The sequence below is a fragment of the Rhyacophila brunnea genome, unplaced genomic scaffold (assembly GCF_057557595.1).
Source record: "Rhyacophila brunnea isolate RB1 unplaced genomic scaffold, BYU_Rbru_1.0 scaffold_5, whole genome shotgun sequence".
NCBI lineage: Eukaryota > Metazoa > Arthropoda > Insecta > Trichoptera > Rhyacophilidae > Rhyacophila > Rhyacophila brunnea.
This window is the reverse complement of record NW_028233170.1, coordinates 26,772,338-26,844,426: the sequence shown is the minus strand read 5'-3', so window position 1 is coordinate 26,844,426 and position 72,089 is coordinate 26,772,338. Positions and strand designations below refer to the sequence as shown.

The following is a 72,089-nucleotide window of genomic DNA, read 5'->3' as shown; positions in this document are numbered from 1 at the left end:
GAATTGCCATTGGAATAGACAACCATTACTATGACATGATTACATTTTTTTGGACGGAATAAAGTTGAATAACATATTATTATGTTTCAGTAGGATAACACCACGTGCCATACTGTACCCGAAGTATGAGAGTTATTGCAGACCATGTTTCCTGATTGTATTATTTCCCGTTTTGGCGATGTTAACTAGACTCCGAGATCGTGTGATTTAACACCGTTGGTCTTATTACATAATTTAGAATTCTCTTAAAATTATAGCTGGATTTATGCGCAAAGGTCGTGAAAAACAAGGTGAAAATATTATGATGAGAAAAGCCGAGACGGCTATTTGAACAAAGTTACATACTGTACTTACATAATTTTCTTTTATCAGTGTTACAATAAAAAAAAAACTCACAAATATTCTCGTTAATTTACTTTTTATCCAAAAAAAACAAGAGTCAGTTTTTATTGAAACTTATTTACATATAAATAATGGTGCAAATATTATTTTTTACAACGTTTTTATTAGCTCGTATTCTTGTTTGTCCGTTGGTTGTTTGTCCAGTACAAATCTTACAATCGATTTTTAACTAACTTCTCGACTAGCTAGACATTTGAAACTTTTAGAATATATCAGAACACGATGCCAATGCATTCTTTTAATACGTTTAGCCATCTTTAAGCAGAATTGAATTCATTTTCAGTTAATTCTGTTTTGTATGGAAAGTTATTTCAGAAAAATCCGTTAAAAGTAAAAGACTATTATTTGTTGCTAAAGAGGTGGTCCTAGCAACTAAATTATTAATATATACGTGCGTTACTATGGAAATCAAAATGAAATGTCAAAATGACATTTCAGTATTCTATATTTGTTTGTTTGTTTTTTATTTACTTCATATCAAGTACAAGTTTGAGCATATTGAGCGTAATAATTCAACAGAAAATTTAAAAACGTTGTATATAAAAAGTTCTTTTTGTCTTGTAATTATTTATGTTCATTGTTCACGTCCTTATATAATTGCTGTTCTAGTATTTATAGTGTCAATACAAAAGAAATGAAACCAGAACACCGGATACATTGTTGTTTATTTTAATAGATACATACATAGATAGATTCTATTTTTACAACATTTAAAACTTCTACAAAATTACTTAATATCACTGATATAATATATTTCATATAAACGCATTTTCGTTTCCTTATACTATTGAGTACTCTTTTATAAAGTCGCCAGTTTTCTATTTTATTTAATAATGCTCAATATTTTACTTAACTACTTCAAATATATAATTGTTTTCACTATTAATACTTGATGGAAAGATATAGTATTACAAATAATAAACATTCGTAATTTTTCCACAATATTTTTTTAAAAACGAATACCGGTTCCATTTAAACGGATATTTACAATTTATCATTTTTTGTTAAAAAAAACTGATTGTGGAAAAGTATGAAAAATAAAATTATAGCTCTACTTTATTGGATTCTGTATTTTTACTAATGAAAACATCGTATTATCGTAATACATAATATGATAGAATTGATAGAAAACGCCATATTTTTCCGAAAATCACTTCATACCATTAGTCTAATGAAATCGGCAAATGTAACATAATATAACTATCACAAGATACTATCTACACATAGATTTTGAAGTGTTGTACACGTCAAACATATTTGGCATAAAATTACTTTTTGAAGAAAAATCACGTGAATTTTTTAAGATTTTACGATCATATCAATATTTAACGACTACGTTACATGATTCTATCACTAATGGAAACGTGGCGTTGCACTTAAGTATCAAGCTCTCCAGTAAGTAAGTAATATTATTTGTATATATTACTAACAGGTGCCGTTTTAAACGATATTTCGCATTAGACTTAGATAGTTAATTTTTTACTGTTATTTGTAAATATTAAACTATACCATACTTAACTATAACACAGAAAGCTTGTAAGTTTTATTGTTAAAAACTTTTAATATATCATTAATACAATATAACAGTTTAAAACCTATGTATATGACTAGAGTTTTAATTATTCGGCATTAATCGTTGCAATAATATTAAGTTGATATGATATACATTATAGTGCAGGGATTGCAAACCTACTATACGCATCATTAAGTGATACGTGAACCATTTTGGTATTTCACGCGGGCAATTTTTGAATGTTGTCCTACTTAAATAAAGGTTGAGATAAATTTAATTTGGAATTTTAAAACAATTGAATTTTTAAAATGTTCTGGTAACACTATTTTTTTATCGTCACCCAAACATATTTTTATCGATATACCCTTATATTATCATGCATGTGAATTAAAAAATACTGTTATTGGACAACATAATTTTTAATTAACACATTTTCCGATATATCTAATTCAATGAAAAAATAGCAACCGCTATTCTGAGTTCTGACCATCTTTGGGTCAACATTATTTTTGTTGAGATCAATTGTTTTCGCCAAAAGCATGTGTAAGATTAAGTCTCCAATTATAAACCGTCAACAAATTGATTGATAACAGATAAACAACAAAAAATGTCACTTCACTGAACCATAATTTTTGCATATTTCTAAATTTAGATAATCTGCTATCTATATTTTTTGTTAAATGTTTTTATCTTATTAATCTGACATGCGACTTAAAAAAAAGAATTTTACATATAGTTTGACACATATGTAGATAAATGTTCGCCATCCCTGTTATAGCAGGTGTCTAAAATATATGTTAACATTTCTATGAAGCATCACGAAAGCTGTGTCATCAAGTTTATCGTGTCATATCATCTTCTTCTTTTGGAAGACCAATTATCTGATCAGCCATCTGATAAAGTTCCTCGACAGTCTGAAATTACATATATTACATATAAATAATCATACTCGTGTGTTAAGTTATTATACGAATGAAGAAAATTGAAATGTACGATAGGTTTAAAGCTAATTTCGTTAAGTCCCAAAATAAATTTGTGAGCTTGCGAGATGAGAGTTTTGAGCGTAAATATTGATTTTCAGCAAGTAAATTATTATTATTGTAAGAAAATGTATGTATAAATTTATTTAAAGGTCGAGTGAAATCAAATTATTCTTGTCGATATTAATATTTTGTCATACAATGTACAATTTTCATGAAGCCATTCAATATCAATTTATTATTAGTCAAATAACATATTATGTAAAAATTCTGTTGCATTTTAAAGTGTTGTTGATTGTATAATTTAAGGAAGTTATCACTGTGGTTAAAGAAATCGAATGCAATATAAAAAGATTTTATTTATTTAATATATATTATACTAACTAAGATTATGTATTGTTTATCCAGTACAGTATATTCTAAAATTACAATAGGTACCTACGTTACTACCTATTTATATTCATATATTTTAATGGCGTATTCCGCGTTTGGCGGGGAAAGCCAATTGTTTTTTTACAACGTTTTTAGTAGGTCGTATTCTTATTTTTCCGGTGGTTGTTTGTCCGGTACAAATATTGCAATCGATTTTTAACTAACTTACCGACTAGCTAGACATTTGAAACTTTTAGAATATATCAGAACACGATGCCAATGCATTTTTTTAATACTTTTAGCCATTTTTAAGTAGAATTTAATTCATTTTCAGTTAATTCTGTTTTGTATAAAAGTTATTTCAGAATAAATCCGTAATCCAATCCACTATTATTGGTTGCTAGGTCCTAACAACTAAATTATTAATATATACGTGCGTTACTATGGAAATCAATATGAGTGTCAAAATGACATTTCAGTATTATTTCTATCAAATACAATTTATTTTCTTGATCGTTTAAGCTAGTCAAGTCAAATTTATATGATTCAACAGAAAATTTAAAAACGTTGTATATAAAAAGTTCTTTTTATCTTGTAATTATTTTATTCAGTTTGATTCGTGATTTCGTTAGGTCCTGATTTACCAATCGACATATTATTTTCTTTCAGTTTCAGATGTAATGGTTTTGTCTACTAATCTTCCATTTTTGAATTATAGTAATTCCGACAAAATTATACGGAAATACAAAATAAGAATATTTTTTTTTGTGTACTGTGCATACTTCCTATCGTACACGGTACGCTGACAAAATTAATCGTCGGTACAAATATCATGCTTATAGTATGGTTCGCAATATAATGAGACTAACTCATAAACAATGTTTTGTCCCAGAGGTATTTATACGTAGCATACTTAGGAAAACGCAGATGTAGTACATAAGAATTTACTGAATATATAATTTAAATAGTCTGCAAACATGAAATTAAATATTTTTTCTGTCTAAACTCAGAGAAAAATCTGGCACTTTGTATTTGCCGTGGAAAATTTCCACACGACATGTAGCTATTATTTCGCGTCAAACATTAAGATTTATTTCGCAAAATATAAATTACAATGTATTAAAATAAGAATTGTATACAGAATAGAGTATTACAGAAAGCATTTTTCATACATATTATGCATGAAATTTAGTAGGTAGGCATGTATTTCATTATGTAAACATGGAATTTTAAAATAATTTATTCACCAGAGTGAAAACTTACTATAAGTATGATATAAATTAATATGATTAATTCCAAATAATTAATTTAATAATGGTCACTCAGTTTTATTACATCGTGTTTCCCAATTATAGGAAAATATTATCAGGGGTTGGGAAATATAAATATATTATACTGAGATATACATACGGAAAGTATATATTAAATATATACGAATAAACTCACCGTAAGTTCTCTCAGTTCTTTGACGCCCTCGTCTTCATATTTGATTGAAGTGAATTCTCCCGAAGAATATCTGCCTGGACGCCTTCCACCGGCATCTTCTGACTCTCCGTGAGGAAGAGACTTTAAGGAGTCGCAGGATTGTTGGGCGTCGAATCCGCTCGCTAGGCTGCTTTCATCAGAATCTCTGCAGCCTTGCTGATCATCACCTGATCGCGATTTTCGATGCTTGCGGAACTTTTTGAGGTAAGCGTCAGCTCGAGCCTGCACAATATGTATGTATGTTTAATGCTAGTATGTTTTGATTTTATTTTCATAAAATAAATAGTATCATAGTTATTATTATGTCGATATCAAGGTAAATTATCATAATTGCTTCTAGGTGGAGCATATAGGTCACTACAAAGTGGAGGTTATTATTTTATTTTATTTAAATATTGCAATATTCGTTAAATTCCTTGGGTCTAAATTTGTTCGAATGCAAAGTTCTAATTGCACGATTGCTTGTGATATTTACGAAAGATGACACAGAGACATTCCCATGAATATTATGAAAAGAGACAAATATCACTTAGAAAATCATTATTGTGTGCTATTGCGTGTAGATAATAACGTATTAATCTATAGTTGCGGTTAAATGAATGTAGTAGGTGAGCATCATGGTCATTGTTCACATCACTAAATGAATGTCGATTCATATTTGAGAATACAACTGAACTCTTTTCTAGCTGATATAAAGTTGCATCAACATTTACATTTAGTTAGTATTGAATAGATGTTGACATTTTTATTCATTGCTTCATTCTAAACTTTTAATTTTTATACACATCAACACACTAATGTACCTATAGTAAAATCTATAAATATTTCTCCTGTACGCGAAAAAATATATTAAAATATAATGGGTAACGGCTATGTCAAGTTTGGGAAATTTTCACAAAATGAAAAAGTAAACATCACTGCATACCTTCGTCATTTTCTCGACTTCCTTATTCACCAATCTCCAAAATTCAAAAACAGGATGATCTTGAAGCTCCGGTGGACAGTCTTTGATTGGAGATCTTCCACTTAGTATGAGTCTTTTCAGTCGATCCATTTCATCGACCTGCAAAGATGCACCAAGTAGGAAATTTAAACCTACATATTTTTTAGTTACTACCTATCTGAAACCCGATATTTATTTAAAGTACCAAGTACCAAGTAGTAGAATTGGGTATATACTAAAAATGAAATTGAAGTTTCTGCCCGTAATATATAAATATTTGCGATTTGGTTATTTCTGTTCCCTGGATATTTCTATGATACAATTAGCACAAAACTCAGTTAATAATGTTAAAAAATATATAATATATTGCTGTGGTGTATAGATATGTAGAATATATTGCTCGTGCGAATTCAGTAGAATTTTATCTCGATATATAAGATAAAACTTCTTAAGAAGAACGCTTATTACGACTAGCCACATAAAGAGGGAGTAATAGCAGCGGCGGAGTGGTGAGTGGTCGAGTGTGATGCTGACTAGATATTCATATAAATATAACGGATTTTATGATGCGCGTCTAGATCCAACCGATGTCTATCGAATTGATATGGCTATCGATAGTTCATTATAATAATATAAATAGCACTCGATGTGTATAAGGCATTGATATACTACTGGATGAATCATATGCTTCTTAAAATGACGCCCGATTATCAGCGACTCGGCCAGTGTTAAAACTTACTGTTTTAATATCAGCGGACTTAACTCGATATAAGCTCACTTAATGTTTGTCTCGAAAACGACCTGGCAATAATTATGAGTAAGCCCAATCTAGCTTACATCTTACTCTAACTAATAGTCAGCGCATGACGACTTGCTCTGTCCGCTCAGACATGAATTTTTGATAGCTTGCAAGCTTTGGGCTGCAGCACCCTTAGGGTCTCTATTCCAAGAACGCAAATTTAGTTTTACAGCCAGGGCAATACGGGTGAAATTCGGGAATCCATGTTAACGGTCTTAACGCATTATACCTGCAAGGAAATATTATAAGACGATATTTGTAATATATTCTTTTGTGGTACATTTTTAAAATGACACTCGGATGGGAACTCTTCATGTAGTAGTATATCAATGGTATAAGATAATTTTCAAGTTTTGTAAGAATTGAAAAATATACATAAGTAACCGAAAATAATTAAAACTTGGTTTTTCTATCCAGCAAACAAGTAGTTATTTCTCAAATATTCACTTCTTTTTCAGCAAAGAATTCTAATTACCTACAAGTTTTTATTAATGTACAAGACTTGCTTCAGAATTTCCTTTAATATACTCACGAAATAAAAGTTTTAATTTTCCGTACTTACTTTAATTAGTTAACTAGAAACAAAAAGTTGGCCGAAAAAAATGAAATTGTAGGGAGAAGTTTTTAATTTTCTTTATAAAGTATGTATGTAGAATGGTACCTCATTTTCAAATATGATAAAACGAAAATAATATCATTTAAGAGAAAGGTATTGCTGCAAAAACTTTTTCGATGGCCAGTAAAATTTATGTCCCCGTATTCAGTGTAAAGGAATAAATAATATATCATTCATACGAGGCTTACAGACTTACTTGGGTTATATCAGTGGCAGGAATATAAATTTTAATCGATAAGGTATTTTTTTTAAATTATATTTTACCAATAAAATGAATATTATTTTTAATCTTGTGTGTGTTTCTGCCAATGCCAGTGACAATATACTCGCATTATTTATTACCAAGGGCGGACATGCTCAGCGTAGGTCAAAATGGAACTTTTATTGTATTTTCAATTGGCTACGGCCGTATGTTGTAGCTTAGCCACTGGGAAATGCCAATAGAAATGGCGTATTTCAAAAAAATACTACCTTTTTCTTAGGTCAATAATTATTATAAAGCAAACATTATTCGTAGAATGTTTATAAGATTTGAATGGTCAAAGACATAGATTATAATCAGTATCTTTAAAAGTATCTTTAAATGTGTAAGTCTTGCCCATTTTTTGAATAATAAAATGCCTAATTCTTGTCAAATTTGGGATCACAGAGATTATCAATATAATTTTTATCGTAAATATTTCACTATAATAATGTCAACATAAATTATACTTATGGTTTTATAAATGCGTTTAAAAAATAATAAATGTAAAAAATCTTAACACCATTGCACATGCATGTACTGAAATATGACTATATTCTAAAACATTAGAGCGAGAGGTTTAAAAGAATACTATTTCATGTAATAAAAATACTTTATGCAGTCATCAAATGTTTAAAATAAATATAAAGGATAATAAGGCTTCAAGATTATGTAAATAGATTATCTACAACGTTTAAGGAATGTCCAGGATCATGCTTTGAAAATGAAATAAAATCTCCATTTTGACCTACGCTGAGCATGTCCCCCCCTTAAGCCGAATAACAAAGTTGTTAATGATTTTTTGAATAATAAACCCAAATAACATAGTAATAGCATATTGATTGAGAATTATTCGCAAAAGGGACAGTTGGATTGATAGCCTAACGGATATAGCCTTTCCACATGAAAATCAAAGGTGTGTTTTAATCACACCCTTTTTAGGATTTTTCTAAAAGGTTCCTGAGTTTTTTTTTAATAATGTGCAATCGATGACCTAAATTTATCTGCTAAAAAGAATATTACTATATTTATGAGTTATAGCATTTGCATGTTGTTTACTGGGAAAATAATTTGTTCGTATTTAAGGTGGTATATATTTTTTTCTCCTAATATTATAAACTTGTCTGTTCTACTAGCATGCAGAATTACCATGCCAACAGCGAACCGTAATAGCTTTGCTTATTCAAATTTCCTGTGATATATTCCAGTTGCGTGAAGATGAGTTAGACAGATATGTTATTTTAGATTTTTTTGTAGTAAAAAGGTCAATTGCTTTATTTATTTGTATATTTCCCATACTGTGTTTATATTCATATATTTTTTCATGCCATGTGGTATCATCTTAATAAATATATTTGAATAAGAATCAAGCGAACAATCATGAAATTCTGGACAATATAATATTATGCTCTATATGTGAATATAGATATCACGGAGTCATCGGCGTAGACAATTAATGAATTTATCCAAGAATAAAAATATTTCCAAACGAATAATATATACATAGTTATCTAGTCAAGTACCTACTAAGCATACACAAAGAAGATACACAGCCACACGATATGGTCAAGCTTGTATGTTTGAATACACATAGCATATTTATTTTTATAGCACACAAAATTATTATATCATATTTAACCTTGAAAATGTCACCATAATGTGACAAAGAATTTTTCACTGAATAAGTGTTTTAGATCTGGAAGGGGTGAAAGTGCGCCCATGCTTTATATGTATGTGAATTAGACTACCGGTTATATGTCGCAAAAACTGAAAAAGCAAGTGAACTAGTTATTTTATGATCATTATAAATTTCACATTTTGTAAGTATATCTCGGTACCATCAGATAAATAATGATACTTTTGTACTTATCTAAGTGAGCGAAGTCAGTCTGTTTATTTTATTAGCCCACGTAAAATATGGTACTTTGGAAAATTGACATGAATAGCTCGTTGTAGGTAACTCACGATATTTTATGTGTATTTGAGTTAAAGTGTTTGTAAATATATAAACAAGATACTTGCCTGACGTTCAGTTTTTTAAACTTACAACCTACAACCAAGTTATTTCAAAGAATCGCGAATCCCGGGATATCCGGTATTTTGACCCTACCATTGAAAATTTTAACTTGAAAAAATATAAAATACCAGTTTTTGTTCATTATTTTTAATATAATTTATTTAAAAAATATTTTAAAAATGTTTTCCCATTTTTTTTTGAAAATTTTGTTATTATAAGAATGTGCAATCTTGTAGTATATTTAATAGTTCTTGACTAATTATTGGTCGAAGAAAGTTTTTTCAGAAGGTACTCTAAACGAGTTAAGTGCAATTATTAATACTTACTCAATACTATATGTTAATGAATAATGATAATTACAATTATATGCATTGCGAACAAACTAAAAAGTTGAGACCTAAAAAAATCAAAGTTAAGGATACTAAAATCGTAAAATCGAGACCCGGGGCAACTGCTAAACTGCTTTCACAACTTTTATAGTTAAAATATCAAAATAGGTAGAATAGTGTCATTTATGTGTTAGTATTGTTACTTTCAATTGACAAGAATGCTGATCTAAGGTGATTCCGTCGTGGTCGTGATGTCAGAAGAACCTGCTCTTCCTCTACCCGTCTTTTAATTTTCATGATTGTACCAACCCAACCATGGAAACATATTTTTTGTGTTATTATTCGAAAAAATAATACAATTTATTATTAGCTTATAGAGAAACTAATATTATACATCAATTTAATGATTTAATATGTCGTTAAAAACATTATATTTTATAATGTTGTCATCCTGAAATTTTAGATATTTTAAATTCACTGAATATTTCAATTAAAATAAAAAATACGAATATAGACAATTATATTTAAGATTATGTACGTAATTTTAATTAAAATGTTTAATGAAAATCTTGGTGACTACTTGTTAACCGTACATACTCTTTGTAATGTGTGATGTCAGTCTGACGGATTTACATCTAATGGTTCTGACTTAAACACTAACGATGACGAAAAGCGACTATTAGAAGTAAATGCCAACAAAACTAACGCGTCAAAATGCAAATTTTAATAAACTTAACTTAATGTAATGTTTTGTTAAATTAAAATAAATCCACCGTATTTCATTGTATTCACTTTGTTAGTATGTATTATATTTCTCAAAAGAACTTCAGTTAGACTGATATACAGAGTAGTCAGATACTTACTTGGTTTAAAATAAACTTCCTGCAGTTAAGCAGCTATCTAATGGTATGCCGCTTGCATATCGAGAAGCATTCCACGTTGTACTTGCCCGCTATCTGAATGTAATGTATTGCTTGGAGAAAGTTTTGTAACTATTCTCATTGAAATTTAGCTTAATAGTTATTACGAAGCATTAAATTCAAACGGTTGTCTCAAATATTTGCGCGAAATCACAAACGACTTCTTGTTACGAAATGTCAAAACGAGGGCATTTTACTTTTGTAGGTACTTATTTACATTAAATAAATGTCGATTGACTACTACAATATTAGAAATACGTTTTATGAATTTCCAACATATAAACAACAACGATATTTTATTTTACACGATTATTTAACGTGAATATATTATGTCTTAACTTATTTTGATATATCGTCACATGGTTTCCATATTGTCGTAAGGTTAATCAATAATTAATTGTTTAGGGTTTTGTTCATTTTAAACTACTCGCTCTTATTCAATGAATAAGTCACACGATTTAAAAATGTATCATTCGTGTCCCGCACATACCAATATTTTTTCACAAATATTTTCCTAGTAGGTATGTTTCTGACGTACCTACCTATTTTAAATTATGTATATTTTCATTAGATATAAAAATATAGTTTCTCGTGTACTATTCTATTCTTTGGAACTCTATTCAACCGTATTCTGCCAATATTATTTGGATTCAAGAACTTATTCTCGAATTACGACTAAACAAATAAATCACACTTTAAGATAGGATAACTGGGTAATGATATGAAAGTATTTAACAATAGTCGAAATATCAATAATATGGTATTGTGTTATCACCTCATTGTCTAAAAATCCTATTTCAGAAGATTCTGAATTTTCACGCAATATTTGGTACTTGCATAATGGGTGCGCATGCGCAGTAGAACGATAGTGGCGAACCTTCCGGAAGAAATAAAAACTACACTGTACAGAATAATTTGGCGTTTACCGATTATTTGCGAACCTGGCTGAATCTATCGAATAGCACCATACAATGACAACGTTGCGTCTCGTTTACACTTGAAAGTGAAGTAAATACATGCATGTGTATAACAGGCATTATTACGTTGAGTAAATTGTCTTTCGGAATTATTAGTGTATATTTCGACAGTATACAACGCTAAATTGGGGTAATTTGTCAAAAGTTTTTTATGAAGCACAATATCATTTATCGTCGAATTTTACGTTTTCGTAAACACCTTTAATTTGTTTGTATTCATGTAGAAAATTGTTCATTTAAAATTTACCCATTTAATAGTATGGCCTGTTTACTATTGTCCCTCTGGCAAAGAATTGAGTTTGTTTAATGTGTTTCGCTGTGATTTCAACTAAAAGATGGCGAAACTTCTCGCAAACTTGATAATTTGTTTCACAAATGGGCTATTGGCAGCGATGGCTGACTAATGCAGGATAGGACTGAGGGTATATGAGGCCTCGGCACGCGATACGCACGCGACTCGTCACGCGTCTTATCACTTTCTGATACGTCGTTCATTATATTAATGTCAGCCTCATTTTTTTCAATATCACGTAATGTTATTATTATGGGTTTCTAAACAGAAACAAAAGTCTGTTGAATTTCGATGAAAAATAACATTTGTTTATAATTTATGGGATATCAGATTTGAAAACAACCAACGTCTTATCAGACTACTTTTCACTGATTTATATTATTTTTAGTGCGTCTCGATATGTAAATAATATACCAACATACTTTTTATTGAAGTTTTACATTAATTTTATTGAACATCATATTTTTTTAAAATCTCACATTACTAACTATATATATATATATATACATTAAAACTATATATGTATTGTAAATAAAAAGTTACATTCTGAAATACCGTGAATATTTGTAAAATTAATATTTCATTCTAATTTCAAATGACTTATAACCTTCGACTCACGCCGTCGATTTGCTATACGGCAAACGATTAGATTTTTTAGCCCTTTATTAAAATCGTTATCTAAATGGGACTTAAAAATATTACCAAATCAATATCGAGTGTCTCGGACGTCTCTCAAACCACTCCTAACTAAATATTATTGTATTCAAAACCTTAACGTTATAAAATTATTTTATGATTATATGTAATGAAGAAATGAATTATTAAAATATAATATAAACTTTATTATTAATTAATATTGTTTTTAATATCCGCAAACCGATAATAAGTGAAAGCTAATAAAATAGGTTAGTTATGTCAATTTAAATTACAAAAAAGGTAGCAATTTTTTGACGGAATTTAAGATACCTTACATGTGTAGTTATTAGAAATTATTCGCAATACCGATACTTGAGTCGATACATTATTTGTTTAATATAAGTCACCTGGAATTTTAACGACGTGTGTTAAAATCTCTCGGTTCATGATTCTTTCTAAATTTTTATGTATGTTTTTATGATTATTCAAGATTATTTAAAATTATATGGATATCATGTTAAATTTCAGAATAAAAATTATTTATTAGAGTGAAACGAAACAAACCATAGGTAATTGGTGTGGTTTCTATGGATACTATAATGTACTTAATTAAAACATTTTGAGTTATGTTAACATTACAAAAGAATATGATTGATTAAAAAATGATAAAATTACTTAATACAATAATATGTCCTAATTATAATTTGATAACGTTCTCTATGAACAGATGAAATAAAAAATAATTAATTCATAAATAATATCTGATTTTAAAAGCTTTAATTTATGTAAGGTAAGCCATAATATTGACCCATATTAGTTTGCGAAATACTTGAATATAGACTGACTGTGCTGTTTATGTGCATATCTGGAAAAGTGCAAAACTTAGGAATTAATTACTCTAGATTTGTAAAAAATACATCTAAATCTAAACATGCATAACACGGAATTCCAATTCTTACTCATATTATGAAAAATAGTATGCATTTGATTACGAAAAGGTTATTACTACAATTTGATGTAATCTGGTTTAATTAATAAATTGTGATAAGCTTATAAGTTCATAAAACACCTATGTACAAAATTTAAAAAAGATAGTTTAATGAACCAGTATAAATCAATGTATGTTTATCATTTTTGAGAGAAATCTCCAAACGTTGGTAATAAAATATTATGTGGAAATATAAAATTATTTATTTATTTAATTTGATAGCAAAATATCTTTATATTTTTTTTAATTTAACACCTGTCAGTATATGATGAAATTAAAACAATACTATTATAGATAAAACAAATCGGTGTTTATAAATAATGGTAGTTTAGCTTAAACATATTTCTGATATTCCGTTAAAAATAGCAATCTAGCTAGAGTATATAAGTACCTATATATAATTAAATACATATACATTTTTTTTTCAATTTAAAATCAGCTTTTCTTACATACTTACCTAAAAGTATAAATTACTAGGAAATTAATGTTAAGTACAATAACAAATGTGTGCTTTTCTGTCTACAGACATTATTATAATATGTGCCATTCATTTTAATGATCTATTATAAACAATAATTCTACAAAACCATTTTCAATTTATACTAGTTTATCTTAAAGGTGCATATGTTAATCTGGTTTATTGTAATATTGCCAACAAAATAAAAATAAATTTAGGTTTACTTAGTTTATTCATATTGAGTAACATAGCAATTAAAATATCGTATTAGGTACTTTCACATTTCATTGAATATTTAAAAAAAAATGAGAAAGTATCATGATGTATTTTTGCGGTGTTGTTATTTTAGCATAATAACATTGTTATGACGAGTGCTCAGTGCTTTGTGAATATTTGTTTTCAGACCTCTCTGGCGGCAATACGTTTCTGCAACGCCTCCTCGTTGACCTCTCTTATCCTCTGCTGAAGGCGATGCATGTAGGCTTTGTCGGTGGGCCTCACGAGGTCTGAACCGGTATACAGCTGGAGACGCGCGTGCACCCGAGACCCGGCGAAACTGAAAAACTACGGCGTCTGAAAATCGGCGAGGGCAAAGTTGCGAGCGTCGCGGTGTCTTATGGTTAACGTCGCGGTGGCGTCGCGGGGGACAAAGGCGTCCTTGCGGCCCCACCACCCCGTCAAAACAATGTGCCTTTACGCATACGAATTCTTAGGCGGGGATTTTACAGTTTGTACATATATAAATTAATTTGAATATTTTATATTTTGTAATGTTGAAAATCTGTCACTCAAACATTCAGGTTAGTAACATCTACAATACAGAGATATACATATAAATGTTTAAAATTCATTTCTATAACAAAATATCAGTCCATGTTATGAGTGATTAAACATTTAGACACATACAATACCTATAAAAATATACATACATAGATAATAATATTATTTATATTTAATGACAGTAGGATAAAATATACAAAATTATTCTAACATGGTATAATTTTCAGCAGTCTACTGCAATTAATGAAATTGTAGTTACTTTTTTAAAATTCAATCTCAATTTACTCAAGATTATGTTATTTGAATTTACGACCCTATAGATCTCAGTGTGCGATATATGTTCCACCGCAATTAATAAACGCAGTCAAAATTTAGTGATAAGCTTGAAAATGTTTTTGTAAAAAGTTTATTTTTTCAGACAAAAGGAAATATTCTAAGTTTATAAAAACTTGCTATGTATTCACACAAGGCTCAATACAGTCAGGCCGTGATACGAAACTGTAAACTTCAATGATAGTGCTAGTTATTGCTCATACTTCGAACGCAATATGGTAAACTGTTTGTAAAAAAATATGATTGTTGCATAGTGAAATAAATATGCAATAAATAAATCTTCATTTATTACGAACAGATTACCGCATCGTATAGTAATATATAGATAATAAATAACTAGCACTGCCATCTTAATTCGCAATTTAGTGTCACGATTTGAATAAATTCGGCCTTGTCATATATTAATTAAAATAAAATAAGTATATTTAAACAAATATATTTATTCCATATAATTTTAATATGGTCAGGACAGGTTTCGTCAATTTTGATAGGAAATTCTCAGCTATTCACTAGAATGATCTATTAAAGCGGACGAAACCAGTTGAGATAATTATTCAATTATGTGGAATAAGTATTAGGTATATGTAGCGTTTTATTTTAATTAAAACACTGTCTTTTCACCGAGAAATGACAGTAAACACAGTTAAAATGATTCACCATATTATATTAAACTATGATATAATATTTAAGTATGGGTATTATTTACTTGATAGCGAAACACTTTCTGAATACCAGATAATATATTATTAATAAACAAATATATACAATGAATTACCACCAAGTATACGTTGAATGCCTTGAAATTATGATACGGACTATGTCAATGCTGCTATATTCCGTATTATCTTCAATTAACATTATGCCCAAATACTCGCATGGTTGAGAATCTCGGTCTTCGATTTATTATTAACGCTACTGAGCCACAAAAAGTAATCGCAATAGTATATTTCGGAAATAACAGTGTGAAAACTTTTGCGAACGTGCAAATGGCCAATAAAACTCTTAATTGTAATTACTATGGCTGCTCATTTTAGTTTCACACACGAAATAACCTTGTACAATTTCTGGAAAATTCTCGTTTTATGAAGCATGAAATTGCTGCAAATTATTATAGTAGTATTAAGTAATTACCCCACAAAGAAACTTCAAACATCTCTATGTGATTTAACAATATCATAATATGAGGTTATGAAAATGTCATTAACTAGTTTAATTATATTTTAATTTCACTTAAATTATATTCGTACACACATAATTATTTAATTATAATGATAAGAATTCAATTGATGTTAATTACAATATTATTTATTACTTTAATAGCTACACTTTAAGGAAAAATACAAATATAGTCAAGACACATTTGAAATATAGTGCTTAAAGCGGATGCTGAAAGTGTTGTGGATGGCCAAATTTCAGACATTCTATTCAGGTTATAAACCGATTACATACTGCACATATAAAATAACAATTTATCCAATGGTTAAAAAAGGTATATTAAGTAATTTAAACGAGTTTATAGTATTATTTGCAAGAGATTAGCGTTTACGTGGTGACACATAATAATTTAATATTTTAATAACATTCTCCACATATTATAAAAGCATACAACACCCGTTTTGTTTGCGTGGCAAGCGTTATAGGTATGATAATTGATAAAGCTCAACAACAAAGCGAAACACGTAATTTGTGGTAAATATCAATTAGTAATCAATAAATAGTATACATTGTATCAAAGTATTCAATGCTTGTTAATAAACTAGGATTTAATTAAGGTATTTAATGTAAGTATGGACCCGAGGAGATAATGAGTGTAGAGAAAAAGTCTGTTCAGAGTTGCTCGGATGGATCGAGGAGAGAGTTTATTTACTGACACATTAATAAAAGAGTACAATGGTTAAAATTACAGGGACAAAGTTATCTATATCTATAGTATATGATACTATATCGAAAAGACTTCCATGTACCGAGATGTTATGATCGTGTGCCGAGTGACGAGTGGGGAGTAACTGTTTCCATCAACGACCTTCGCTATAATACAACTGAATATTCAATACATTTTAAGAATCATTGTTTATTTAGGTTGCAATTTTATAAATCACAATAGTCAGAATTTATCTAGGTTATGATTGAGAAATCTGCTGACAACTTTCCATTGCAACTCCCATATACTATGAAAACCAAAGTGTATTACACCTGAAATACTGTTTTGCTATCATTGCTACAGACCTAATAGATTATGCAAGTGGCTACCATCCATTTCTCGTAAAAACAAAAATATGTTAATACAACTTCCACTACGTGGAAGCCCATATTATGATCTTCGTAGAATCGAGCTCGGTGATGTAATGTAATGTAAATTATTAATTAATGTCTTACAAAACGAAGATATTTAAAATTATTGCATAAAAGTAAAATGACCTGTTGCCATGAAAATGTAAATCTTTACGATTTCCTACAATATGTTATGTTTTCGTTCATTTTCCAAGTGATTCATGCAGGTATGAGAAATCATGTATGTAGGTAAGTAATCAATATAAAGTCCATTAGAACTGGGTACTAGGAATATAACTAATTTAGTAAGTAACCTTGACATGATTGTCAGTATATAGTCTTATTGTAATTTAACACATAAATTCATAGCTATCATAATTATAGAATTTGATTATTCATTGGATAAGTTAAGACTATTCATAAGAATATGTACGTGGATTCCAACTGACAGTCTAAAAATTAATTATACCAATAAAATAAACAGGGTTGAACAAAGGGCAAAGATTGTTTGTAAGTATGCGGAATTTAAAAAGAAAAAGCTTGTAAAATACACAAGATAAAATTCTATGGACGTTATTAATTAAAAAAAACAGTATTTTGATTCTTCTTCTTCTTTCTTCTTTCACCCTGTCACGTCCCAACATTTGGGCATAGGGCAAGCACAAGTTGGCGCCACTTCCCTCTGTCCATCGCCAACTCCTGTGCCTCCCGCCATGTCAGACCTGCAGCACGTAGGTCGCTTTTGTAGCATCGCTGCAGGGTGAGGGAGGGCCGGCCACGGCGACGGAACCCTTGAGGCTGTGCCACAAGGGTACGAAGTGCCGCACTCTTTGGCGGCATCCGGAATACATGTCCCAGCCACGTGAATCGTCTCTTCGTGATAACTTCAATCACCGAAGGCTGTTGTGTCTGCTCACGAACACGGATGTTTGTAACGCGGTCGTACCAATGTACCCCTAAGATTCTGCGGAGACATCGATTCTCAAAGCTCAAAAGCCGAAACTCTTGATTTTGATTCTAGGTAGATAATAATATGACTAAATTAATATTCTGAAATTTAGTACTTACTAAACGGAAAAAGACAAGAAAATCTGGTACTGTTCGGTTATACCGGAGGCAGCGGAAAACACATTTTGAAAATAGCCGATAAACTGGATTATTTGTTAGGTTAACCTAACCAAACCTAACCTAACCTAACCTAACCTAACCTAACCCAACCTAACCGAACCTAAACTAACCCAAACTAACAAATAATCCAGTTTATCGGCTATTTTCAAAATGCGTTTTCCGCTGCCTCCGGTATAACCGAACAGTACCGAAAATCTATATAGTAGATTTATAATATGACGTAAGTATTTGGTATTTCCTCAAAATTGTGTAATGGATGGTAAAAGAAATCTTGGCGTAATCCTCCGAAAATTGACATAAGTTAAAGGTTGTGAAAGCCCATGCCAGAAAGAGAGTACACATAAACCTAGGTTTATATCATTTTATAGAAAGCTAAGTATCTCAGTGCGTAGTACCTATGATTTTTTGTTCAATATAAAAATATTCAATTTAACACATGCAACACGAATAAAAATTTATGAAACATTTTCTCTAAACCGTATTTTTAGTGTTGGGATGTTCGGTGGATCGTTTTATTTCTTACAATGAAACGTTATATCGTAAAAGTTCAGGTCTGGAATGGCTGCGTGTGGATTTATTCTTTTGCGGCGGGTTGAATGAACATTTTTTGAATAATGAGAAACGCGATGCAAATTCGCAACATTCCGTTAACGTTTCCACACACACATTTCTTGTCCTTTCCTTAATCACTGTCATTTATCTCCAAATAATATTCAACAATATAACCTTTCAAATAAAACAGTTAACATAAGCATTCACAGAAATCAATTAGAATAGTATAATCGAATACACGTGCCTGATTTTAGAAGCAGTTAATATGGTTATATTCTTTAAAAGTAGTTATATAATAATTATTAGAATAATGTAAATATTAGATAGGTATATCGTAATAAAATGAAGCTGTGCTTCGTTGTCATCATTAATAACTTACGTCTTATGCTAATGCACTCACATCAATCATTTTACCAAAGCCAAACTTGGCATTGTCAAATAGAAAGAAAACCCGGAAAGAAAATAAATTTGTATTTTAATTTGTATACCCGTCTACTTAATGTGTTTTTATATTTACCGTAGAGCAGAGGTTTTAACGCTTGTCTCTAGAAATAGCATCCGTTAGAATATGTACAGTGTAATTTTATTTTTATTATACTTCGTAAATTATTAATTGATTTTATTTAACGTTTGTAACATTACTAGATACACCTAATGATGTGTCGTGCAAGCGTTTTAACCTTTTCGGTTTCATTTTGAAAAATCTCGGGAATCCCCACCTGGAAGACACATATTAAGATCCAAAGCAGTAAATTACAAAATATACTTGTAAATCAGTGAGCATTGATATACCCACGCAAATTATTCCGATAAATAAAGACAAATTATCGCCTCTTACTATCGACAATTTTATTAAATTCTTAAATTCTAGTCTGTGGCGGATAAAAGCAAATAAATTCTGAAAATCCATAAATATTTAAATAATGAACATTTGGTGATTTCCACGGAATCTACTCTCAAAGTGTAATTATTCGAAAATCTTTTTGAATTTTTTACACAATGATCTGTATACCAGTAATTCAAATCTCTGGCAGTAGTCAGTTAATGATAATCAACTAATACTTTCCTAGAAAACATTTATCTCCTACACTTTCAATACACGACTTATCTTAATATTAGGAATATAAATCAATACTTTGCTGTAGGTAATTGCAACTTTTTTTGTTTAACAATTCGCCATTCAGCCCTTCAACTCAATTGTCATAAGGTTTATACAAATTTTAGGAGGGTTTTGAGATGTTATGTTGGAAAAATATACTCCAAATCCCATGGACGGCCAAACGCACGATCACCTCTATTTTTAAGAATCTGTACATTCACTATATGTTCAATATGTATCAATTATGCATAAGAGTCTCCGCCCATTAAGGCGGTTAGTTACTGAAACTTGAAGAAATGGCTCGTGAGTGAGCATAACCACAGGCAGTCCATGTATAGTGTATATGTCCTGTCTAGATATAAAGAGAGATAAAGCGGAGTAAGGCGGGAGTACCGCTACAGAAGTAATAAGGTGCGGTGTGCGGCATGTCGACTCAACTCGATGCGGAATGTCTGGGATTCACGATTTTACTCGGTCAAAACCAAATGCCGCCTATTCGACGCTTACATTCTGACGGTGCTGCTTTGCGGTAGCGAATCATGGCACCTTATGAAGGCTACAGAGTATATACGGCGGAGCTACGGAATGCTGGATTGACCTGGAATGAAGCAAAAAGACTGGCGAGCGACAGGGATTCTTGGAGGCGCCGCGTGGTGTCCATATGCTCCAGTTAAGGGGCGGATATGGCAAAAGAAGAAGAAAGAAGAAGTGCGGCATGTGTGTACCTGAGTTCACACGGTCGTAAGAGTGGATAACTACGCGTCAAAAATGTCTGATGGTTAGTCCACAGACTAGCCGTTACGGCTGTTGCAGTGACGGGCCGTCGTAATAGGCGGATGCTCTAAGATTTCTTGTGCCATATTACCATTGGGAGCACTAAAAATCTCGGGAGATAGAAGAGAATTGTAAAATTCGAAAGACTATCACTATTACTTCAGGTACTTTCAGGTACTTTTTGGTACGTTCAGTACTACTTCAAAAATAGACCTACATCAAACGTAATAATCATTTATATACAGTTTGTCTTATGACAAAGTTATTGTGTTTAATGATAGAATAATTGAACACCTACATTCTATTTATTTTCAAAAAAGTAATAATATTTAACAAAAATGTTTAATAATAAATCTATTATTATAATTTTGTTATGAACTACCCATCAAAAATAAAATGAAATTACTGTCTTAGAAATTACTGCAATGATTCTATTTCAAATGAATTGAATATAGATATATTCAATATAGAATATGATATATAATATGTAGGTACATATTTATGTTATGTACTTAGTCAGACTATTTGAAGTAATAATATGGAAAATGGTAAGATATGTTATGTTATGATATACGTTTTGAGTATAGTTCATAATAGCCTATACAAGAGAATCTTCGTAAGGTGAACTCAAACTGCACTCAATTATAAACATAAGACGAATTTAGTTGAATATATTTATTATGTATATTATTTAGTTGATATTTAAAAATGTGCATAGCTTGTCTTCATTAATGATATTAAGTTTAATTTATAGTGATATTAAATGGTAATTATTATGTAAGTTGTATAGTATAGCTAATGAGCTATTCTTTTATTTTATCGAATGGGAAAAATGAAACTTGGGATAATAATGTATTTAACTAAACGTTATAAAATACAAAATTATGATAAATACAGATCGAAAAATGGAGTCAATTTTGTTATAAACACCGATATAAAGTTTTACTGAATATATTTTACTAAGTAATGTTAAGTGATTATTATATTAGATATATAGAGTTTATTAAAAGCCTTACATAGAGATGGGCTGGACACATAGCTCGACGAAGAGACAATCGTTGGACAAATCTAGTCATCTAGTGGTATCCAAGAAGTACCAAACGTCCGCAAGGTAGACCTAGAGGCCGCTGGATCGATGGAATGATAAAGTTCTGCAGAAGTACGTGGCAATGCAATGCACAGGACCGAGAGAAGTGGAAGCAGCTTGAAGAGGCCTTCATCCAGCAGTGGATAGATTCAGGCTGATGATGATGATGATGATGATGACATGAGACATATTATATTACGCGGGTTTAAAAGTAAAGTATGTAATAGTGTCTTAACCATGGATAGCTTATGAAACGAAATATGGCTTTATTCTCAAAAATACAAGTTAATTAAAGTTACATGTTAATAATAAATCTTTTTTATGTAATCATTAAATGTTGAATGGCATGGTGAAAAAAATATAAGTCATCATAATGACATGGATATCTGAAAAAGAGTATACGGCAATTAGTGCCTTTGAAACGTGGTATTTAGAATTCATTGAACAGAGCACACAATGAACCAGTGAACCAAGCATTCAAAATAAATAAACGGCTGACAATAATAACATTATATCTAATGTGTATTACGCAGTTTTCAGATGTGTCGCTCATCATGGACTGTAAAATTTAGAGAAACTGATGGTTTTCGGTTGCCTTCAAGGATGGTGAAAGAGATGAAAACCATCGGAGTCCTGGAGTGACTATGTGAAGGAGTTTACACCTTATGGAAGCCTCCACAATGGGATGGCAGACGCAGGTGACCTTGAAGTGCGAAAAGTCATGGTTACTAAGGAAATAGGAATATTTCACATATGTCACAGTCCTCAGCCATGGCATCCAACTGAGAAGAACTAATAATATATTTGTAAAAGTGGTGGCCGCACGGCTTAAGCGTTGGACTATCATGCCGTGGGTCCCAGGTTCAAATCCTGTGTCTGGCAAGTACACATATTGTTTTTCAATTTGTGTGCGAGTCAAGGAATGGACCTAATAGGTTAAGTAAGTGGCTGACATCCATTTCTCGTAAAAAACAAAATCTGTTTATACAAACCTCTACTCTGTGGATGCCCATATTATGATCCTATTAGGATCGGACATGGTCGGAAAAAAAAGTCCAAGATGTTGGATGACGTATTTTTTACACTATGAAAATAAATAAAAGTGGTGTTATTTAGAATATGTTTATAACGTTTGCCACAGACACTCTTATCTTTTGTTATAAATGGTTTGTATGGAGTAGTTTTGCTTTTTTATACTGTCCACCGTCTTCTTATCACATGCTTATCTACTGAGAGCTCAAAAAGCTTTTTCGCACAACTTTCGTTCATGGGGCGATAAAAGGTATTATGTTGACACCAAATTGATGCATACATCTACTGACATATTTTTTCAACTTGTCTTGCAGAGCTTCACAACCAGTGTGCTGATTTGTTTGTTCTTTTTCCTTTATAAATCATGTAAATTATGAAAACAAGTAATATTTTTGTGTAATATTCCCACAATGTATTCTTTTCTACTTGTATACAGTTAAATTATCACAAATAACAATAATGACATATGCCCATTATGACAAAACGTTAAAACAGGCAGATATAGTTGGTGATTATAAACTAGAGCTTATATAGTCGCCAACTTACAGAATATTATTTTTTTATAGCTACCAATTTAATACTAAAAACTTTATATAATTGCATAAATGTATCATATAATATTATAGGTCAAACTCTTTTATTTTTCAACTGGAATGAGCAATTTATGTTAATTTAAGAGCCTGGACAAATAGTATGTACGGTTTATAAGTATTTTTCTATGTTTGAAAAAAAATTATAATTGGAATTGTGTAATGTGGTGAAAAAAAGTTTGATAAGCATGACTAAGAGGATGTATCACAATGACATATCTGAGACATGGAATCTTCAAAGGAATAAAAATAGTTTGCTGGCGATATATTATACATTCAACCAAGTTATCAAAATTTTCCATTTACGTGAGAGTGAATTAATTTATATGTTTCTATGTTAATTATTAAACTATGTGTAACTGAGTCAGCAGATTATTCATTATTTAATGCTTTTTACAATGTTATGTTTCTTTGAAGTGGATAAATTTATAACTTGATTTTAAAGTCTAAATGGTATCTTATAAACATCTCCATGACGATGCAATTTTCAAGTGTGCAGCTGTTTTTTATACATAATAATTTTATCCCAAAATAATCATACGAACTCACTAATTATTAATCCCGGAATACATTCAGGGGGTAGTTTTGATTGTAGAATATTAGGCATATCAAAAAAATATTTGTTGTTACATTCATAATCTATTTTTTCAAGGAAAAATGCAAAAACTAAGTGCAAAAAATATTTTATCAGACGAGTTGTTTATGCCTAAATTACCTACTATTTATAACAAGTGTTTATTTTATTAAGTGAGTGAACAACATAATGAATTTTATTAATATTAGATTTGTGCTCATTCGTACTGAATTTTCTCATATATGACTAGTTTGCTTTATTATTTGGAAATTCGTGACTCACTCTCGTTTACATACAAATGTACAAACAATAAAATTTTCCATACAAATAGTTCTTATTGCATTGCTAAAGAAGACTAAATCATAACCTTTTAGACGTGCCGTCTAAATATTGGTAAATGTGGAAGTATCCATGATTTGAGTATTTAAAAAAATCATATTTAATCAGTAAGAATAAATTTTATTAGGCAACTTCGTCTGAAAATATTGTGAATTTAAATGATGTTGAAAGACAACTTAACACCAAAAAATATTTTAATTTTAATATCTAATGAGTAAAAATGAAATGAATGAATACCCGATACATTTTTTCAGTTTTATGTCTTGAGAATATAGCAATAACTTATTAATTATGTATTATAGTCATTACCTATATGAAACAAATTACACTTATTTGTATATTATAAATATTACACTTAACATATTACATTATTAAGAAAATTCTTATGTATGAATTATTATTTGTTCAATTGATATAGTAATGAAAGATTACTTTTATTAAAAATAAATAATTTTGAAAATTCTTAAAAATATTTAAATATATTACGTTGAATTTCGGTCTAGTATGATTCGAACCCATGATCAGCCAAAAAAAACTATGTTTTATGATTCGTACCTATGTTTCTTATGTTTTTTTTTACAATTGTGTACCTTTATTAAAATTAAATTAAATTAGATTGCTATTGAGCTCATTTAGAATGTTATAATTTGTTCGATCAACAGAAACTAAAATCACTTCGTTGGATGAGTGGTAAAGTGCCCGCTTATGAAGTCATGAGTTTCAGATATTCGAATACAGAATCTAGAAAATTCACATGTTGCTTTAAAAAGTGTGCTTAAAGCCAGTTTATGGACATAATAAATTGAGCAATTAGATAACACACAAATCTGTTAAGACACTCTTCATGAAACGACCAATGACGATATCAGATTGTAGAGCCAATTAAAAGAAACTACGTTTTATGTGATGTAACTATATGGATATTTGAAATGAGTATAAATCAATATGTTATATTAACTAAAACAAATATACTTAATGGTAATTTAACGATTGAAATGTATCTTTTATTTAATTCTACTAGATCCTTATCCTTCATTTAAAAATATGACAAATATTAATAAGGTAAATTGTTATTATAACACAGCAATAATAAGAAAATTACAGTCATTGAATGAAGTTTAAAACCACGAAGCTCACGAAAAAGTATAACCTCTATTTTATAAAAAAAACTAACCAAATACGTTCCGTGATTTGAAGCAATTAGGTCATTTGTTTCAGAATGGACCTGATAGCAAGTGAGTTTAATTTCGGTTTAATTATATTGTCATATGTTTATTTGGCAGCGCGAAAACGCACCTGTAATTCTGGCATAAGGTGAGGTCACGGCTAGGGCATTATTTATTGCTAAGCAGGGTGAGGTTGGAGATAGGATGTATGTTGGCTACTACCCCACCACAATTTGATAGACGTACCACCCTAATCCAAAGTACAACATAATAAAAATTTAGTGCTGGTAATGCTAGACTAATAGGTCGTGATTAATGATGAGTCGAAAGAAAATATTCAAATGTTTCAGGTTCTTACTCTATTGACCTATTTTTTTCATTGTTGTTAATTTATGTTGAAGTCTGATTTGAAAAAAAAAACGATTCAAACGAAATATATTGTAGATTAGACGTTATTAATCGATTTCAATTTACATTTTGAAAAATTACTAAGTAGAATAATATACTACAACGTACCCCGACCACTGTAACCTACCACTTTTGTACCATATTACTGACAATTAAATGTATATATAATTAAAAAAGATATTCTTGTTTTACATAAAGAACCATTACGTTTCTATTTTATTAAGTGTCTTTCAGTATTTCAGAGAATTTATTCAGCTTCATAAATTTGTAACAGTTATATAAAATCACTAGGTATTCAACAAATATTTCGCCTATTTTAATAAATAAAAAAACATATACATTTGTTTCAGATGACATTTCATAAAATATGTGTTAAAATATATTTCTTATTTACATGTATAATATCTTTACTTCGCAAAGACTACGTGTGCTGAATAATTTATTATACGATATTTTCTCCTTGGAATTTTGTCACTGCGCAACAGCGTTGCCATATAATTAGTTTACCAATCGGGATTTTTACCACGTGAAATTAAAAAAAAATAGAGATTTAGGAGTAAAAACGGGACAACTTTAAAAACGCATAGTTAATATTTATAATGTTTATTTCAATAATATCGATCATAAATGACAACACAAACTACCAAACTATCAAAATAATAATAGTATTAAACAATATTTTTCCCGACACTCGAATATTTGTAGTTGCTTGGAGATTTTACTTCCTGAAGAGTTTCTTTCTGCTGCTTAATGTATTGGTAAAATTCATCACATGAGTATATCATGTTGAATTGAACAAGTAATTCGGATTTTGTCAACCCAATAAAACATTTGTTTCTTGCATCTGCAAATTTTAAATTCATCTGAGAAAATATCCGTTCGGTATAGCAATTATATGTTAATATGCTTAAAATAAATGAAATTAGCGTGCAAATATGTGTAAATCACGCATCCATCGCGTTTTTGTCTTAATCTAAAGATTTTATTTGTATTGGTTGAATAATCGTGAACTTATATATCCCTCACGGGACAATCTATTTTTATTGAAGGGAGGACATGCTCAGCGTAGGTCAAAATGGAGCTTTTATTCTATTTTCAAAGCATTCCTTAAACGTTGTAGATAATCTATTGATATAATTTTGAAGCCTTATTATCCTTTATATTTATTCTAAACATTTGATGACTGCATAAAGTATTTTTATTACATAAAATAGTATTCTTTTAAACCTCTCGCTCTAATGTTTTAGAATATAGTCATATTTCAGTACATGAATGTGCAGTGGTGTTAAGATTTTTTACGTTTATTAATTTTTAAACGCACTTATAAAACCATCAGTGTCGACATTATTATAGTGAAATATTTACGATTAAAAATTATATTGATAATCTCTGTGATCCCAAATTTGAAAAGAATTAGGCATTTTATTATTCAAAAAAACGGGCAAGATTAACACATTTGAAAATAATTATAAAGATACTTATTATAAGCTATGTCTTTGACCATTCAAGTGTGATAAACATTCTATTTTTTAAAAAAATTAGGAGTTTTTTTGAAATTATATAAAATTAATCATGAAACTCTACTTTTAATTATCGTAATTGAAGTAAGTATCTGAAATTTGTGAATAGATTTATTGTATCCAATAATAAATATTACCTCGGATTTGAAAAGTGGAGTAATTATTATTGTTGTTATAAATCGTGATTAATCACCAACCTAAAAATCATAAGAGAACGTATTTTGAAAATTATTAGTACAGTGGTTGAATCATATTCCAATAATTAAGCAATTCTTACATAACTCTGTACTTAATAACCCTGATCACGCAAAGCGAATTGAATATGACTCATTTTTTGTATAGAGTGAAATGATTCGAAATTAATGAAACAGAATTTCGGAGAAAGGTAAGCGTGAAGAATTCAGGAAAGTTTGTATTTTGATTCACAAAGCTATGAAGCAGATGAACGAAATGACCTCTTGACGAAAGTGATTAAAGTCATTCACATTATTTTTCTTATTATCTTCTAAAATAACTACATATTATTACTTTCTATTACAAAATATCTATTTTCATTAAAAATAACTTGATATATTATTAACTGATTATTTTGGAATTATTTAGAAATTCAAATTTGATGAAATAATAATAACGTACGTTTTTGAATAATAGTACAATTAATATCGTGCGAGTAAAGTTGTCATCTAACCATGACAAACTTTAATTAGTTACAATAAAACTTGTTGTACCTTTTTGTGTAAAAAATTTATACTAGCGACGATTTTTTTTACAAAAAAAACTTTATCAAATAGATAAATTATTACTTTGTTACTATTTTTTCTCAGTACGAGTATTATAAATTATAACATTTCTTATATAGAGTCCGTAAAAGTTTTTGGCATTAATATACATAATACAAATATTAACTTTAAAGCTATCTACCATTCGGTGACACTAAGGAAATACGATGATTGATGTAGAGTTGTGGATAAGAAAAGTTTTAATGGAGTTTTGAACCTTATCATTTGATTGTTTTTTTTTTTTTTTAAATATTCTCTGAATGTATTAAAATTAACTAACAAAACTAAGAAAATAATTTCAATACATTTATAATTTTAATTAAAGCCTTCAATTTAAATGCAAATATGCCTGGCTGTATAATTATAGAATAATTGAACATTTGTCACGGATGTTTTCTATTTCGAATACTATTATGATAATTATTCATCGCGACAATTATATAAATATATTTGATCGATTTTGTTTTATTATTATTTCACCTCTGTTGGATTCAGTCAATATTTTCATTTTAGCAGCACATAACTAATAATTCATTTTCAAAAACGTAAACGAGTGTGCTTTCTTAATACCGAAAATTTCGGTATTTTGGATTTTTAAAACCGGTATTTCGGTATTGACAAATACTGGAATACCGGTATTGCAATTCCTACTCAGAATGGGTTGGAAAAATGGCTAATTTCTAATCCCCGTAAATCACCCGTTTAGATAATTTTACACGGTTTTCATGTGTTTTGTAGCTGGTATATATTAATTAAATTACATTTATTTGTATATTCCGTTAGACATAGTTTTACAAAATAATTAGTACACGAAATTGATTTTAGGATCACTGATAGTTTCCATTGAATTCATACAATAAAACATGTATGGATACATAGTACACAATAAACTACTATCTATTAGATATGTAGTTACATTTAGAAAAAATCGTAGGGTATTAATTAATTACGTAATGAACATCAGCTGTTTCTCTAGTAAACCAGCCTATTTATATTGTGTATGATATAAAAGATTAAAACAGGTGTATGATCTTTGAATATAGTTTTTTCGAAAGCTGCAGAGAGTATTTGATATTTTGGCATTTATTATACAATTTTTAATCAGGAAAATTGATAGAATTTGTAAAAAATGTAGATCAAAGTGGAATATTTGTTAATACAATGATCAAATACTTAGTTTAAGTACAATACTTACTTATCCTCTTGTCTCTTTTAATAAATGTGTCTCGCTTTTGTTTGTATTCTATGGCGTTTGTAGAATATCATGTAGGTAAGTAGGTATTTAATAAAACATCATTTTATCACAATATATAAAATTTAACTATATGAATAATTTTATTAATAAGTTACGCAGCACGTGGCATATCATTATTGATTTAAAAATACTGAAAAACTTAAATTGATTCTTGGAATGGATAAAATACTCTTACCGGTAACTTCTAAAAAATACAAGAATTCTGTTTTTATATTTCATGTTAATTATAATACGCAAAAGGCAATAAAATGATAACCTTGAAGACAGTAGACTCGATCAAATATTATTTTAATGAAAATTTTGAATATTTTCTCAAAGTACGCGTCCGAGTTATAATGAGATACGAAACGAATTTTCTCATATTTGATAGACTTATTACAACATGTAATAACTTGTGTATTTTATTACCCCCGATAGTTTCCTAAAATTGTTTTTGGCTAAAAATCTATTCATTCCACGTTACATCAAAAGGTATCGAACAATCGTGAACTATATTCAATACGCCCAGAAATAATGAGTTGGCATTTTAACAAAAGATTTTCTGACAATGTGCGATGGTAAAAGAAAAGCCTTTTATTATTTTTTTGCAGAATGAGTAAGTACTACCTACTGGAAGGAAAATAGTTTAGTGATAAAAGAGTTTAGCGATGGTAATTGTGATTAGTAGGAATTTTGTAGAAACAACATGAATGAAGTCATTCTTTACAATAGATAAAGCGAGGTCTTTTCTGGGGCAACTATTTTATAGAAAAAAAGTCAATTTTTTCACACGTATATTTTATTCGATCAAATTAGTAATGTACAAGGAAACTGAACTGGTTTTTCCTATAATTGAACAATAATTTTCAAGAGATCTGAAAAAACTAAATTTGAATTTACCAGACCTGCGATTCGAACCCGAGATATACGAGCTCATAACAAGATACATTATCGCTCAGTCATCCCAGGCGATCACCCGGAAAGTGAATGCTGCGAGTTCGAGTCCCACTCGGTCCAACCTTTTTTTCCAATATGTATTGTTTGACTTTTAAATTGTTCTTTTTCTATAATAAAGAATCCAATAGGTATAGTAGGCATTGAATAAAAAATAATGATTCATAAACACAAAAACGCTGGACGTGTGTATTTGTAACGGTTAAGTTAGTAATGTAATTTATCTTAATTGATCACAAAATAGATTGATTCTTGAATAATGGAATTTGAAGTACATGAGTTTAAACGTAGTTATAAGAAATAATTCGCATGAATGATAGAATGATCGATAGCTTGATGGCGAGAGAATTCACATTTTTACTAGAATTTTTTCATATAGGTTATGTTTCTGAAGTTTTTCAAAATTATGCTTTTTCTAAAACTGACTACTGACATGTATTATTGTAACTACTTATATTCTTAGCATGATAGATATCATATTATAATTTCTATATGATAACTATCGAACAGCATAATAAAGTCCTCTCACAGTATATACTTACAATATAAAGCCATTGTCATGTGGAATTTGTAGGTATTTAAATACTTCCTATTCAACCATTTCGGAAGCGAAAGTACTATTACTTATTCAATTATTATTTCCATACAAACGTTGAATTATTTGTCTACCCGAAAGGATGTGAAGGAAAATAGTTAATCGTATTCCATAGAAAGCATTTACATACTTATTATCTATTTGTCGGTTATATAGAGATTGTACAATGGCGAAATAATTTACTTTTGGCCTATATTGAACACTACAATGTAATGCATTCGATAACATGATTTAAACGAAATAGTATAAGTATATAAATACACAAAGGGATACAAGATACATGTATTGTCATGTCAACTATGATTTCGATTAATAATATTATTATGCACGATGTGTTCTAAATAAGTAATGTGTTTTATTATTATGATTTAAAAAACGGGTTACACTTAGCAGTTTGCTGAAATTAATTAGACCGCATTATACAGGCTCTCAAATCTTCAATTTAAATAAATATTATTTGCACAAGTATACCTATGCATTATTTATGAAAAGGCAAAACTTTAAAGCAGCTTATTTCAGTTTGCTAAGCATGTCGCTTGAACAATTTGTATACAGCGTAGTAAAATAATTGACAGTACCTACAGTGACTAATAGTTGATGGATAACACATCGTATAAACTTTAATATAATACTATGTACGACAATATAATAAATTATTATTATGATAGATCGGTGAATATATACCTATTAGGTGCTAGACCGAAAATGCGCTGTAAGTTTTTTTTTGGTAAAGCTTATAGAAAATAATAATATAAAGTATGTTTTCAGGCAAATAGATTATGCATATATATATTTTTATTACCTCAGATCCAATCTTGGTGGTAAATAATCTTCAAAGACTTGACTGTCACGCCTTCCTTTAGAGCCTCCGGGATGTGCTTTGGATCTTTTCGCTCCTCTCGCGATAGCCAGCATCTTCTGCTCTCCTTCTTCGCCTCCTTCCTGCGCCCTGTCTCTCCATTCTCGTCCAATCAGGAGGTCTATAGTGGTCCAAAATCCAGAGTCTGACGTGGTGGAGATAGTTCTCTCCATATTGGATACTTTTATAGAATCAGCGATGGAACGTATTTAGTGATCAATTTTTAGCAAATAGTTGTTATTTGTAGGCACTGAAGTCTTTACAGTACAGCGCCATTCGCCGTATTTAAGTTATGTTTAAATAAAGTGTGTGTATTATTTAATATCATATTTGAAGTTTTTTTTAAGTTTCGTTGGTATTAAATGTATGAGTTCTGTTATTATCAAATTTTATTATTAACGTAAAGAAAAAAAATATTATTTTATCATGTTATATTATTATGAACTGTCAAGTAGGTATTTTTTCATATGTTGTGATAATTGTTTACATGAACATAAAGAAATGTATGTTACATATTAATATAAAAATAGTTTTAAGAAAAAATGTATTTGATTTTAGTGTTTCTGTGAGATTATAAAAAATAGAAAACTATTCCAGGAGAAGGTATAAATAACACTAAAGGATTCCTAAGTCGCTCATGGAGTTCGGGCACTTGTGAGTAACATTGTTGACGACAATCAAATCAAGACTAGCAATCGACACTGTATTAGCGAAGGCTCGACTGTTCAGTAATCATGTCGAACAGTCTTTTAAGGTACTTATAAAAGAACGACGCCTTTTATTCGGCGTCGCGGCGCCCGCCGGTGCATTGACATGACACCCTACTTTGGTACACTGTGCACCAACCGAACTACAGTAATTTAAAACCATTTAAATATTTATTATATTCACTCGAAGTTGTCTTAATCATGTTTATCACGGTTTGGCGATGAATATATTTAGTTACTTCGGTATTAGTTAATAGCATTCTTTATAAAGGATTTTTATGATGATTGAAATATAACTGCAAAAACCATAAAGTAATGATCAACTAAGTGACATTGATGTTTTTCACTAGAGAGAAACGAGTCAGCCCTAGTCATTTTTCTACGCCATATTAAGTAGGCCAGGCTCGCGAGAGACGTAAAGAAAATTTATTGCACTGAAGATATTAGAAAATAAAGATACATCGATCGAATACATATACAGTTAGTAGTTATTTTATCAGATTTTTTATTCAACGTAGGTAAGTTAACATAAAAATATTAATGGAAATGAAAGCTGATAACGATTATGTATACTTGATGTGGAATTTATTAATTCAATATAAAGACAACACATTCACTGCTAGATAAACTATATAAACATATAAAATAATATAGAAGTGGTATATCGAAATACCTTTTAGGAAAATTGATGGTTAGTGCGAAATATGACCGAGGAAAAAATATATGAATTCTATTCAGAAAATTACGAATATAGTTTTTGTATGTTTCATAATAATATTACATATTATAAAAATATACTTAAAATCTTTAATTACAACAAAGAAAATATGTCTCTTTAAAATAATGTACAATTATTTATAGCAAAATTATTAGTATTAAGAATGATTTCGTGTACAACTCTGTATTTAAATTTAAAAGTTCATCAATATGTGTTACAAAGTTTGCATTCTAGTGTGGTCTAAGAATTACCAAACGTTAATTTTATTCATTTGTGTAGCTTGATACCTAGAAATACAGAAAAACGCTGATTTTCTTAGAATTAAACACAACACTTAGGTATTATTGTGGGAATATTTTTCGGTCACCGTCTACCAGAATCGGTATAGTGTGATTATATTACTACTAGTGTTGCAAGTCATGGCAACCAATTGGCGAATAAACAACACGCAAGTAAGGGTTATGGGTTGATATATTATGACTGAGTGCAGCTTCCTTATAAATCTCTATATTAGTGTGTCGAATTTTACACTGTTCGCAATGCGAAAATCTACAAAATATAATATGCATTTGTAACGAATTTGTAATTAATAAAAAAGATTAAAAAGCTTTGCCGAAAAGAAAAGCTTTACTTAATTTAATATTTCGTAGCGCTTAGCCTTAAGATATTTCTGTATCAGTAACCAGGGGTGTATTCTGTGGGGTATGTAGAGGGATTATTCACTCGCGCAGTGCAGTGCAATAACAATAATTAACTCCGCCGTCTGATTTCCTATTGTTTTATGGCATACCTCCGTATAATGGTATGTTAAATCATGAGTGTACCGCGTCAATTTAGATTGCTATTGTATTAGTATATTATCATAGTTTACTGCATAGTTTAGACAGGTATGTGCATTGATTGAATTATGCACAGATAAATTTAAAGGTAAGAACATAGGCACAGATGTTTCCAGATGAGTTGCGCATCCTGGATAGGTTTTTAGTGTTATGCGTGAGATGTATATTCCGTTCACCATTCAATTCCCTGGCTGGCTGCAGAATCGTCCTCCAGAAATATCTATCACGAGTTCTCTCTCTCTTTCCAGTCAGTCACACTCAGCTTTTCTGCATCTCTCTTGAAGTTATCCGTTCATGTCCTACGAGGGCGGCCCAGGGGTTTCCTCACAAATCTTATAAAGAGCTCTCTAGATCAGTCGCATATACCAACGTGGCAGGCATATCTGAGTCTTTGCAATCTCAAGACATTGTCTACGCAGACACTTTGGTAAGGCCGGTGATCCCCTCGAATGCGGACGAACGAATAGAATACTAATGGATGACGAATTGCGTAGTAATCAGGTGATGGACGATATAGCCGTTCTTATCCCAATATTAATTAGAAATAAGAATGCAAAAAAAATATGCCAATGGGTCATGGAGGATGATAGAACTGTTTTCGCGATCCACAAAAATAGGTAATGACGGATCAGAAGAAATTTTAACTGTACAATAATATAGATAAACAGAAAATATCATCGATAATAATATACTAATATAAAATATCAATATGAATAAATTAATGCTTAAGAACTACACTAATTATTATATCAGAAATTAATTTTATATTTCGAATTTTACTGGACGGGTTTCCGAAAGTAGATTATAATATTATTTAAACGAATACGTTAATCAACTTTATTCAGTTAAATTTATTTCAATATCAAAATAATCCTGATTGTTTTAACTGTTTAACCAAAATGAAATTTATGAGAGAACAACCACATTAAATCAATAATAAATGAAATAATATTAACTAATCAAGTATGTAGTACCTACATTTTTAATTTGAATATTTGGAAAATTAGAATCGTTTGCTGTTTTTCGTAGCACTTCTTAATTCACCAAAAAATTAAAAAAATATTTTCTTATTATTCATACTTCTTTTTTAATACTACTATTTTGTATTATAATAAAAAAAATCTATCTTCCAGAACGTCTACGGTTGACGCATATCCTAGAAAAGGTACTAGGGGAATGGAAATGTGGAAAGTTAAAATCCACAGTCAAATGCAGCAGTTTATTGACCAAACTTTTTAATTTAGTAGGCCGCTGGGATGCTTCGTTGAATTTAAACTAACATTAGATACGTTTATACGTAAGTGTATATAATATAAAAGTTGCAACCGAGCTCTGTTTAACCGGATATTTATGACTATAGTTTTTGCTGACTACGTCTGACTTAATCTACATTATACGTAAATAATATGACATAACATTGTGGTTTACCTTCTAATATGCAATAAAGATAATGATTATCTACTATTGAAATAATTCAGCATAAATTCATCATTTTAACAAGGTATCAATTAACAAATATTTATTATATTATAAATATAGATAATATTATTCATTTTATTTATAAGAATACGCGTGGTTAGATTAGAAAGGAGTTATTGATTTCAATGTGAGATTAAATATTTATTCATCATTCAGGGTAATTGTATTAATGATTCGCCCATGCAAATTTATCGTATCTACCTACGCATTGTTATTTAATTAACATACTAAGTATAATATATACGTACGTTACAAAAGTATAATTAATGTAATTTTAATTGGCATAAAATATGTCTCGTGTATTTTTATTATTTGACGATTACCATAACAGTCTGGTTGCCAGAGGGGGGCCTTAAGTGGAGATGTGCCGGATACACAGTTCATAGACAGGGCAGTCGGTAATCCAGTGGTACTTGAGAGTATAAAATAAAAAGCCACCCAAAGGTACGCTAGATTGACGAAATATTAAGGTTTGGTGGAATTAAGTGGCAGTGAACACTGAACCGGAAGAGTAGATTTAGTTTAAGGAGGTCGTTATCTGGCAATGTATTATTGATGATACAAAAATTAACATAATTGTTGGCTTTATTTTAGCATTACAAGTAGAGAAAACGGCTAAATTCTAACATAAATTTCTTTTGTTAATTGGGGTACAACGTTTAACTTACCAAAAATATGTAATTTGTGTAGAATTTCACAATCTTTATTTTCATCTCAGGATAAAATTTCTGTAAGTAAATTTCGGTTATTGAAATATAACCCAAAAAACCATTTTTCGCTACCATTTTCCTAAGACGGTGTCGTCTTCCCAAGGGTGCCAGAGTGACTTTTTTCAATAATAATAACGAGAGAAATATATATTATATAATTTGATTATTTTGATACAACCGTACAGATATCACGTCAGACAATCTCCAGTCTGGCGTTTTCTTGAAATAGAGCAACACTTTCCAAAATGAGGGGGCCGTAATCTCCCAAGAGTCATAAAAAATACCAGCTGAGGTGCGAAGTAATTGTCTTTACATGTAGAATTGGGGTTATTTTGAATAATTGTCTTACATAAATATGAAACGTTTCCTCGTCAGGTCGCTAGGAAGTCCAAAAAAGGTCCTATAAGACAAGGGGTCGATAAGGGGTACCAACCTTCTCAATATATATATATATATACCCATATCCAACCATGTCCGATCCTAATAAGATCATAATAGGGGCCTCCACAGAATGGAGGTTTGAATTAACAGATTTTGTTTTTACGAGAAATGGATCTCAGCCACTTGCTCAACCTATTAGGTCCATACTCTGACTCATACACAGATTGTAAAACAATATGTGTACTTGCCAGACCCAGGAATCAAACCTGGGACCCACGGCGTTATAGGCCGACACATTAGTTCTTTCAACTGGATGAATAGTTTGATTTATTTTCAATTCGAGAGAATTTCCCAATATGTGTCATAAATAAAACACATTATTTAAATAGATTTTCACCAGTACGTATTCTTGTATGTGTTTTGACATAGTGACATAGCCATAGCTTGCATACAAATATACGTCGAATTTTAAGCAGTTTTTTGATGACAAGATTGACAAGTTAATTTTCAATGCATAATTTTTAATTGAATTTATCGGGGGTGAAATATTTGCTCTAAAAGGGGATGAAAATCATATGGACCTCCACAGTATGGAGGTTGAATTAAGAGAAATGGATGTTTGCCACTTGCTCAACCTATAAAGGCAACACTTTGGGTCACTACATTATAGAGCTAACGCGTAACCTCTCGGCCACAGTGAGCGTTAAAAATAGATAATACATAAAAATGCGAAGTATATAGATGTTATACGTAAAGGTTTTCTGTATAAATGTCAAAAATATTATTTACACTTACATCAGAGTTGTTGGTATTTTTCACATTGAAATTTGATGTTTTTGTAGTCCGCCTGTTTGTATCTTTCTCGTCATTTCGTATCACGACAGTACTGCTCGACATGTCAGTTGAATGCGAGCCATTATAGAATAAGTTCGCTATATACTGGAGTGGCATATCATGTCGATATGGAAATAGACGGATGCATGCGATCTTTGATTGACTTTTAATGGAAATCATTCTCGGATTTTGTTTTTATAGATCGCCCGCCGCTCATGTTGGATTCGATGATTGAAGGTTCTCAGAATGCAATAAAATTATATCTGATACACATGTACCGAATGAATCAGAATATAAAAAAGCACGCATGCTTGTTAAATCAGAATTATTCATTTTACTATCGAAGATTTAATGGCTTTCCGAAGAAAATGTATAACTCCTATATTTTTATGATACGTTTTATAGCAGTGCTTCTCAAAAATTATCTAGTCCCAGCACACTATACAAATTACATTTTTTAGGCACACTAAATAATACTTACATGTACTTACACACATCTATAATACCCAGCTATAACATATTTGAACTCTTATTATTGCTAATATTATTTAAGTAAATATGCACATTTCGTCTAAATAAAAATTAGCCAGATATATTTTTTTGTCATGTTTATTGAAATATAATAATAATAAAACAATGTACATGCATAGTTTATAACAGTAGTTATTTTACGAAACATGCATGTTAATGAAGTATTCCAGATTATGTATGGTCAATAACGAATGCTTTTTTCTTGAATATTTTTTAATATTCATTAAAAAAAAGTTAGTTAAGCTAAACCATTATACCTACTGTATTATATAAAATGAAAAAAAAAACGAGTGATAAGTATTATATAAAACAAAAAATATAATAATATTTTATAACAATTAATACGTATTGTCATATTTTGCCAACATAAGGCTGCGAACAGACGGTTTAGACTTGATGAAGTTTATTGATTAATGTGGATTTTAAATGTGTTGGCAAAGTCATGAGAACATATGTTAGGTATATAGCCAGTCTTCATCAACCTTTTTATGGGCGCGGACCGCTAACACAGAAATAAAATCTATTCCTTATTGAGGATCTTGTTTATAAGTTTTGAAATCCTATATTTATCATGACGTATTTAACAGTCTAATACAAAAATCTAATAATTTAAATTTTTGTTAAAATGAAGACTCTTTGAAAGTTAAATATTCATCATTAGATGATTTTATGCCGTATAAATAAAGGCGTGCATTTTTGAAGCAAGTATTAATAGACAATTTTGAAAAAATTTTAAATAACAACTGTCAGAATTTTAAATGAATGGTAAGTATTTATTTCAAAGTATCGGTATAAGCCCGCCAGTTTTAATGTTAAATGTAAAATATTGGAACAACAAGAAATAATATTCAAAAATCAGTAGTAAAAATAAATAATCATTATTTAAATGACATGGGCTAATAGATAAAATCAATATCCATTATTATTTTGATAGTATGAAAAGTAAAAAACATTCAATGGGGCGCACGGCGTTTTAGGGTTACCATTATCGCATATAAAGTATATTAGTCTATGCATTCATGAATATCGGTAAGAACAAACTATTTATGATTACATTATTATTAAAAGAAGATCAAGTAAGAAGTCGCAGAGGTGCAGAAAAAAGAGCTAGATGGACATTTCACAAAATAAATGCGAATAACCTCAAAGATTAAATTAATAATTGATCAAAAATATAGGTTCTCTAGGTAGGTGCTACAAATATTACAGAAATCTTTTTTTTAAACTAAGTACATTTTTATTACCTATTATTGTCTAATTTTATATAAAAAAATTAATCTCAGTTTGGGTACAGCAATAATTAATAGTATGATATTAAATTTATGTCAATTAAAATTGTATGCTAAATTAATTAGTTAGGGTTCGTGGATTTTTTATATTTTACATGTTTTTTACTCATCACAACAAAAAAGGTTTTTTTCAACGTCTTTTAAAATTACTAATTTAAGTAAGTATATTAATTATTTATATAATATGTATATTATTATTTTTACTATTAGTGTAAATGCCGAATCAGATAATAATTCAATATTGTTAATTTATTATAGTATGTAATGTAAACAAGACCGTGAAACGTATTGCCATTGGCGAGCCAAAAGTCCGAGGACAATTAATAAGTCGTCCGATTTGTCTATGCTCTGATACTGATCAACTAACGAATAAAAAAATCGAGCTGTCAAAAGTTGCGATTATCGGAATGTTTTCCGATAATCCTAAAATGTTGTGTTATTTATATGTAGACTTGCATAAAATAATATAACAGTAAAAACAACACAAATTTTATGTTTTCTTTTATGAATTTCATAAATGTTTTTAGTAATAGGTTGTACGTAATTGAAGGAAAAGATTTTTATGTTATCGTTTGACTGGGTGTGTATTCTAGATTATCATTTTCAATCATTCACATTGATCGACATCGGTCGTCTTTAGTAATAGGTTGTATGTAATTGATATGTCATTGAAGGAAACGTTTTATTCTGTCATATGTTTGTTACCATTGATTATTATTGTGAATTTTTGAACACAAGAAATACATTTATTGTAAACAACTTAAGTCTGTCTTATTATTTAATTCTGATACGGAAAATAATATGTAATAAGCACTATACAAGTCTGAAGTATGTCTTGTTATTATTGCAAAGTTGAAAATGTATATAATAGACACTACAATTTATTTAACTCCGCAATGATGTAGAGATTAAGGGTTTGAATCTCATAAGGTAAGGTTACATATATCTTTAAAGTGGGCTTAGATCAAGAGTATATGCCTAACAGCTACCTACAACTGATGGTTCGGAAGGTGCAGTTAAGTTAAGTTACAGCTGATAGTTAAAATGAAATAGTATCTTAAAGGCACTAGAAGCTTGCTCAGGAGACTCGCATTGCATCATTGAGCCTTTTTATAGATACACAAATGCTGCTACACTAAATGGGCGTAAGGGATGAAATAATAGAGAAATATCATTCTAATAGTACAATCTGTTCTGGAGGGCCAGATAGAAAGAACAATACTATCCTACTAAATTTAACATAATAAGGAAGCTACTAAATAAGTTATTTCTGTAAAAGAAAAAATCTGTCCAAAATAGATTTTATACTGACAAATTGATATTTATACTTACCATTAATTATTTAAATAATTCCCGAAAATTACTCAAATAATTCCCTATCATAATTTAAATACTTCCATTGTTATATTATAATACTTACCAATAATCATTTTTTACTTGCTGTTCATATTAAATAGTTCCCACCTTTTTAATAAAATACTTGCTCGATTTTTTATTAAAATACTTGTTGTTTATGCATATATATACTTACCAAATAATTTGAAGCCATAAATAAATATATTCCCAGGAAATACCAAATAAAGTAAATTGGTCAATCATAAAACAATTTTCCTACTTATTAATTTTTTATTATACATATGATGTGTTATTCTTATGTATGGTGCAATTATTTTCCTGAATTGGAAAAATATTTTATGACAACTGCGGCGATATGATATTCATATTCTTTAAACCGAGTTTATATGAATATTTTTTTAGGTCCTATCTAAATATCTGTAAACATTATAATATTACCTATCTTCTTTATGAAGAGTAGATATTCTAAAAAAAAGTTCTACGCATGGAACAGATTATTATAAAATTCATTTTTTTATTGCAAAAAAAACACAATGCTTGATGGCGATTCCAAAATGTGTTTTTTCTGTTTAATTTCATTGGACACCATATTCAATATTATGTATATTGATGCTTTCAAAAATTACGGCATGTTTTGTTTAGTGTACAATGCAATACTAAATTTTCTTTTGTCTTGGCAATTTGATGCTGTTTTAATTAATTTATGAAATTTATTGGTTTTAATATGGCTATAGATAAAAAAAAAACATTCGTTAACTCACTTATCCATTAATAGTATTGTATCATCTTGGCGAAATCTATTACGTCTTGTGTTTCATGTACAAATGAATATTGTGTTTTTTTTACGATTTATCACTCAATAGACTATAGTTAACCTAACAGGTAATGGAAAGTTGAGATTTTTTTAGCTGTTCTTCCAATTTTTGTTACATTTTAAATTATCTCAATTTTTTCTAATTGTTGAATATGTACCGTGATCCGAAGAACCCATCATTTAGTACCTACTTATTTAAAAGTCTACATTCTAGGAGGTATTGTGTCTTATGGGGAATAAAACAATCGTTTTAAGCTCATATGCCATGAAGTAGGTACTTGTCCGAATACTTCATACTACAAAATATTCGAATACTATTATTATCATTATCCGCATCTAGCCAAGTATTTTGCCATTTTGTATTATTCTTTCAAACCAGGCGCATACACAAGGAACGGAAAAAAATATAAATTATGTAGGAAAGTGGACTATTACATATTCTTATTCGTCGTCAGGACCTCATAACTGAAGATCATCACCCGGATGATTCAGCCGTCGAACAGCCCATAGACGGGTTGGCCCTACTACTTTCGGAATTCTACGACACGCAAGGGGCGTGGCCACTATAAGACTCGTGGCTCTCATAAACTAGTGTAAATATATGGGGCATCCACTGTTTGATTTAATATTCTGATGCGGGATGTCTGAAGACATGACAGCGCGGTAGACACAAACGGACACTAACGATAATAATACTTACGACCGTCAAGCGACGCGCATATGATATAACGATACTCACTTGTGGATCACGACAGCTTTCAATAACTCATATAACATACATAGTTATACTTGCAGGCCAGATTTATGCCGCTACACTCAAAGTGCGGAGTGTCTGGGTATAGGGAATGTACCTGGAAAATTGCGGTATTCCAAGGTTGAAGCGACGAGATGGTATAATTAGTCGGCGTAGTAAATCTGGAAGTTTGTGTCACCTGTCACTCGCCCCCTCCTGCCACCATAAAATAAATATTATTTAATGGACATTTCCCCCCCAAACATTTTTTTGTGCGCACCAATTTCAAAATATTATGGTTTTACAACGGGATTATCAAATAGTATAACAACAATTGATATATGCTTGGTGGTTTATTTATAAGTAATGAAAAGCGATAACCTAATATGATAACATAATAATTTCTATGATATCAAAATAAGTACCTATATTATAAAATGTGATTGGTGATGGTTCGGTTACTGCATCTGGAAAAATCAAGTGTTTATTTTCCTCAATGTGTGTTTGATCCGAAACAAGGTTTTAAAGGGTTGGACGAATGACTACCCTGTCAAAATTCTGTTAATTCTGTGAAGGCCACCAAGGAACACGATTTCGCCAAGATAAGATTATTGAAATGTACGTAGAATACTATAAAGTATGAGGCTGCATTTTTGATATCGCTTCACGTTGTTTGTATGCAAACATATTCTATCGGAGGCGCGACCTTAGCATAGCTATAGAAAACAAGTCAATATATACCTTCGACGTTTATGGAATTTAATTGATAGGTACAGCAAAAGATAGCTTGAAACCACCGATAAATATTCCAGAGACAATCATCGTTCTTTAAAAGCTTATAGGTGTTAATAATACGAATACACAGTGTAATAAAATAATATAATATGTAACACTTATTACAATTCTGCAGAGGCGCACTTGTCGCGGTGCTCTTGACGACAACTTGTGACCATACCCATCGAGAGCAGCTTCGTCTCTTCACAAGGTCAGCTACTCTTGTGTCCAAAATGACACCATGTTTAAAAAGAAGTTAGTAGTATTTTATACGGACGTAGCAATTATATAATGATACAAATCATAATATTTGATCATGTTATTTAGAAACGTAGTCCAGTTTAACGATTAAATATCTAAAATTAAATAAATATTTTTTTTATCTTCACGAGAAAATATATTTTTATTGCCAATGAGTCTTATAGGCATTTATCAAAGTTTGTAATTTTAAACATATGTAAATATAAGTTCTAGTTCAAATTTACGATTTGTTAGTTTTGTGTAAATCGAGATTTGTAAGTCTAGAGATTATACGTAATGTGGTTAAAAATGATAAACTAGAAAGCCTATTCAAGAATAAACGAAATGCTTAATATCTAAATTCTTGTTAATTATTATGAACATGTTGGCATCTATAATTAAAGAAGATAGCATGTATCATGTAAAATAACATAAAAAGATTCCCTATAAAGTTGGTACCTAGTCCCATATTTTTTGCCACTGCCAAAGAAAATGTCATGTAATGTGTCGGTCACGTGACACGTATGAATTATATTATGCATCGATGAAGCACTTGACCTTTGGTTGAACTAGATAGAAAATTAAGTGCAAAAGACCATGACTCTAATCTTCCATAATATGTTTAAGTTATGTGTTGATCAATATATTTGAATATTAGATCAATGGGTACATGCCATATTGTTTTTTAAGTAGACTAGCTGAAGTACCCCGCTTCACACAAATAAAACAATAACATTCTTCATTATTAGAATATCTGTATTTAGACATACAATACATTTTAAAATGAAAATGATTCTGACAGTTTAGTCAAACAAAAGAACATCAAATTAAGATCGATTCCAAAATATGAAAACTTTATCTTTCTTGATGTTTCGTGAAAATTCTAAATTGAAATTGGCAGGAGAGGTATTTTGTACAAACGGACTTCATATTTTTCATATATTATGGTAGGTATGAGTTGGAGCCAAACACAAAAAGGAAATTAAACAAACATATTATGACTTTTTAGATATACTTACCTAGAACTTTCTTTGGACATTAATTTGGTAAATGTTTCATGTTGTCGTTGTCAAATGTAAGTCGTTATGTGTAATAGTGAAGTAAAATTATTGATAATCATTAATATACAACGTTAGTTGTTAGAAGGTTATTGATATGATAATATTGCCTTGTGAAATTCTTTATAATATTCGTAATAATTTATAGAAAACCACTCAAAAAAGGCGTGGTATATTATATAACTTCAAAGTGTGGATATGGAGTAGTATACTACGTACTATCTACTGGTTGCTCTGACATAAAAGACTCCATTATATTAGCATCATAATAAAGTGGCCTAACAATCCATGGGGTTCAAGCCTCATCCAAGAACTTTCTCCATGTCTTCATCGAATCTTAGGGGGTGCATTGGTATGTTCGCGTTACAAACACCCGGTCTTGTGAGCGGACACAGCATCCTGCGGTAATTGAGGTAATTACGAAGAGACGTTTTACATGGCTAGGACATGTGTTCCGGATGCTGCCAAAGATCGCGACATTTGACACTGTGGCAAAGCCTCAAGGGTTCCGTCATCGTGACCGGCCCTCTCTCATCCTTCAGCGGTGCTACAAAAGCGATCTACGCGCAGCAGGTCTGGAATGGCGGGAAGCGCAAGAGTTAGTGATGGATCGAGGGAAGTGGCGCGAACTTGTGATTGCCCTATGTCCCAATGCTTGGTCGTGACAGGGTGAAATAAGGAAAAGAATACCAGTAAAAAAAATAAAAATTATATTTTATATATTTATTATTAATAACCAATTAATTGTAAACATTTCTTAACCACTATGTGTTACATATTATCTTATTATTTGCAATACATGTAATGCTGTATTGGTTCACGCACAATAGTGCAGTTTATTTATTCATAAAATCATACAATTTACCATCGGTATAAACTGGCGTAAATTACTAATTTATTTTATTATTTGTTTAATATTTAAAAAACTTCAATGCCATAAAGATGCTTAATAGTTAATAATACTTAATACCTATTGATTTTTAAATAATATCTGATAATATTTAAATTATCGACTTCACTCATTGCTCATATCTCGGTTGTCATCTATGAAATCCATGATGTTTGCCTGCAATGCATCTGAGTGCCATTCCTAGGCTTCGCAACTACAATTGGTTTTGGAACGTTGATTGAATACTCCGAGTTTTAACAAAAATATTGCACATCTACAGTTACATGAACCACTTTTCCTTATGACATTATCCTTGCTTTCTTGAAAAAAAGACTTCTACAATCTATGTATATAATATGTTAAATTTCAGTCAACAGAGATGGAGAAAAAAATGGCTGAGTAAAATGGCTAAGCCTAAATCGTAAATTGGTATACTGCTCTCCATTATCTTGCAAAATAGTATATTATTTCGTGCTATTTTCATATAATAAATTAAAATCAAGCTAGAAAATAATTGTTATCAAGAGCAACGTTCCCTCTAATTTTTCTATTGTGTGTGCGGATCATCAACGCATCTGAGCAGTGTCACTCGTCACCCGGTGCGGTAAATTTACACCCCTCCTTCCCCACAAACACACACATACAATTTTTCATTAAAACTTATATTTTTAAGGTATTTATTAATTTCGTAATTAACGTACAAAATTAGCATGTTTTACACATATATACCGTCCGTACTTTTATCAACAATTAATGTATGAAACCGAGACTTAAGTAAGTCGTCAAAAAATTCTTTTTAATGACTGCATTAATGCATTCGACAAATTCGAACCGATAATTTTTACTTCGCCAGCTTTCGGGAATACCTGTATATTTAGATACATGATTATGAATATCTTGTACAGAAAGTATATACCTAAGTATTTATTATTATAGCCAATAAGTACGTTATGAATCAATACTTTGACTAGATTTCTTGCGCTCAGTGATCTCATTCCAAATCTTTCGTTCTTAGGGTGTCTCTGTCATTATTTTCAAAAGTCCATATCTTTTCAAATTTTTCAATGTAGCATCCCGGTGTACTTTTTGACTTAAATGACTTTTTAAAAAATACAACCTCCATTCAATCCACTTATTTCTAGACGTGAATTCTCCTTGCATATTTGCTGCGGAGCACATGATGTATTTGGCACAATCATCAGCTGTTTCCGAATGGAAAAAATAATATATCACTAATTATTCTTACTTTTTGCGAATGAATTGAAGATGGCATTTATTCTTAATGATCGCATTTGAAATATAACATCCACACCTTTTTGAAATTTTAGGGGATAAGTTTTCTATAATTAATAAGTATAATAATACTATACTATATATGTAACTGTGCAAACAAACGTATTATTCATTTGAATTGTTTGTTACGTGCACTGATTAACACACCTGTAGTTATTACTAAAATCTGGCAAAGGAAACTTTCTTTTAGAATATTTTTATGTGAAGACTGTGCGGGACCTTAGAGGGAACATCGATCAACAGTGTTATTCAAATTATGATAATAATTTTCATACAAACTCCGAATACGGTCTAGAGTTCATTTTGTTTTCTGCATACAAAAGTGGGAATTTCGCCAAACTGAAATTGTCTTCAAGGATTGTATGGTGAAATCACAGAAGGAATATCTGGAAGAAAATTCAACGTCTTTCGTATTATAACAATTTCAGTGATAGATTGTGCTATTTATATATTTATATAAAAAAAACAGCAAACAATATTCTATGCAACTCAATATTTATGCCAGTTTAATAACAAGTATACGGTAGTTAAGAAATAATTAAGTATGCATTCTTTTGCATCTCATCATATCAAAGTGATCTTTTTAATCCTGCTCAGTTAGTATAAAAGAGAATCGCTAACTAAAGATGTCAACAATCAACATTATTTCCCATTTCAAGTCTAAGGTTCTGTGTGAAACGAGTTCCAAGATGAAGGTAAGATAATAAATAAAATATAATACAATAAATACTTCGTCAATACTTTATGGATTCAGAGTACCTATACTATGTGGTAATTCATGACACATGAAATAAAAAATACTAATTACATCTCCTCTTCACCACAAATTACGTCCATTATCCTTATTAACGAAATAATTATTTTACTATGGACCAAATATGACGATATAAAAATGTTATAAATAAATATAACAATACTTTGGGTACTGTGGGTCCGGGTTTGATTGTCGTTATGGATGAAAAATTATATGCAGTTTGTTCAATCAGCATGTCTGTCTGTATTGGAAAGTGGTGTTTATTAATCCGTAAAACTCTCGTATACTTTGGGCAGTGGCGATTTTTCAAGAAACAAATTAGGCGATCATTTCATCAAAAAGTATGAACACTTTAAAAAGATATTGCGTATTTTTCGCTAAAATTCAATTACACCAATCAAAGCATAACATAAAACCGTAGAAAAATAATTATTGCTGTGTTTAAATACTCGTTGGTGGTTTATCTTTACAAGGAGGTCTCCAAACCTGTCAGGGGATCAGGCCTTCACCTACCTAAAACCACTATTTTATTCGCGATCATTCGATACACCAGTTCAATAGGGGAACAACTCATAAAACCTTGTTCCGAGATAATGGCGTTTGATTTTTTTGCAGTAATTATTATATTTTAATTTTAAAGCCTTGATTTCGATGAAAGTGTATGTTTTTTTGTATTTCATTTAGTGGAATTCATCAATGCACAATGAAATTGTACATTTTAATAACGAATTAACAAATAAAATTGATTATATAATGGAATTACTGATTAATCTTAGAAAGGATTATTCAATTTTATGACACATTGAAGAAATTTCAATTTTTTTTTTTGCTGAATTATAAAGAGAAGACCTTTCTACATCAAATGGCATTCTTTACTCAAAACCTTTAAATTTTGAGTTGTTCCCCTATTGAACTGGTGTATCGAATTATTATCGGATGTACACTATTCGCAAAAAAATCTATGCAAGTAGAGGAGTGGTAATAATAAATAATATAATTATTATAATTTAATATATAATCTAATATATAGAACCGTGGGTTGCAGGGACTAAATATTTTTTTTTATTATTTCTTTTTTTTTTTTTTTTTATATCTGTTTGTTATACACCTACGCCTTGTATTTTTCCAGCATTTATAGTCCTCAACGGGTCTTTTGTAAAAGCACAGATAATATATGATAGTGGTACCTAAAATAGAAAAGCCATCAATGAGTCTGCCAGATTATTGAGATTTATCGCTACTTTCATTGTATAGTAAGCCAGTAAAGTGTAATTAATTCCAATGAACGAAAGCCTATTAAATGTAACAAGTTATATTGTGTAAGCTTTGGCAATACCGTGAATAGCGGTATATTTAATATTAGCGTAAAAAGTAATAAGGTGGAATAAAATGTCTATTTGTACGAACCTGATATGTAGGCAGTTATAGTTTCACCAATAAACAGATTATGTGATTTATTATCTAATTTGAATTCGATATAAATAATGTTAACTGTCATTTGAGCTGTCAGTGAATATGACAACAAAAGAACACCGCATTTTTGTAATAACAAAAACCATTATTCGAAATTTAAATATTTCATAGAAAAAGAGCGATTTTAAAACTGCATTATAAATCAATAAATACATTGAAATAAAAAGAAACAAACACACACAATATCACGAAAAGAGTTAAATACGTAAAATTAAATTCACGATTCTAACTACTGTTAAACTGTTTTTCTGAACAATGCCTATGAAAGCTCAAAAACGCACGCATAAATAACACTTTCAAATGCGTGTATATTTGTGGGCATTGCCTGATTTTGCAAAATAATTGTTTTTCGCATTAAAAGAAATATGTGTGTTTAAATTCTGTTCCAGTCCTTCCTGGTAGCGTTGAGTTTAGTGGCCGTATGCAGTGGTAGTTTAGTGGCATGGGGACCAGGTGGTCTGTCTCCATGGGCAGCTCTTCCATGGTCCTCTCATTTGGCATTTGCTGCACCACCTGCGCATTACGCTTATTGGACACAGCCCCACGCTGTTGTGGTTGCGGCTCCAGCTCCTGCTATCCAGCCAGGGTGAGTGATGTCTACATTATTGCTAATTTTACTGTTAACTATTCATCATAACTTCACTAAGGAAACAGATTATAATGACGTTATTGATTCCGCAATAGTATAATAAATTTGGTAACATTCCGTCAGTTATGTTCAGTATATTTTATGTGTTAATAAATGTATATAAATTCAATTCAATTAATTCTATAAATAACTATTATAGTAGGTGCCCATTTAACCAATATTTACCAATTTGAACTGTGATGTTTTATTTGTTCCCCGAATAATACGGATCAATGCATATACTGTGGTGGTTTTAGATTGTCCACTTGCGAAATTTCATATAACATTGTACTTATCAGGTATATAAAACGTCTAAGGGTCGTTCATGTATGATGTCACTCCATAATAGTGGAGGGGGGTCTTATGATTTACGACAAAGGGGTTAGAGAGGGGGTCGTAGAAAATGTGAAGTGTAAACTCTGAGAACATAATATTCCGAGAGACCGTTATACTGTAATCGGTAATTTGCAACAAAATATAGTGGGGGGGGGGGGGTCAAAGTTAACCAAAATCATGTGACACCATTTAAAAATGACGCCTTATCTGGTCAATTTGATTTAAGATTATGATATATACAGTGCTCGAAATGGACCAGAACGCACCGGAGCGCCGTTCCGGTTCGTGCAATCGGTAAAGTTATCGCTCCGTCTCGTGGAAAAAATACTTCGACCGTCTGACCTAGATAGGCCATATAACAAAAAAATTTACACACTTATTTTCATAAAATTTGATGACTGTTAATATTTTCGGAAAATTGTCAAGCGCTTCGGTTCGTAAACTTTTCCATTTCGAGCGCTGGATATATATATATAGTCTCTGGGACTACAATGTGTCATTTTATTTTTACATACTAGGTATATCCAACGAATCGGAAATTATTTTCAGATAAACTTAAACGTTGTAATTAGTTTTTTTTTTTTACCATGGAACACAAAATCAATATCTACACATTTTTTTCTAAATGGTTATGCAAACGTTAAATAAGTTTTCTGATTAATGATGTAACATGATGTCAAATGCCTACTGAGTGTGTGTAAAAATTGGTGACTAACTATTATCCCTTAAATAGTAAGGCCGACGGCTGTTTTGGGTTAATAGGTTAAAAAATCGGCATCCCCTACTAGCATGCCACGTGTAATACATTTTCACGAAAATTTATTTTTCGCGAATACCTGTACGATATATTTCACTCAGCAATTTGAAATCTAAATTACCTATTTAAGATTGCTTTCCGTGATAAGCTGCGAGCTTACGTACAGGAAAAAAACTGTACAAACTTTTGCGGAAGAATTCTTAGCGATTTATTGGCATACATTAATAATAACCATTGATTTTGTGTTGATTCCTTCATGCTGCCTACCGTTGACCCTTTTTTGAATTGATTATATGAATTAAATTTCAATTACCGCATTAGAAAGGTATTCAAGCTATTTTATATGGAGGCACACAAGTTCCAGTCTAGACATCTAGCAGCTTGGCCGACATATTGTATACGTATTTAATTTGTTACTAGTAGCTAGATCAAAGGTCGGAAACCTTTTCCCTAAAGAGGGCGCAATCTAATATGTATTTGAAAATTATACAAAGGCATACAAATATATATTTTGACCGACTTAAAGTTAATAAACCGAAAATAAGTAGGTATTATCGCCCACGCAGTGTTTTAAAATATATGTTTGTATTAAACAAAATGGGAATGGGACAACTGGACGCCAGGACAATTGGACGCCGCACTGTCTTAGACATGTATACAGAACGTAGACGAGGAATTTTAATCAGTTTATATCTATTTCTTAGTAGTTTTAATTCATTTTACGCTTATCATAAGTTTTTTTTTATTGCGGATTGAGAATTACCATGCCTAAGGCTTTATATAATAATAAAAGACCCTTTTTTTGTTGGAACTTAAACATATGCACGATTAAATCATTATTGACGTGTGCATATTTAAATTCTCACCAATTATTAAATCATAATATAATAATTTATATATAAATAATAATATTAAATATTTTCTTTAAAAGTACCTATAAGTACCTAACGTCTATTTATTTTCGAATTGCGTCACGTCCAGTTGTCCCGGTGCCAAATTATCAAGTGGCCAAGACCCTACAAAATTGCTTAAATGTATATAAAGTTTTATTTATTTTATATGGAACGATTTCATTAGAAAAGTATAATAAGATTTTACTTTTTATCAGAATTTACAAAATTTAGGGAAATATTTAATGGAAATCTAGTATTTTTTCATACCGAATTGCTTCTTGTATTTCTTAATTACCCCGTTTAGCGGGGCCTCATCACATATTCTTCGCGGGCTCACTTTTCCCGAGAGAGGGGCGTACCTATCTCTGAGCTAGATGGTTACTATAGATATACCTACCACCATAAATCATCAGGTATTCGAATTTAGACCTAAGCTCATCATAGTATAAAATGTATTGGATGACATGTCAAATGCTAGCATGTGGTGCCCGCACTCAGCATACAACTTTATACTAGTGAATCTATAGACATACTCAAATATCATTTGTTATAAAATTTGAATTAGGAACTACGGGGTCTATTATTAGTTATATTCAGGGAATATATTCTTCACTTATAAAACATGTGTGTTTGTAGTCTAATGTACAAGGCACTGGCTTCTCTTACCGCGGATTCTGGGATTGATTCCCGGTGAAGACACAGTACATCAATCCGATATGTTTCATTATGTACTGTAATTGGGTCTCGTGGTCTGTTGTAGTGTTAAAAAATGTATATTTGTATACTTAACTCAATAAAGAATTGTATTTTAAAAGAAAAGGAAAGTCGAAGGGAAGAAAATCACATTCAACTATTCAATAAAGTCAAATCGACACGAATATCAACGTCGTTAACATACCGATTCATATTTTTTTCAGATATGTTGCAGCAACTCGAGGATCACTTCACATTGCCCCTCTTCCAGGAGACACCCCCTTGGCCAGCCACCACATCAACCTTGAACCAGCACCAGGAACTCAATAAGAAACTATATTGCCAAATATCATTATTAATTTCTCCCTTAACGCAAGAGTTTTAGGGTAAATTTATTTACACCCACTGCCATACATTATTTGACACTAAACGATTTACGCTGTCCTTTCCTGACTTAACGAGATTCCGTTTTGTATATGATTATATATTTTTGAAATAAAAAGTTAAAAAAAATACTGTGTTATTATTACAGTGATTATTTAACATTAACTAAATAGAATCAGTAATTATTGAAATATACACACTTCATAAGTAGGCTATTGACTATTGATAAATTTGATGAAAAAATAGTCGAATAATAATATTCTTCTCGATTATTATTAAAAATAATACATATACTAATTAAAGGGAACGAGTAGAATATATTGCCTATTCTATATACAAATTATAATGTTAATAACAATACACTAAGAACGATTCATAATATCAATTTATTTTATAATACGCAACATCGACATCTAAATATAATACGTATAAACAAAAATTTTCAATAGTTAATGATTAGATTTCAATTCCAATAGAACTTCTTGATTCCCAATCATTTTCCATTGAGCAGCTAATTCTTTATCAGCTGGTTTCCAACTAGATTTGGGACGGACGGATTTTTTTAAACGCTAAAAAAAGAAAAAAATATATATGTTGTAGCTTAAATATATCTATATACTCGATATTTAAAATGTATAGTTGTTGCGTTATTACCTGTAATAATGATCCAGTTACGCAGAATATCAAATAGTATGTCATATAAACTGGTATAAATACCAGAGAAGCGACACATAAACTCCAACCAAATCCTAAACACCAATCGGGATATTTTCTTCCCATATATGTGACGCCTCCATTGTAAACAATTGACGCTACGAACATCAGCTGAAATTTTAATATAGAAAATCAAAGTTTATTAAAAAATAATTGTCCAAACAATAAAGAAAAATTGACATTGAATATATAATTACATAATGTTATCACACAACAATTTTTTGTTGTAATTATATAATTGAGTAAGTTTACCAAAGTGTGTTTTTTGGGATATACCTACTACCAATGTCCTATTTTCAGTTATATCAATACTAACCAAGGTTTATAAAATATTTTAAAACCTAATAAAATTATTACTTATTGTTATAATGTAGTTAAATTTTCGTTTATGTAGGTAATAAGTTGAAGATCATGTCATATTTACCGCCAGTATGGTGGGAGTAACATATTTCCAGCACACTGGCCAAACCCAGTGCACCTTTTTACCAATCATGAATTCGATGTCTCTGATGAAATTATCACAGCCGTACGTCCAACTGACGATACAAACTTCAACCAGACAGATCAATATGACTGTAATGGAAGCTGCGTACCAATCGACTAGTTGGACAATATACATTCCAGCCTGAAAATATAACCATACATAATATAGAAACCATAATGTGAAAAATTGATATTATAAAACTATGTCATTGCAAAAAAATTCAAAAATTATCTTATAATAAAAAATATTAACATAATAGGGCAAAAAGGGGGCCAAAGGTTGGTATGACTTCAGTGGGGTATGCCTTGATGCCAGATCAGGTGTGCTTCCATTTGAAATGCTGAGTATGTCGACTATCCATGATAGCTCTGCCAACAAATCCTACCTCTAACCTCTCCGTGGGGGTCCCTAGGCAATGCAGTATGCTGTAGCAGATAGAGGGGGGTGCAAGGCAAATCACCAGCGCCTAAAAACTGGTACATTCTGGCTACGGGAAGGAAAACCCCTACAGAAACCCAGGGCATGTTCACGGGCCCTAAGGTGGCAGCCCCACCAGTGAACTCGGGTGCTGTGGGATGATCACCTGCACACCCTAAAACAACAGATTAATCCAAGCACAGGAAATCCTCGGACCCCCGTTTCCATCCTGACGACCTCGTCTGAATTCGGTAAACGATTTTGTTTTATAACCTACAATATCCGTACTCTAAATGTCCCTGGAAAGGCCGAGCATCTAACAGAAATACTTTCTCAATAAAAATTAGATGTTCTCGGGATCAGTGAGTGTCGATTCACTGGCTTTGGCGAGAAGTTTATTCGTGGGTTTCGTCTATTGTACTCCGGACACGCCACATTGCGACGTAGTGGAGTCGGATTGCTGATGTCCAAGGAAGCTTGCAAGTGCCTCACCAGCTGGGAACCTATCTCCGAACGTCTACTCCGTGCTACTTTCAAGACCAAGTCGGGCTCCATCACTTTTATGCAGTGCTATGCTCCCACAGAGGCTACTAGCGATGAAGATAAGGATACATTCTACGAAAGTTTGGCGGAAGCCACTGGAAATATCCCCAGCTGTGATCATGCAGTTATCCTTGGTGATCTAAATGCCAAAGTAGGATCTGACCCCTCGCGTGGACCCTTTGTGCTGGGAAAACATGGCCTTTGTCCAAATGAACGATAATGGTTCCTGTCTGGTAGATTTTGCCTCAATGAATAGTCTTGTGTTTGGTGGTAGTCTTTTCCCTCATAAGACCATCCACAAATATACATGGACAGACGGTAATACAAGAAACCAGATCGACCACATTTTGGTCAAGGCGAAATACCGGCATGAACTGCTAGACGTGCGGACATATAGAGGTGCAGACATCCACAGCTGGAGCTGCGGAAGCGCTTATATGATGCTCAAACTCTCACGTCTTCCATTGACTCGGATCCCTTGGAAGGAAAATGGATATTATTCCGGGATGCTATAATGAGCTCCGCAACTACTGCCTTAGGAGAGCGGCATACGCACAGGCCGGACTGGATGTCACCTCATACATCGGAGATGATTGAGAAGAGGAAGCTCTTGAAAGATTTTTTTTTTTTTTTAGAATTATTAATAACCATGTCCTTGCTTTTTCGTACAAGGTGGTTGTTAGTAATTTTGAACAGTCACAAACACCCAGGCTTTGAGAAGAACACATAAATGTTTTTGTCATGACCGGGAATCGAACCCAGGAACTCTCGGGTGGAAGGCGAGCGCCTTACCAACTGCACCACGAGAGCCGCCTCCTGAAAGAATTGCGAGACAATGGTACGTACGACCCACAGCGCAGCGCGGAATACCAGACAATGGACCGCGTGGTAAAGCGTTCTGCCCGCCGCGATAAGCGCCGACGCCTGGATGACCTCATTCGGGATGCGGAATCTGCTGCCTGCAAGAATAATCCAAGTGCTCTCTTCCGCATCACCAGAGCAATTTGCGGTAGGAAACGTCCAGTGGTCACTGCATTACGCAACTCTGACGGAGTGACAGTCACTGAACCTGCAAAGGTCCAGAAGCTATGGCGCCAACATTTCAGTGATGTCCTGAATCGCCCACCTCCATTGCATCCCTTCGATATTCCGTCGGAGATCAGCGCCCTCGGAATCACTACTGCATCGGGATTCTGCAAAGATCCTCCAACAACTGCTGAAGTTAAAGAGGCTGTCAAAAGACTGAAGCGCAGGAAAGCTCCTGGAGATGATGGCATCCATGCAGAATTTCTGCTCTGCGGACTGAACGCTGTATTGCCGTCCTTGTGTGACCTTCTGCACGAGGTGTGGGAAAGGGAGCAGTGCCCCAAAGCCTGGAGGGATGGTACCGTTGTTACTCTGCACAAAAAGGGTAAACTACAAGACTGTAATAATAACAGAGGAATCACTCTCCTCAGCGTTCCCGGAAAGGTGTTGGCGCAGATTCTCCTGTACAGGATTAGAAGTCCCATGCTGGACGTTTTGCGTGCGCAGCAGAGTGGATTTATCCCGGGGAAGTCCTGTTCAGAGCATATTTCAACTCTCCGATGCCTCCTGCAACAGTACCAAGAGATGAATATACCTGTCGCCTGCTGCTTCGTGGACTATGAAAAAGCATTTGACAGTCCTCATCGTGAATCTCTGTGGCAAAATCTGCTAGGCTATGGTGTCCCACGGAAACTGGTCGCCGTGATAAGTGCTCTCTACACCAATACAGAGTATCGCATGAGAGCAGCCGGAACATCCTCTGACCTCTTTGAAATCACGTCAGGAGTCAAGCAAGGATGTGTACTTGCGCCCTTTCTTTTTTATCATCATGATGGATTTCATAATGCGTAAGACGGTTTGCCCCGACAGTGGGATACGCCTACATCATGATGACACAATCGATCTATGCGAAGAAAGACTGTGCGACTTGGAGTATGCAGACGACGCAGTCGTGTTTGACTCGACGATCGAAAGGTTGGAGGTAACCGTGAACAGGCTCGCCGCGAACTCGAAGCGTGTGGGTCTTCATCTGAATGCGGCTAAGACCAAATCCATGTGCAGTGCTGCATGCATCGACGCCGACACTCTTCTGCGGGTTTCCGGTCTGCCTGTCGAGCTGGTGTCCAGATTCAAATTCTTGGGTGCCACGGTTGCCGATGATGGTGGTATTTCTAGTGAGCTTGAAATCCATGGGCATGGGTGTGGCGGGCTCTGCGTTCAACCAACTTGGAGTCGCATGGAGGTCAAGGCTGTATTCTGTGAGGACCAAATGTCGTTTGTTTAACGCGTGCGTGCTACCTGTGCTCCTGTATGGCTGTGAGACATGGCATCTTACTAAGCTTCAAGAGTCTCGGCTTTTGAGCCTTGAGAATCGATGTCTCCGCCGAATCTTAGGGGTACATTGGTACGACCGCGTTACAAACACCCGAGTTCGTGAGCAGACACAACAGCCTTCGGTGATTGAAGTTATCACGAAGAGACGATTTACGTGGCTGGGATACGTATTCCGGATGCCGCCAAAGAGTGTGGCACTTCGTACCCTTGTGGCACAGTCTCAAGAGTTCCGTCGCCGTGGCCGGCCCTCCCTCACCCTGCAGCGATGCTACAAAAGCGACCTACGTGCTGCAGGTCTGACATGGCGGGAGGCGCAGGAGTTGGCGATGGACCGATGGAAGTGGCGCCAACTTGTGCTTGCCCTATGCTCCAATGTTGGGACGTGACAGGGTGGAAGAAAAAGAAGAAGAAGAAGGGCAAAAAGGAACATACTCATATACTTTTGAAAGTTTTTTTTATTTGGGTTACCAAATGAATATTTTACAATATGCACAAGCATAGAAAGGAATAAGTCTTTTGGACTATCCAGCGTTAACAGAACACATTTAGAAACAAAGCTCAGTACTCTAAATCTAAAAGATACGAGTACTTTAAAAGTTTTCAATTGTTTTACTTTTATTCACATTGAATTTAACAAAATTTCATTACAGTGATTCATATTACGTTTTCCTAATTTTCTATTATTTTATTGTTAGTCACAACAGCTTATTGAAAAAATAAGTACCCACTTTGCAATATTTAAAAAAATGTATTTTATTATTTATATCTTATAAATTAATAATACACCCGATACATGTTTTGATATACATATTTCCAGGGATTTACATAATTCATTTAATCTTTATAATCTCGTAGGTTTAGGTTTTTTCTCTGTTCATCAATCAGCAAAACTTGGTAGTAACATTTTGATTTGACTCGATGTTTATTACCAATTTGAAAATATTTTAATCACAATATAACCACAATCACAATATAATAAGATTTTATTTATCTATCTAATATGAAACACACTAATGAAAAAATATACTTACATGAATTTACAAGAAAAACTTTTTGTCGATTTTTCTCTAAATGTGTATGTGTTAGCGCATTTTTGTGTAACTACGTATTTATTATAAGCTTTGATGTCGTTCGAATTTTAAAATTGTATGGTTTGACGTTAAGAACACATTTTGCATGTACATAACCTAGCATTATATAAGGTAGGTGAGAAAACCTGGAATGTATATCCAGCATTACTACCTATATTGAGCATTATAATCATGAAATTCGTCTTCCATTCTAGAATGTTAAATACACAACTATATAATGTAGTTGTAGATACAAAAAAATTCAGTGAAGTAATTATATCTTTTTCTTAATGACTAAATATACAAGAGATCGATTATTAAAATGTATTTTTCATGTACATATTGTAAGTCAAAAACTATTAAGAAAGTGTGGTACGTACGTTTGTGGTGCAAATACTCGATATAAAAAAGAATATAAAGCAAGCCATAAATGCCACAAAAGTTCTTCGCCTCAATAGACATGGAATCTCATCTGTGACCGCCGATACGATAGTTTCCAATGTGACAAACTGAAAAAAGAAAATTTACTTTTTTTTAATTGTATTAAAAATGTGACGAATTTTTGGCGCCCTGTTACAATTTTTTGTTTTATGTATAATTGCTGTTTAAATTTTGAAAACATAAATCAATTAGTTTCGGTTATCATCGGTTTAATTTAATGGGTGAAGAAATGATTTAACAATTAATAGTGGTAGATACTAATTAATTAAGTCTGAATTAGTTATCGAATTTTAAGGTTTATTCGACGGAAAAAAGTAATACAATAAATTATATCGCGTGCCACTTACACAGCTATCTATTCCGAGGAAGAACAGCATAGTAAAAAACAAAATGGCCCACAGGTTCGGCCATGGAAGCATAGCAATGGCCGCCGGATACGTGACAAATGCAAGAGACGGTCCACCGGTCGCCACGGTGCTCACAGGAATCCCGGTGCGGTGTGACATGAATCCAATCACGGAAAACACAACAAATCCTGCGAAGATGCTCGTTCCGCAGTTTACTATCGGGACCAAAAGTGAATCTCTGGTAATAAAAAGAGAAACAGAACGGAAATTTATTCTTATAATATGGTCATAAATTTAATATAAGTACAGTCACGGGCGTGAATAAGTACCCATAAATTTACAATTATTAAATTTCACTAAAATCAATGGGCCGTAAGTTATTAACTACACGGTTTTATTGTAAAAGAGGGGTGAGTATTCATGTACTCGTTTTCATATTGGGTCAGGTAAGGCGAATGTGTAGACAGTGACATACGCGTTGTGTGGCATATGACAGGCAAATGTTTACAGTACTTCAACGCAGTGTCGGTGTTTCGACGGCTATGCTTAACCCAGTGTGAAGAGGTGGCCTTATGCTAGATTAGATAATGGCGGCAAAATTATCAAATTTAATCTACAATGACTCATAACTTATTTACTAGTATTGTGTCATAATAATAAAATACACATGTATGAAAAATGCGGTCAATAGGTATGTTTTTTTGTCAAAAGATCTTAGCCTAAAATAACGTGAATACAATGACAATAATTTTATGCAAAAAAGATTTAGTATTGAGAAAAAAATGAATGTAACATAAAGATACTATTGAAGTTATACTTCTTTTTGCGCGTTTGGAAAATCAGATCAGAGTGTATTTTTGGCGTGTGACATGTAACACATAATTTATTTTTTCACATGAAAAAAATCGCACTCGATTGGATTCGAACCACGATTGTTCGTTGATCAGCCGAACGCACTTCCTTTAGCCACAGTGTGATGATGCAATCGTGACGATTATACAGTATACTATTGTAGTTTATTCCGTTGCCTAGGAAGCGAATTTATTATTATATGTACGAAGAATTGTTCCGTTGCCTAGGAAACGAATTTATTATTGTTGGCCAAAATAAAATAAAAACAACGAGAAATAATTAAATAATTTATTTAGTAATATAAATTAAAGTGTATAGAAATAAACCAGCGGCACTCCAATAAGCGGCCCTCCTTTATTCTAGTTTTTATTGATATGGGGCTATTAAAACGTCAATTCTATCTTATATCATACTTTATTATTTGACAGATCTGAAACATGACGTCTCGCGCAATGATGTGAATAGAATAGAATAAGGAGTATGGATTATTTTGCTTGGTGAAAAATATTCTTTCGCGTTGTGAATAATTGTACCTACTCCTTTTTATATGTGATTAGCTGTTAAAACTAAGCTTAATATTTTTGAGTGTGATAGGTACGTTACTTTTGTTTGGTATTACATATATAGTTTATGTGAAAACTATTATCAAACTGTTTGAATATTTTTGGTTAATGTGAATTTTGACTAAAGCGGTGTGCCATTATTTTATTTTGTACGCCAAAGAAGTATAACTTCTAACGCGCGTTTATAAGTACACACACCGATTTGTTTTTACAAAATAAATACTCGTATGGTATCTTGTTATATACTCCGATTTTTATATCGAGACGTACACGTCACTGCAGCGTTTCTGGTACCCTATGTTATAACTTGTGACATAAAGTCACCCGACGACATGACGTAATTGTGAAGTAAGCTCAATACAGGTATCGAGCGAGCCGCCCAATCCACACGGCTCACCATAGATATTATTATGCTGAAACACCTATTTGTGTATGGGGACAATGGATAACGCCAGTATTAGAGTAGCGTTAATATCTCGAATGCTATTGACTCACTCCAGTAGTACGTCACAATGATGTCATATGACGTCATGTCGACCGGGCGACTTCAACTAGCAAGTTACAACATAAGGTCCCTGGAACTAAAACCGTTGCAATAGCGACAGCATGCAAAATGCGCGTGGCGTAAATAGCACCATGACGTAGATATCAATATATTATATAAGTCAAACCGCACATTGAGACTTTCAATAACTCACTCAATTGTTGTTTCCAATTGTCTTTATGTAAATGTAAATGAATAATGAAATTGTAGAGTAAAGAAATATCATCAAAGAGAATCTGGAGAATTCGTGACAGTGTTACAGGATAATAACAAAAACATATTTGATTCGAAACAGATTTACTCGCCGGTATAAAACGAAAGTGTCAGAATTTGATTTGAAACGGAATTAGTAAAATTCGCGGGTTAAAAAGGGAATTTGTTAAAATCACGGGTTAAAATTTTTTGGGGCAGAAGAGCTATAAAAGGTCGAAGAATTTAATGAAAATGAGAAATTACAACCATTAGTAACGTACGTTAATATGTTAATACGAAAATTGAATGAGGTATATATATTTTTTAATATCTTTATTGTTATACAAATACAAATGTGCTAATAATCGTGTGTGCCAGAGTAGTTTTTATTCAGTTTTTATCCATCCGTAAAATTAAGTTTTTACTAATAATTTTATGCGTAGGTATGTAATAAAAATGAGAAACGTTTAACATTTATATTTATACCATTTATGAACATTTTGATATACTGAAAGTGCCATAAATTGATTAAAAAATATAAATAAAATCTTACGATAAGTTGTTATTCTTGAATTTGTTGTAACTCGCCATATTAATAATGCCTCCCCACCCGGGTCCCAAAGAATAAAAAATCTGCATGGCTGCATCTGACCAAACCTGTATGGAGCAACAAAATTATAAATACTATTACAATCATGAAAGATTAAACAAGCATAGATTTATCCTAAAGTATGGAATATATAATGATTAAATTACCTAGTCAGTTTTTCCAGATTCGCAGATTATGAGATAGGTACCTTTCTACTTACTATTGCTAAGTTACATTGGGAAGTGTCAACCTTCACTAGGGCTGACGATATAGGCCCGGTGGCGTATAATGCCGAATATCTTTAATATTTAAAGTGTTTTTATTGTCATCATAAGATCATCGGTTGCCGATTATGAGATGAAGATTAAAATTGAGATCGCAAGAAGTACTATAAAAAAAATTAAATATCTCTTAATAATTCTTGAGACATAAGCATGAACTCTCGATGGAAGACGGTCATATGCTACAGTATATCAGTTTTGGTCTACGGAGGGAAACCTAAATGTTAAACGAACATGCCATCAGAAATCTGGGGGTTTCGATGTATGGTAGTATTGATGTACGGTAAGGATTCTTCTGAACTAATAACAATCACTAACGAAATGGCGAATTTACTGACGTAGAGGCCCGACGCAGTGACTGGTTTTGACGTCCTACGATAAAAACGAAGTAAGTATATAAATTTATTCACATACGTAAATTATTATTTTATAAATCGCAATAATACACACATGGAGCAGTATTAATACTAATTTATTATTTGCCAGAAGATATCATAAATTTATATTCTTTGGGTAATATCTGTATAATAATAACTCAATTTGTAAATACATACTCTTCTAATCTTTTTTTTAGATTTTGGTATAATTTAATAACTGCATTGCCGGTTTGAAATATTTAGAGTTCCTCATTTATTTTTTCTGACGAATCGGGTCCATCATTTGCATCAAAGAATATCGCCGCTGTAGCTAGTATCAAACACAAAAAAGCTTCACATACTACTATAGTGAACTATACTATAGCACCAAGAGGTGACGTGACGTTTTATAATATTTCTTTCTCCATTCCATACTAACATATTCGTCAGTGTAATGGTACCTATTGTCTTCAAAGATATCTCAGAGTGAAATGAATTAATATTGTTGTCTACTTCAAATAATATAATATATTTTACCGTAGTCGTATTGTGTTACAATACTAGAAGATACTTATTAGGAAACATATCGATGGGTACGTATTGACACAGCCAAACATTAAATACGTGCGTCTATTACGTTTATTTACTCGAACCCAATCTAGACTGAGCTTTCGTAGCCTATTCGAACTAAACCGTATTTGAATTTACTCAGTACTACAGTAAATAAGATGAAATTGATTATTTGTGAATTCAGTGACGCATGGGTGACTGAGCAAAAATATCAAGTTAAAGGTTTATTTGAACGCGTTGAAGTATGATAGAAGGCTAGCATTCTTGTTTCCAAATATCATATAATCTAGTAAGTATTACACTATTATTTATGTTCGATACAGTGGATATGAGTCGATCTGGAGACAACAGTGTTTCACTATTATAACCAAGAAATACGATTTTTTTTAAAAGATAGTTTGCTGGTATTAGCTGTTGAAGGAGGTCAACAAAGATATAAGTACCTACTCTCCATACCACGTGTAGGAGGTGTGACTTTACTAACGAATATTACTAATTTTAAAATCATTTGGTGCAATTGTACGGTTGCATCCAAAGTTACATCTATGATTATTGATGCATTTTAGGTAGTACATCATAGAGGAACTATGAAATTTATTGAACATTCATAATTTTGAAAACACTTCTGAGAAAATTTATCGTAACCAATGGAAAAAATCTTTTTGAATAAAGTAAGACACCCACCCCGCAGGAATCGAACCTGCATATCTCGGGTATCGACATAGACCACTATGCTAAAAGCGTCATACTTAATTGCGACAAGTTTGAACTAATGGCTTTTAATACTCTCTAAAGCACATTCCAAATTGAGTTATTATTGGCGATCGGCTTTTGTATTTTAAATAAAAATAGGTATTGAGGAACTAAATAGTTTGCAGGTAGAACTAAATAGGTGTAGTTATAAATATAACTACACCTATTAGAACATTATCAACGGGTATTTGATTTTCAGTATAAACGTTGAAAAAAGTTTGTAGAAATAAAAGTAAAATGTGTTTTTTTCCTGAATCCATTAAATATACCGGTACTAATATTAGGTACACGTAGAAAAGAGAACGTGAGTCAACAATTAAAATAAGTAAGTTGTAGGTACTTTTAGAGCTTAGTGTCATTGTAAAAATAGGTATGCTTGTTTGTAGAGAACGTATAATATGCTTTTTTGATTTCCTAAGAATAATAAATTTGGCACATATACCTACTATCATTTCCCTCCATTTTCGAAAAGTGAATAGCAAACTGTCACTTTTATTTTGTTGTCTGGTTTTTCGTCTGGATTCGGGATGTGGAGGTGAACAACTAACACACCGGAATTGTTTTGGAAACGGCAAGGTATATTTAAGTTAATATATTCTAAATGGTTACATTTTTATACAAATTCGTTTCAATTTAATTTTGACGGATAGCGAGGTTAACACTGCTTACTGCGTTGCTGTCAAAAACGCTTCTCCCGCTAAAACCAACGGTCACTTGAGAGCCGTACAAAATGCGGCGTTGCCATTCGTATTTTTTTAACGCTATTCAGACAATGTTGCCGGCAGATATTTAACATTATTTAATTATTTTCGCAATCAGCCGTTACTATTTGTTGGATTTGATACCGATTCGGGCCTCTCCAGATACACAAAGACATCCCCAAATGGGGACCATACGGGGGTGTCACACTACCTATCCCTATAAACACCCTCAATTATATATTTTAAATAGTTTTATAATGACTATAAAACGCTAATTTACCTATATCTATCTACAAGCATGTAAAGTCACTTTTTTGATCGTTTGTGGGTTTTTGAGGTGATACCTAATAGCGGACTATTTCTGAGCACACCACCTACATACCTAATTATCAACATAGATTTCGAATAGATTTTAATATTTATAAAATGCTTATTTACCAAATCAAACTATATGTAGGTATCTATGAAATACACTGTTATATATATGTTATAATCTAAAGAAGAGTCGTTGTCGGGTATGTAATTAAAATTAGGAGCTTAACGTCTTAAATATAAATGAAAATAGTAGTAAGTATCATAAAAACCAAAATCAACCAAAATATTATGGATTGATAGAAAAGTTTAGAGTATAATTAATTAGTGATGACTTTGTGTTAAGTAGGAAGTTCTTATAAAACTATGAAGAGTTATCTTCAGAAGATCAGACCAAATCAAGAATGCCACGGGTTTTCCACTGACACACAAGCCAAGCGTCCCGACGAATATCAACAGGGTGGGCTAAACCGTGGAGAAGACTGCGTGCTAGCCAAATCATCCGGGTCACACACCTCAGTCATGAAATTGGTTAAAATGTTACCTATTATGTTATTGCAAAGTCATTTAATTATGTTTGTTTTTAAAACAAGATATTATGGAGTATATATAAAAGAAAATAAATGCTTTGCTTTCTTAAAATTATCCGGGGACTATCCCCTTCAACCCCAAAAGTATAGCAATCCGGATATAATATTTTATAATATTATATTCAACAATATTTGGGAATACGTACTCTCAAAAACTTTGCAATAATAAAAGTGTAAATATATAAACTTTGCATGATTGATCATTTCTCACCGACGGGTTAGTTAGCTGATTCCACTGCGGTGACATGTAAAAGGCGATGCCGTCCATTGCACCGGGCAGAGTTACGCCCCGGAAAAATAGTACAATGAGAACGAGGAACGGGAAAGTGGCGGTGAAGTAAACAACCTTTCCGACCGACTTCACCCCCTTCGCGATGCAACCGAACATGAAAATCCACGAGAACGCGTTGCCCCAGAATATGGGCCAGACGATTGTACCGATTTCCTCAATGCTGCTAGATATCTGCAATATTTTATGCCTAGAAATAAAATGGAAATGTCATGGACACATTTATTTAAAATTTACAATAGGTATGATATTTATTACAATCATTGTAGTGTATGTACTAAGTAGGTACCTTATTAGGATATAATGAATTAATTTTTTACTGAATTACTCTCTAATGTCGATCTTGACCTCTTCCTGGCAGTTTGGTAATAGAGTTATTTTTAAGAGAAACATCTTAATAAAATTTGATGGACTTAATTCACACAGGGTAATGGTAAGCCCTATCACAGCATTGTGTCTAAAAACGTAGTAAGGCTTAATCAGCATGCCTCATGTAGTGGGTGCATGGTGGTATTGATGCTTATATGTAACTATTTTGTCATTAATTTTATATTATTTTCGAATAGTAACTTACTGAAAGAATTCATCTGAAGGGGTGGTTATTGAAGAATTCCTCACCCAGTCATGGCTTATTTCGTTTTCGCCTGTCAACTATAATAGTAAAAACAAAGTAAAATGCAATTAAACTATTTAACAATTAATAATAAATAAACAGTATTTATGTATTTGTGAATGTACGTCAACGATGGTCGAACAGCTTAAGCGTCGGCTTATAAAGTCGTGGGTTGCAGGTTTGGCAAATACACATATTGGTTTTTAATTTGTGTTTGGGGTTAGAGTATGGAACTAATGGGTTGAGCAAGTGGCTAACATCCATTTCTCGTAAAAAGAAAAACCTGTTAATACAACCTCCAATCTCTGAAGGCTCATATGATTCTCTAAGGATCGAAAATTGTGAAGTAGTAGTAGTACTATGAATGTAGCATTCGTTTATTGAACGAGCCCGCATCCACTGGATTCCGGTCAATGTGTTACGCCAATATCTGGGTCACATGCGTAATAATGATGACATTAATTAATTGGTAAGACACTTTTTCCGGAATCCAGTGGATGCGGGTTCGAGTACCTAGGTATGTTTCTGTGGTTTTCCAAATTACGATATTGTACAGTAATAAATCACATAGTTTTCAATCAATGTTGAATATTAACTTGATGCCATATCGAAGCAGCAATTTCCTAAATATTTTTTTTTTTAGAATAATTAATAACCATGTCCCATGTACAAGGTATTTTTAGTAATTTTTGAACAATCACAAACACTCAGGCTTTGAGAAAAATACATAAATGTTGTGTCCTCACCGGGAATCGAACCCAGAACTCTCGGGTGGAAGGCAAGCGCATTACGCACTGCACCATGAGAGCCGCATTTCCTAAATATTAAATGATTATGGGTTTTAAAACCAATCGTTTATAAGTCGTATATCATAATATTCAATATTCATCCCTAACGGTTTTATTTAACTATTTTCGCTTCACATGTTGAATTTTATATTAATATATTTTAACGGGGATTGATTGTTAGCCATTTGCCTAACCAATTAAAGCTCTATAAAACTCTATAAAACACAATAACATTGTAATTTTTGACAGATGCGGGATCGAACAGGCACCCATGGCTTATGTTTATATGAATATTGCTATTTAAACACCTTCGTGTTTCCGATCAGTAATGTGAAACAATAGAATATCTGTATTGTATTGACAATTACGCTGATGGTTTTATTTTAATTGCACAAAAATAAAACTAAGTAAATAAAATATGACGTGTCTGTTTACCTTCATGCAGTGTTCCGTGTTCCACGAATTGTCGCAGTTTTCCCAGGGCAATGTCTTCCCAAACGAGTTCACGATGAAAAGCAGCGGATAGGTTAAAATAAGGCTATAATATGACGTGCATAGTACATTTACTACTATTATAGCAAACCCAGCCCCTAAAAGTATATTAGAACATAATATTGATGTTTTTTTTTTATTATTTTAATCTCGGTAGCGTCAAAATAATGTGACGTATAAAGGTAAGCTACTAAAAAAAATGAAACTTATCATTAGAGAATAATTCTTTTTGTTTTTCTTTTTGAAGGCTTATTAAAAATAGGTTTTACGCAAGTTCAGTTGCGAAACTGTAGGTTACAATAATTAAGCTACATGTGGTGATATTAAAATGAATTAGGTGACCCGGATCCGGATGATTTAGCTGTCGGACACCCTTCTCAAAGGGTTGGCCTCACTCTTCTCGGTATTTTTCGACACGCAAGGTCTATGTCAGCGGAAGACCCGTGGAAATCATGAATTGATGTAATCATCTGGGGAATCTGATGTTTATTTTCACTCTAAACTCTGCTGTCTAAAAGACATGCCAATGCGGACGACACAAACGGACACTAACGATGCTCATAATTTATAAGCACTCGGCCACGCGAATTCTATAATTACTTGTGGATGCGACGGGTCGCTATTGATATAGCTGCTTGCCTGGTCTTCATCTTATACTCAAAGTGCAGAGTGTCTGAATATGGGGAATGTACCCGGAAAAGTGCGTGGTATCCGCGGGGTAAATGTAAAAATCGGTGGCACTTGCTAGATTTTGTTAAGCCCGCCCCTTCCCGCCTTATAAAAAATCTGTAATAAATTATTATGGATATTTTTCTGACATGGTCCCTCCCCCATTCTATTTTTCTGTATGCGCGAATGGTCTTGTGAATAATACTAAAAAAACATTGACTCACAAAATATTGTCATTACATACTTACACGTAAAACATATATTTTTCATCAGTGATTATAATAACCATGCGTGGAAGTTATGTAGGTATGCAGTAGCGACCTATATATTTTAAAGTAGGTATCTGTATATTATAATACATTGGAAACATATCAAAAAATACATAGGGGTAATATTATTATTCTGAAAATCACATAGGCGTGAGATACGGTGACCTTTCGTCTCTTATTTAAGTTTAAGATTTATTTTACAAGATTTGTTCATTATTTTGAGACCCCGTATTCTATTTTCTCTGATCGCCGGAGAAAAAGATGTTTACGAGTGATTTCGATTTCAACCCTGTTGATTAGCAAGATAAAAGGGAAAAGGTCACCTAAAAGTAGGAATTGGTAAAAAAGAAGCTTAACAGAAAAGGTCGCAAATCTGAATCCGTACCTAATGAGTTTTTTTGACAACAAACGTTTAAATAATATTAATTATAAAAGTATTTGGGTATCTATAAACAAAATCATGTCTACATAAGGTTTTAGAGTTAATCGTTTGAAATATTACAAACCTTTAAAAAGTGGTGATATTCTGAACATCGAAATACATCCAATACTGGAAAATTGGCCAATGCTAGTTTCCATAAAGTACAGTGGTAGACCACATAAAAACAGCATTATCAAGTAGGGAACAAGAAATGCACCTGTAAAATAATTATTATAATATTAAAAAAAACATATTATATTTGATTGACAATATAATGTAATCTACATTCTACACTGGCAGTTAATATTATGCTATATTATAACACATTTATACCTCAGAGCTCAGAGCAAACATTTTAAATGTAGCTATTTGGATTAGAGCAAATATTCTCAAACTTATTTGACCGGCTGCCCTCTTTTCAATACTCAAAATAGCCCCAGTAAATCTACAAGTGAACAAACAGAATGATGCAGTGCTAAATTTGCATGTTTATGTATATATAATAATATAGTACGGGATATAGTAAAGCGAGATGTTTTGTTAATAATATACCCTGATACTAAAATTATAAAATGATTCAACCATAGGTAGTAACATAGAAAATTAAGATATCGAAACATAATAACATTAAAGTAATCATAATGAAAATGCTGTACCTGGTGATCTTCTATCAATTTATTAATGCTCAGCTCTATTTTTGTCAGCAGCATTCTTAAATCACCATGATTGGCTGATATTTGCGAATGGTTTCATTTTATATTATTTTGTGAGCAGGCTGAACCCACATTTCATTAAAATATTGCAGCCGAAACATTTGGTAGCCGTCTTTGAATTTTTAATTTAATTCTATAAGTTCTTTTTGTAATATTAAATATTATTCTGTGTTTTTACTTTAAAAAGGGTCTAAAACCAATCGGGTGTGTTAATAAATAATATCATCAAATCGTCGATTGACGTCAGTGTGGAGAACTTTCAAGTGCTGACAATAGATTCAAATTTTCATTAAGTTTTTCTACTATTGATAAATTTGGAAGCATATTCCTACCGACACGCTCCTGTCGGTGAACATGAGCATATATATCAGTATAACTTGCATTTTGTATGTTTATTTAGAAAATATAATAATCACCACGAATTTAACTGCATGTTACACAATACATGAAACATTGACAAACAGTTAAAACAAATAACTTCTGTCATTATTATTATTAATGCCCCTCAATTATTGGTTCTTAGATTTATACCCACTTTGGGAAACACTGGGTAAATAGAATGTGTGCATCTAAACTCGCGGCTGGATTTAATTCACATGCCTTTTTTTCAATGTGCGTTTAGATTAGGAAGATCAATTTAGATCAGAATTCAGAGCTTGGGCGCAGTGAGTTGAGTGATTCGATATCAAGATTTCTCCTAAACCGTATGTATAATAGAAGATATTATGCTCTGCTTTGGAGCCGAAACGGTAAGTTACCTTTTACATCAGATATTTACCCAATTGATGCGGTGGAAAACCTTGAAGTAGTATAACATGTGATATTTAAAAAAAAAAACTCACCTCCGCCATTCCTATAGCATAAATATGGAAAGCGCCACACATTTCCGATTCCTATGGCATATCCAAGACAGGATAATATGAATTCTCTCTTAGACCCCCATTTCCCTCGTTCAGTCTTCGCCTATTTAAAACAACATTATTACGACAATATTAATGATATTTATTTTAAGAATACTTTTTATGGATATTTTTTTATAAATACAATTAAAGTTGATAGGTACCTACTTGAAAATTTGCCACATTAATTTACCATTAATATAATAAGTATCTAACGAAAACCACAATGACCATCAACACTAGGGCTAAGAAAACCTCAGCTGATCTCTTCATACCAGTAGAGAGTAGAGAGAACGGATGTTATGTATTTGAAAGGATACACCTGAATACCCAGCAACAAGGATATCGAAAACTAGAATGTACTCGTACAATACGACATAATCAATTACACTAACACGAAGAAAGCAACTACTAGTGCTATTCGATCCTTACAGGATCATATGAGTCTCCACGTGTAGGTTGTATTAACGGATTTTGTTTTTACGAGAAATGGATGTTAGCCACTTGGTCAACCCATAGGTTCAAATTAGGTCCATACTCTAGGTCCAAACACAAATTGAAAAACAATACGCATATTTGCCAGTCCCAGGATTCGAATCTGGGACCTGTGACATTATAGGCGGGCGCTTAAGCCGCTCGGTCATCGTGGGGCCGTCGGCGAAAAGAAAATAAACAACCCCACAATGTCCTTACGTCTAATAATATTTTTTAAAAATTAGATTTTGTTGAAGCACTAAACACACACTTTAAATTAATTTTCGGGATGTCACACTGGTTGCTATGAACTTCTTTTGCTTACACCATTCATAATGGACTTTTACTAACCACTAATTATTTTAATAGTCAGATAAAAATATACGTCAACTTTGGTATGGACTAGTTTTTTTTAAGTTAAAAATGTTTTTAAGCGTTAGGAAAGGTTATCAACTCACTTCGACTGAGACGCTTCCACTCATGTCTTCCTGTCGCATCAACTCCTCGTTTGGAACTGATTGTTTCTTTGATAGTTCAAGGCTGGCATTATGCAGCAGTGTACTTTTAAAAGATAATAAAATTGATGAGCGTAGTTTGAATCTCAAAGAGGATGTGAATATTATTCAATTGCCTTGTACGGAGATTGTTATACTGTCTGCCTTGCGAATTCATTGAGAGTGATTGATAGTAAAAATCTAATCTATTAGAATAATTTTGAGTCCTTTGGCGAACGCCAAGGGTGACGCATCACTGACACATCATCGATACTAAATTTATCTATACTTACATAATAATCTCTAATATCGTGGATTACACTAAAATTATACTGTTTAGCATTTTTAAATTTCTTAATTTCTTTCTTAATTTTTTTTATACTTTCTGATTATTCAATTATTAAGTAATACAAAATACCATGAAGCACATGTGTTCACTATCTCAAAGGACACGCCAAGCGGGGGTGTTAGGGGGTGCTAAACACCCGGGCGACAGGATTCAGAGGGCGGCAAAAGTCAGAAAATAATTATTTTTTAACGATGTTAATAAAAAGTAGGTATACCTACATTTTTCAATTAAATACACTGAATTACATTATGAAATATATGAAGTACCTGCGTACGTTGCTTACTTCCGAATGGCGTCACTTACCACAGGGCGGCAAATCGAAGATTGAATGTTAA

General features: G+C 31.8%; 3 protein-coding genes across 3 annotated transcripts; 1 reads left to right on the top strand and 2 right to left on the bottom strand.

Annotated features, from left to right (window-relative positions):
- Positions 1–1,050: 1,050 nt before the first annotated feature.
- On the bottom strand, positions 1,051–14,529 carry LOC147066221 (uncharacterized). The gene is made up of 4 exons (XM_085956093.1): positions 14,373–14,529; positions 5,678–5,815; positions 4,714–4,974; positions 1,051–2,829 (listed from the first exon to the last, which is right to left on the bottom strand). Exons 1-4 carry the CDS (start codon positions 14,442–14,444, stop codon positions 2,755–2,757), a joined length of 546 nt encoding a protein of 181 aa, XP_085812219.1. The 5' UTR covers positions 14,445–14,529; the 3' UTR covers positions 1,051–2,754.
- Positions 14,530–47,294: 32,765 nt separating this feature from the next.
- Positions 47,295–52,568, top strand: LOC147066220 (uncharacterized). The gene is made up of 3 exons (XM_085955233.1): positions 47,295–47,381; positions 49,303–49,499; positions 52,445–52,568. The coding sequence occupies exons 1-3, from the start codon at positions 47,313–47,315 to the stop codon at positions 52,548–52,550; spliced, it is 372 nt and encodes a 123-aa protein (XP_085811359.1). The 5' UTR covers positions 47,295–47,312; the 3' UTR covers positions 52,551–52,568.
- Positions 52,569–52,903: 335 nt separating this feature from the next.
- On the bottom strand, positions 52,904–71,421 carry LOC147066219 (sodium- and chloride-dependent glycine transporter 1-like). The gene is made up of 12 exons (XM_085955513.1): positions 71,370–71,421; positions 70,381–70,501; positions 68,911–69,042; positions 67,410–67,564; positions 66,148–66,224; positions 65,496–65,763; positions 61,686–61,789; positions 58,982–59,219; positions 58,574–58,702; positions 53,743–53,943; positions 53,259–53,429; positions 52,904–53,173 (listed from the first exon to the last, which is right to left on the bottom strand). The coding sequence occupies exons 1-12, from the start codon at positions 71,406–71,408 to the stop codon at positions 53,054–53,056; spliced, it is 1,755 nt and encodes a 584-aa protein (XP_085811639.1). The 5' UTR covers positions 71,409–71,421; the 3' UTR covers positions 52,904–53,053.
- Between the last annotated feature and the right edge of the window lie 668 nt (positions 71,422–72,089).

What these genes read in the sequence shown, in the direction of transcription:
- LOC147066220 (XM_085955233.1), top strand. Translation starts at nt 47,313, where the DNA reads ATGTCAACAATCAACATTATTTCCCATTTCAAGTCTAAGGTTCTGTGT. An exon ending in AAACGAGTTCCAAGATGAAG is followed by an intron (nt 47,382 to 49,302) that starts GTAAGATAATAA and finishes ATTCTGTTCCAG; the next exon opens with TCCTTCCTGGTAGCGTTGAG. An exon ending in GCTCCTGCTATCCAGCCAGG is followed by an intron (nt 49,500 to 52,444) that starts GTGAGTGATGTC and finishes TATTTTTTTCAG; the next exon opens with ATATGTTGCAGCAACTCGAG.
- LOC147066219 (XM_085955513.1), bottom strand. Translation starts at nt 71,408, where the DNA reads ATGCGACAGGAAGACATGAGTGGAAGCGTCTCAGTCGAA. An exon ending in ATGCTATAGGAATGGCGGAG is followed by an intron (nt 69,043 to 70,380) that starts GTGAGTTTTTTT and finishes ATTATTTTACAG; the next exon opens with GTGCATTTCTTGTTCCCTAC. An exon ending in TAACTGGATCATTATTACAG is followed by an intron (nt 53,174 to 53,258) that starts GTAATAACGCAA and finishes TTCTTTTTTTAG; the next exon opens with CGTTTAAAAAAATCCGTCCG.
- LOC147066221 (XM_085956093.1), bottom strand. Translation starts at nt 14,444, where the DNA reads ATGCATCGCCTTCAGCAGAGGATAAGAGAGGTCAACGAGGAGGCGTTG. An exon ending in AACGTATTGCCGCCAGAGAG is followed by an intron (nt 5,816 to 14,372) that starts GTCTGAAAACAA and finishes GCATCTTTGCAG; the next exon opens with GTCGATGAAATGGATCGACT. An exon ending in AAGTCGAGAAAATGACGAAG is followed by an intron (nt 4,975 to 5,677) that starts GTATGCAGTGAT and finishes CATATTGTGCAG; the next exon opens with GCTCGAGCTGACGCTTACCT.